Raw genomic sequence first — 72089 nt, forward strand, 5'->3', positions numbered from 1 at the left:
AATTTTGTAACAGCTGAAATAACAATTTGAATGGGAACTTTTACGTTAGTTCTAAATAAAAAGTCTAGTAAAACTATTTTGGGTGGTGGTGCTGAAAAACTCATGAATATTATTCTATGCACAATAAAAATTCTTTTAAAATCCCTTTTTTGATAAGCAGTCATTTTTAAAGACTTAAGGACTGAGATATTTCACATAATATGATAATTAAATCTCTACATCGGCCACTATCAGTCTTGGAATTGTGTTAGTCAGGAGATGAACACAAACAGCAGATAAAAAAATCTTAAATTAAGAACATGACTGATTTGGTCTAGTGGTTAATGTTTTTGCGTCTGGACTGCAGAGGTTCTGGTTTCTAATTCAACCAAATATAACTTTCATTCTACTAAACCAAGATTGTGTCTGCACATCAGTGGGTGGGAGTTATACTTTAAAAATAGAATGCAATAAAAGATGCAGGGAGACAAGAGTAGCAGAAACACAGACACATTTATAGACCACCCCAGCAGCGAGAATCTGCACGAGAGCACCGGTGACTAAAATAACTACCTCACAAACACCTATCTTCCATCACACAGCCCTGTTCGTGAACCGAGGAGCTGATGATACTGCGCATGTGTGATTCAGTGTGAAGCAGACCGACACACAGGGCGTCTGAACCGAACTGATTCTTTTGGTGATTGATTCTGAACTGATTCTGTGCTAGTGTTATGAGCGCGGGTAAACCGAAGGCTTGAATGAAGGGCAATCATCGCCAATGACGCCTTTAAGTCGAGCGCAAAAGAACCGGTGAACCGTTTTCTTCAACCGGTTTATTGAATCGAACTGTCCGAAAGAACTACTGGTGATCCGAAAACCGATGCAACCGGTTCTTGACTCGTGAACGAGTCAGTCTTTTGTTCGTTATCTGGCTCGGCTCGGTGTTCATCTTCAGTTCTCTCTTCAAAGCAGTTCAGTCAGTGTACTGTTTGAGTAAACAGGGAGCTCTTCATTCAGACCAAACTTCAAGTCTCTAGGCTTGAAGGTTTGGTCTGCACAATCAGTTTTAGGGGAGAAAAATAATGATAAAATCATTTAATTTCAGTCTGTGTCTGTCTGTCAGCCTATTCTCCTTTGTGGATGTGTTTAACTGTCAGCCATACATCCACATTTGCCTAGACCACCTAAGAGCTGCTTGTTACCATTATTTTATCATTCCCTTGTCAAAAAAATCCTAAAGGATTCCAATAAGAAAACTGCACAGGATTCTAATTGGAATTTCTATCATATTTGGGAACCGTTCCTATAGGATTCTGATAGGAATAGTCTTGTAGGACAAGACATACATATCCTGTAGGATCAGTCCTATAGGATTTTAATGGGATCCAGTTGGGTGACTGTTTATAGGGGCTTTCTATTTTTTTATTTTTATCATTATTATTCTAAAGGCACACTTTTCCATTGTATTTGTTTTATGAACAAATATTACTTGCAGTTTGCTTAAACTCACCCTGATGTAGACATTGTTCATTGTATGTTGCATGACATTCAGTAACAATGTAAAAATCATGAGAGGTGATTTGTGCAGCACACCGCATTAGTGTAAAAATTTGTAAGGCACTGATAATGGATTGATCACATACACACACAAAATATGTAGCACTTGTGCTTCCAATGTAAATATACACTGAACCAGTTCTGGAACCAAAGGGAGGAACATATCTCGAGTGAGGAGGAACATATAAAGTGTATACTGGAGACCAGAAGTTGAATATAAAAATAAGACTTTACTGTAACAATAATAATAAAAGCAAATACAATCACATCACAACACAGAACAATAAAACATCAAACAATATGTAGAATTTTAAATTGTAACTCAGTATAATACACCTCAAAGGGAACTTAAACTGTTCATTTCATGTAATAAAGTACCGTTTGTGTTTAATGTAAAAACAGAAAAATATTGTATCAAATATATTCCAAAGCAATCACTAATGCTCTGTCAATTGAACATATGCACGATTACTTCCTGGTTTTAGATAAGCCAGCTCAGTCATTTCCAGTCGTATTGTGCTTTAAGGGGAGTGCCATTTTCTCAGCTTCTCTACAAAATCTATTCACAATTTGAAGAAAATATTTGCTTATCTAAGAGAACCAAACATCCAAATTTACCATTTTAGAAATGACAAACGTGAGTGTTAAATACTACGCAGGTAAATCTGCTAAAATGTTCTGGACTCATTGCTTCGATTGACAGTAATAACGGAAGACAAGCCAAATTCAAAATAGAGGGGTTCATTATGTGATTCAGACTAAATTCAGAGTAACAAAACTACAACAGTAACAAGTCTTTGTTGACTGAATATATTTAGCAGCTTTTACAGTTAAAAATAAAACTTTAAAAATGTATTTACTAAATTAAATTAAAATATTTAATGCATTATTTAATTGTGTAGTAAGTTCGTGTGGGCAAGGAAGAGGACAAAGGGGTCGGCTGGACTGCTGACGTATTTATTAAACATTAAACTTTGTAAACACCAAATGGTGACTTCTATTCTGACACGTTGTCACAGCACTTTCGATGTACTCCTTCCGGTTTCTGTTTCCGGCTCGCGTCAGCAGTCCGTCTCTCTCTCACTTGCTTCCGTCTCCCCTGGCGTTTTATACTCTCTCCACGCCAAGGAACAAGAAACAGGTGATGATAATTTCTGCCCAAACCACTCACTTACCGCTCGTCTCCTGATTCTCTCTCCCGCTGTAGACTTCGCTAAACCAAACCCCCTTGCCACATACCCCCACCGCCCGACTCAGGCTGGGGAGCCATCCGGCCTGCAGGCCCCCCCCCCTCCCATTTCTTGAGAGGAAGTCTGCCACCGCCATCTGAACACCCGGCCTGTGGACCACCTTGAACTTAAAAGGCTGAAGAGCTAGATACCAACGAGTGATCCGCGCGTTGGTATCCTTCATGCGGTGGAGCCACTGCAGCGGAGCGTGGTCCGAACAGAGGGTGAACTCCCGTCCCAGGATATAATAGCGGAGGGTGAGGATGTCCCACCTGATGTCAAGGCATTCTTTCTCTATGGTGCTGTACTTAGCCTCTCTCTTTGAGAGCTTCCGGCTAATGTACAGCACCGGCCGTTCCTCCCCCTCTATCTCCTGGGACAGGACTGCCCCCAGCCCCCTGTCCGACGCGTCTGTCTGTAACAGAAAAGGGAGAGAAAAATCAGGAGAGTGTAACAACAGCCCACCACATAGAGCTGCCTTGACCTGGGTAAAGGCCTGCTGACACGGCTCCGTCCACTGGACCGTATCTGGCACCTCCTTTTTAGTGAGGTCAGTCAAAGAGCTGGTGAGGTCCGAATAATTAGGAACAAACCGTCTATAATATCCCGCCAGCCCAAAGAACTGCCTTACCTCCTTTTTGGTCTTGGGACGTGGGCAGGTCGCAATAGCGGCTGTCTTATCAATTTGGGGACGCACCTGTCCATGCCCCAAGTGGAAGCCCAGATACCTTACCTCCACACGCCCAATCCCACACTTCTTTGGGTTGGCCGTGAGCCCTGCTCCCCTCAGCGACCTCAGGACAGCCCTCAGATGCTGCATATGCCGCTGCCAATCATTACTAAATATAATGATATCATCCAGGTAGGCAGCCGCATATGCAGCATGGGGCCGCAGAATCTTATCCATGAGGTGCTGAAAGGTAGCAGGTGCCCCGAACAAGCCAAACGGAAGGGTAACAAATTGGTGTAAACCAAACGGTGTTGTGAAAGCGGTTTTATCTTTGGATAAGGGAGACAAGGGGATCTGCCAAAAGCCCTTTGTTAAGTCCAATGTCGAATAAAAACGAGCCGTGCCTAGCCGATCAAGCAACTCGTCAACCCGCGGCATTAGATACGCGTCGAATTTCGACACAGCATTCACCTTGCGATAATCCACACAGAACTGGACGGAGCCGTCTGTTTTCGGAACTAAAACTATCGGGCTCGCCCAGTTACTGTTGGATTCTTCCATTACCCCCATGTCAAGCATAGCGCCTAATTCAGCGTGAACTACTTTTTTCTTGTGCTCAGGTAAGCGATACGGCCGGCTGTGAACTACCACGCCCGGCTCGGTCTTGATATGGTGCTGAATCAGGTTAGTATGGCCCGGTAGGGGTGAGAAAACGTCGGCAAACTCTGCCTGTAATTTCGTTAAATCAGTGAGTTGGGACGGCGAGAGGTGATCTCCACCTGGAGCCAGGGCGAGGGATTGTGGTTTGATATTCACCTCTGGACTGAGATCATCCCGTTCCTATTGGACCGTATTACCTCATAATCGAGATCTCCGACTTGTCGTGCAACCTCAAACCCCGTGGAGGCTTGTGGGACCTCTCGCACAGCGAATAACAAGGGCTCTAGCCACCTATCCCAATGTTTGGCATCTTCGTGAACGAACTCACGGATCATGGATTTAAGAGTGCGATTAAATCGTTTGACCAGGCCGTCGGTTTGTGGGTGATAGACGCTAGTTCGAATCGATTTAATGCCCAATAACCCGTACAGTTTGCGTAGCGTACGTGACATAAACGCCGTGCCTTGATCGGTGAGGATTTCTTTTGGAACCCCCACCCGGGAGATAAAACGAAACAGGGCATCCGCAACACTTTCAGCGGAAATGTTGCGGAGGGCCACCGCTTCAGGATATCGTGTTGCATAATCAACTATGACTAATGCAAAGCGATGTCCTCATGCTGATCGCTCTAATGGCCATATGAGGTCCATTCCAATTCTTTCGAAGGGGACCTGCATTAAGGGAAGAGGGCGCAAAGGCGCTTTTGGGGCAGCCGGTGGGTTCACCAACTAACATTCCGGACAAGACGTGCACCACCTGCGCACGTTGTCATGAATGCCCGGCCAAAAGAAACGGGTCAGACCGGGCGATTTAATGTTGCAGCCTGTCCCAAATGGCCCGCCATAGGATTAGAATGAGCCGCATGGAAAAGCATTTCCCTGCGGCCCTTTGGAATTAACAACTAGAGTGTAGACTCTGTAGGACAAGACTGTTATCACTTCTGGGGATGGGGACTTCAGACAGATAACCATCTAGCTGTTGAGCAGTTGGGCTTTTCACCTACAACCCGAATTCCGGAAAAGTTGGGACGTTTTTTAAATTTTAATAAAATGAAAACTAAAAGACTTTCAAATCACATGAGCCAATATTTTATTCACCATAGAACATAGATAACATAGCAAATGTTTAAACTGAGAAAGTTTACAATTTTATGAGCTCATTTCAATTTTGATTTCTGCTACAGGTCTCAAAATAGTTGAGACGGGGCATGTTTACCATGGTGTAGCATCTCCTTTTCTTTTCAAAACAGTTTGAAGACGTCTGGGCATTGAGGCTATGAGTTGCCGGAGTTTTGCTGTTGGAATTTGGTCCCATTCTTGCCTTATATAGATTTCCAGCTGCTGAAGAGTTCGTGGTCGTCTTTGACGTATTTTTTGTTTAATGATGCACCAAATGTTCTCTATAGGTGAAAGATCTGGACTGCAGGCAGGCCAGGTTAGCACCCGGACTCTTCTACGGCATTGTCCTGCTGAAATAAACAAGGCCTTCCCTGAAATAGACGTTGTTTGGAGGGAAGCATATGTTGCTCTAAAACATTTATATACCTTTCAGCATTCACAGAGCCTTCCAAAACATGCAAGCTGCCCATACCGTATGCACTTATGCACCCCCATACCATCAGAGATGCTGGCTTTTGAACTGAACGCTGATAACATGCTGGAAGGTCTCCCTCCTCTTTAGCCCGGAGGACACGGCGTCCGTGATTTCCAACAAGAAGGTCAAATTTGGACTCGTCTGACCATAAAACAGTATTCCACTTTGAAGTAGTCCATTTTAAATGAGCCTTGGCCCACAGGACATGACGGCGCTTCTGGACCATGTTCACATATGGCTTTCTTTTTGCATGATAGAGCTTTAGTTGGCATCTGCTGATGGCACGGCGGATTGTGTTTACCGACAGTGGTTTCTGAAAGTATTCCTGGGCCCATTTAGTAATGTCATTGACACAATCATGCCGATGAGTGATGCAGTGTCGTCTGAGAGCCCGAAGACCACGGGCATCCAATAAAGGTCTACGGCCTTGTCCCTTACGCACAAAGATTTCTCCAGTTTCTCTGAATCTTTTGATGATGTTATGCACTGTAGATGATGAGATTTGCAAAGCCTTTGCAATTTGACGTTGAGGAACATTGTTTTTAAAGTTTTCCACAATTTTTTTACGCAGTCTTTCACAGATTGGAGAGCCTCTGCCCATCTTTACTTCTGAGAGACTCTGCTTCTCTAAGACAAAGCTTTTATAGCTAATCATGTTACAGACCTGATATCAATTAACTTAATTAATCACTAGATGTTCTCCCAGCTGAATCTTTTCAAAACTGCTTGCTTTTTTAGCCATTTGTTGCCCCCGTGCCAACTTTTTTGAGACCTGTAGCAGGCATTAAATTTTAAATGAGCTAATTAAGTGGATAAAAGTGTAAAATTTCTCAGTTTAAACATTTGCTACGTTATCTATGTTCTATTGTGAATAAAATATGGGCTCATGTGATTTGAAATTCCTTTAGTTTTCATTTTATTAAAATAAAAAAAAAACGTCCCAACTTTTTCGGAATTCGGGTTGTACCTGACATTTGAGAAATATTTGAGAGAGTGTATTTAAATAGGGCCAGGGCATAAATAAACATTTTTATCAAATTAAAGCAGAAATCTAGCAGAAATATGGCTACAATCTGATATTATGTATGTATGTGTGTATGTGTGTGTGTGTGTGTATATATATATAATGCCACATATATAGTAGCCTAAGAACAAAATAGCCAACGTATTATTATTATTTGAGGCACTTTCTTGCAGAATTCCACTGAACACATCAGACAACGAGGGTGCATGCCCCTCATCTGGTGAAGACACGAGTCTTTTTTTCTGCGCTCTGATCTCAGTCTCCTGCGCTTGGAGCTTCTCCGTCTCCACGCGGGTTCTCCGCATCCAGCGCGGCCTGGATCATTTCTCGTGCGCGCTGCCTTATTTCCGCATCCAAGTAATGGTCTTTATTACGCGGATCAAGCACATTCGCGATGAAGTCAGTGAGACCTGTGCTAACAGACTCTACTTTTCTTTGTTTTCACTTTGTGGTCCGTCTTAATCTCTTTGTTAGGAGACACTTTAGTGCTGCGAATAAAGGAATAAGAAGAGAGAGAATGTTCTCACTGGTGTGAAGTGAATGTCGCGGGGAGCTTGTGGTCTGCGCTATGCAGGTGCAAGTGCAGGTTGCGGTTTCTGTTTGCGTCATCACAACATTTCGGCCGTGTTGTTTTGGTGTTTTCGGCCGAGAATTTTCACTCAAATAAAACTCTACTCAAATAAAGATTAATTACAATACAATAATATAGGCCTATAAAGCGCTACACAAAACCGTAAAGCACAATTAAAAACGCTCAAAATGGTGGCAGAACAGGCATTTTGTACTTGCTACTTTAGTGTTTTATACAATTACATTTTATTATAAATGGCATACATTAATATTTCATTAATATCAGTTGTTAAATTAGCTTTTGCTATGTAATGGCAGACTCCTGTACTAATCAGCAGATACAGTAACGAGATCAACAACTCACCAACAGATATAGTTACTTCACCCAAAATGGTTCGTTTGGGATGCAGCTCAGATATGTATCGTTATTTCTATCTTTTTAGAGTCTTTCAATAACCTTTTAACAAGTTAAACGACATTAATCACTCGATTTATCAGCTTCCTCACCTGACTGTTACGTTCAAATTATGCACGCTAGTGTCACGCGCACTACATTCGGATTTCTTAAAGGGGAAGCGTCACGACAATACCATCATAGATGTTTGTGTTTCTATGAATTCTTAGTCACATGTAATACATTTTAACTTATTCGGAAATTATATCATTTAAAATATTTGCCTTACTGTATTATGAATTTCATTTTTTTATATTTGTGTATATGTAGGCTGCATTTTTATGGGTTACAAGTACACACACACACACACACACACACACACACACACACACACACACACAGCGCTATTCTAAAAAAGTAAATTTACTCTTAAAAAGTAATTAACAGAATCAAATAAGATCCTACAGGACAAAGTGAATTTCCATTTAAAAATCACAATGTTCAATACAACTCAATAAAAGATCACATAAAAAAATGTAATCCCATTAAATTAAACACAATGTCCAATAAGATTCTAAACATCAAATAAAATCCTACAGGACAAAGTGAAATTCCATTAAAATCAATCAGAATGTCCAATAGGATTCTAAGATTCCAGTAAGATCCAATAGCACAAAGTAAAATTCCGATAGGATTTTTTGACAAGGGTTATTTGGGATTTTCCTTAGTTGTCAGTTATAATCATCAAAATTAAAAGAAATAAACATTTGAAATATATCAGTCTGTGTGTAATGAATGAATATGATAAACAAGTTTCACTTTTTGAATGGAATCAGTGAAATAAATCAGCTTTTTGATGATATTCTAATATGAGCAGCACCTGTAGTAGTATGCGGTTTTGAACGCAGTGACTGGTTTTATAAATGGCTCACTATTGACTCATTTAGTTTAAAACATGAATTCATTCACTAAAGAAACAGGTTAATTTTTATTAGGTAATTATTGACATTGTCCAAAATATAATTATTTGCAGCTTTACCTTACCTTCATTTTTTAGTAAAAGTTTGTCATCAAGTTATAGTCAGTACTCTCTTTAAATGCCTGTGCATGGAACTTTATCTTTTAAAACATTACATCTGACATAAAAATAATTGGGCAACCACATTCATCTACAGTAAACTTCATAACCCTAAATGGATGAAAGCGTAAAGCAAACTTGCTGCCTCAGATGTGGCTATTTTGGTAAAATGTTAATAATATAATGATACAGGCAGGAAAACACACGGGTGACCCTGACAGGAATGATTTTAATTTACTTTGTTTCAAGTGTTCTGTGGTTCTTGGTGTTTATTGCTGTTCTGGTTTGCTTTTTATTGTTGGTTTAAAATACATTTCTATATTATCATTACTGATATTATTAATATTTGTTGCAAATTCTTATGTGGTCACATAACCGGCCATGAGTGGAGTCAGATGCACTGAATTGCTGTGTCTCAACGTACCTATAAAGCTCCCGATTGGGGCAAAGTTCATGGGATTTTGTCCACAAAATGATAACAGCACACATTATTTTATTATTTGTTACCCCGTTTTAACATTTATTTCTGTGGAGACCAGAACATGAGAGCACCCAAACAGAAGTTAGAATTCATCATGCTGCCACTTATCGATTACTCAGGGAAAAAAGTGGGAGAAACTGAAAAGAAATAAGACTTATTTTAAGTTAATAAATTAAATAGTAAAATATTTTTGCTAGCTCTGAAAGTTATAATTTATGACTCTTCATGTACTGTATTCTATTTATTTTCTAATATGAAATTATGTGACTTCAGGTTTAAAAAAAAAAAACTTTTATTTTGGTGACGATGTGACGTCACAAGGATGCGCCGCGCTCCCGTGTCTGTGATTCGGCTGAAGAAAGGTGAGCGCTTTTAATAGTCCTTCAATCGACCAAACTTACTTGCTTGTAATGCTTTATCTAGCGATATTAATGAATGCTGTTCTTTGCGTGTAAAGCACACGACTAACAGAAGTAGGTGCGTCTCATTTCGCTCCCTATATAGTGAGTCAGTTTATCTTAAACACGAGTTCAGTCACAGTAACGTTAGTGATGGGAAACTACTGAATCTACTTAATCTATTGCTTTTAAAAACGTTAAAAAATCTTTTCATGAAAGTGGAATCTATTAAATTTAACTTACAAATAAGTGAATATTACAGTAGTCGCAATACAACTGTGAACCTTGCATATAACTTGTGTCCTTTAATTTTGAATGCTAGGGTTTGTTTTATATTAGGCAGTATAAGCTTAGTACACAGAATAAGATGCATGATTTTTCAATAACGGGTTTATTTCCTATTTGGGTTTATACATATGTTATAAGATGAACTGTTTTTTTCCTCCCCAGGGCATTGTTACATGCCAGTGTTTCATGTGAAAAGATTAGATTTTAAAAACAACATTTTGTTGTCAAATGTCAAAACTATTTCTTGTTATGATTTTAAACGTGTATTTAACCAGAAAAAATCTGAATTTAATCAGAATCGGATTGATCTCAAAGTAAAAAAAAAAAAGCTGCTTAAGTCTGATTTTGTGATGGCTGTGGTTTAAAATGAAATGATTATAATCTTAATTTAAGTGATGATGGCTTTTGAAAGTCTGCCAATAATCAGTGTTGATGCTGTTAGCTTAACCCTTCCTGTTGCTTTAAATGATTAACAGTTGAAAATATTTCAAATTTAGAAAAGTAATCAAAAACGAATCAAAAAATGGTCAGATTCATGTATTCACTTACCGTTTCCACTCCCTAATGTATAAAGTTATTTTCACCTTATGCTGTTGGATTTATAATTAGACATTAGAAAATCAGTGTTATGAAATGTTTTGAAAAATACTTTTTGTCCAAGTTCAGCACTGTTTTGTACGACAGCGTTTTAGTGTCACGTAGAAAAAAAAACTAGGATTATGAGATGAAAGTCGTAATATTTCGACTTAAATCTCATAATATTATGACAATAAAGTCTAAATGTTTCGAGAATAAAGTCGTAATAGGCATTCTATGACAGTAAAGTCGAAATAGTACGAGAATACATTTTCACATAGTGTATTTGGAATTCTCACAAAGAAAAGTTTATTTTAATGAATTGTTTCACATAAATACAGCGATCCGATCGTTAAAAAGCTTGAAAAACATTGTAAGACAAAATTTGTGTTTTACTATATAACTGATTTTGAAAGCTGAGACATTAAAAGTAGATATATCAAAAACACAAATCTATTTGCTATTGGGTGGCCTGGCGCACTACAAATAACAAATGCAATGGAAGATATGAAATATTATTTCCAAGCATACTGTCTGCTAGTGTTGGGTACTGAAACCCGGTACCAATGTGGCACCGGTACCTATGGAACCGCTATGCACCAAACTGAATCAGAACTCAGATTTGGTGCCTCTTAAATGCCTGAGCGATCGATTGAAATATTTGTCCTGGTTCTCCGAAATGTACACAAGAAGCATGGGCATCGCTAGGCTTTTTTTTTTTTTTTAGTGGGGCTATTTTAGCATTTAGCTCCATATAGTGTTCACAAATTTGCGATTGCCTCAGAGTCAGCACGCTTCAATCCACACGCAGCGTGAGCGGACCCGAACACAAACAGAGGACACAAGGTATGTGTTTATCGATAGATTGTTAGAATATCTGTATCTGTGTAGTTCTTTGTCATACAGTTTACAAAATATCACAAGGGAGCGGTCGGTTTCTCATCTACTGTAAAGTTTTCACTCTGTTCACCGCTCAACACACACAGCTTCCTGACTGACCAGTTTCCTCCAGTGACAATCCAGCCCTTAACGCATATGAACACATACTTTAATTACACTTATTTAAATATACTTAATTTAATTATACGTTCTTTATACACTACTGTGCAAGTCTTAGTCAGTCTGTTGTCAGACTATCTCACTAGATTATTATTAAAATTAATGGCAAAATGAACGTTTGGAAATGTAAACTGATATTTCTTACTGACATACTACAGCAAAATATATAAATAAGTGTTTTAAATACTAATGCAGGGAACTACACTAACCTTTTCCACTGGTGGCACTTGCGCGACTGACTTTTTCAGTTACTGGTGCAAAACATGATTTGGTCGCACAAATTTTTTATAGTAAGTCGCTTTGAATAATAATGAAAATGTATTGCATACAGATATGCTTTTTATTTTACTTGCCATCTTTTAAACCACATGCCTTGTTTTATTTGTTACAGTACACACAGTGCATTGCTCCGTCTTGGTACCTTAAAGGCCGTTTTGCAGGGTTAATTTTTCAATGAATTTTTGCAATTTGCTTGTTGGTAATAAACATTTAAACCGTTATCCATTGTATTTTATGTTGTTGGGTATCACAAAACGGAAAGTAGGTACTATCTTACAGCGGTCTCCTTTCCCCCACAATGCATTGCATTATGTCACCTTGGGGAGAGAATTTACCAAAGCCCGCCTTGAGAGCATTGAGAGTGACTAGAGAGACGAGTAGTAGACGAGAGTATTCAGATAGCGCAGATTATAGATACATAGATATATATAGATAGACAGATAGATATCGACAAACAGCGACCCAAACACACTCACTTCCCTACAGTACAAGCTTTTCAGCACAGTTTCCATGGGACAGCACCCACACAAGCACCTGCCAAACACAGCGACACAGCCTCCGGTACCTCCAGCTGGGGGGGGGTCTGTGACACAGTCACATTAAATTAAGTGTTCCTTTGACACAGTAATGCTTATGATTGCTCAGGGGGTAATATATTGGTTCATATAATGTTGATGTATTATGAATGATACTCCTGTGTATTTCTGTGTGATGTACTTTAGTATCCACTGTGTATTTTGGTAAGAGGGGAATGTCTCTTTAAGGCTCGGCCACCCGCACTTACTATGAGGGCGTGCTTAAGCTTATGAATGGAAAAAAAAAAGGTGAATCAGGAGTAGACAGGTGTGTTTGAAGTAATGGCGCCAGCAATGTTTGCTGCAGCTATAAGAGACTTAAAGATGGTTCCTTAGGGGTTTCGATAGCATTTTGGCAAACGATACTTTAAGAGACTGCTTTAATGGTGGAGAGAGGAGAGAAAATTATTCAACCACCTGGATTGTTCACTCGTGTACACATCTCTTGCAAAAGGATTATTCTCACGGACTAACTTTTTCTCCTTTTTGTGAGTGGATTACATTTTTTGCCTCGTTCCGATCGAGGATCGTTCCCATGGACTAATAGACTAAATGTTTCCCGGTTGGAAAGATTGTAGCGAGCTCATGGGGCAGCCTGGACATTTTGTTTTACTTATCTTTCCTGTACGGGGTGTTTGAAGGTGGTGAGTGCACGGGATAATTGTCTCCTTATAATATACTGCGCTCAGCGCGTCATTCAATTGAGCTGTTTTGTGTGTTTTATGTTTATGGGGTTCCGCGCCGTCTGAATATTATTGTTATTTTTTATATACTGTGACTTATTCACTATCATACATCTGCTCATGCTAAGTGGAATATTAGAGAAAGCATTGATGTATGTGATAATATTGAAGCTTTAGTGATATTCGCCAGTATTGCATTCATTCCAAAGAATTTAATTGTGGGTTTATAGTAACACTGCTGTTTTAAAAAGAATATTGGAGGGTGGATTGTTACAAACTACGTTTGCAACAACATTTACACCAGAGGAAGAGATAAACGCTTAGAAACGTCCATATTGCTAGCATGATGCCTTCTATTTCTAGATGACAAAGACAAAGTTTACAATTAATACGACACTATGGCAAAGGTTACCGGTACTTATCTGAACTAACGTCATGATCCCTGCCACTAGATATAAAGAAAACTTTGATTTTTCACTCTGTGCTATAGACAGTAAAAAAAAAATGTGTCGTTATTGTGTACTGCTGCTCGTAGACTAGCTCCAGTGCTCATTGCTGCGATGCTAAACGATAGCAACTCACCAGGGGCCTCATTTATAAAGCGTGCGTACGCACAAAACGGGGCTGGAAACGTACGTACGCCAGTTCCCACGCAAAGGTTGTGATCTATAAAAAACAAACTTGACGGGAGAATGTGCGCACCTTTAAGCAAACTTTGAGCCGTGCGTACGCACATTCTGGAGACAAAGGGAATTGGCGACACCGATGGTGAGGTCGTGAACTGAAGTTAGATTGTAGAAAATAAATGTGAGAAGAACGATTATAAGAATGAATGACATTTAATTTTCACTCCATTTCATACGTTATATCCACATTATCATGAGGATTAAATCCAACAGTGTTATTTGTGCCGATTGTTTTAGGCTATATACATCTAGTAAAATCCAAACGTAATTCAAAATGTATTAAAAGTAAAATAAAATAATAATCAGCGCTGCCTTACAGTCACATTGTCCACAACGGGAGCACAGGAGGACATGGCGCGATACATGTGATAGCCTACAGAATAGCATGAAATACCCTTTTATTAGAGAACTGCAGAACACAGTGTAAAAAGGAAATATTTTCCTTAATGTACATAGCCTATATCATAAAATGTCAAAGTCTGCAAATACAGTCATGAAGCACAATCGCTACTCATCATCGGTCCTAACTATTACGGTGTTCATTACAAAACCGTCAAGAAGCATGTGTTCACTATAACATTTTCGTCTTAAATTTTCGCCCACAAATTAATTAAGTGATTTTGTCAAGGTGTTAACGATCAGTCTATTTGCTAGAAACATATAAATTCTCCGGTGACCCGGGTATGTAATGCTTCATGATGGCACTCCTGGCACTGTTGGAGGATTACGCTAATGGCAGAATAAGGAGAGAACGAGTTTTCAGGGACCATGATGATTTCCTGGCCCATGATGATGACTGGCTAATAAGCCGATTTAGATTCCCTAGAGCTGTGCTCTTGGATCTATGTGCTGAATTGGGTCCAGTATTAGAGAGGGCAACACGCCGGAACCATGCCATCCCAGTCCAAATACAAGTCCTCACCACTCTGGGGTTCTTGGCAACCGGCTGTTTCCAGCGGGAATTGGCAGACAGGTAAATTAATAATATAAAAAAACTATAAGTAATCCTCAAATTTGTCTCTAAGACCTTTTTGTATATGAAATAATTCTATTGGAATCTATCATCTCACCCTATAGGTCTGGTATATCACAGCCGTCCCTGAGTGCCATAATATCTGTCGTTTTAAATGGTATACTTAATATGGTTAGTCGATACATCAGGTTCCCCTACACTGTGCGAGAACAGGCCGAAATTAAAACGCAATTTGCAGCAATGTCTGGTTTCCCAAATGTAATCGGCGCAATTGACTGCACTCATGTTGCTATAAGGGCACCATCTGAAAATGAATTTGCTTATGTTAATAGAAAGCATGTGCATTCTATTAATGTGCAAATCATATGTGACTCCAACATGACCCTCACAAACATTGTGGCACGCTGGCCTGGTTCAACACATGATTCCTTTATCTTGACACATAGCAGTGTAGGGAACAGACTAAATGCAGGCGCAGTACGTGATGGCTGGCTTCTTGGTGAGTTTAACAATATTAAAAAGTAGAAACTGTAACAATTTTGTTTTTAATATAATTATAACCTGCAGGCGACAGTGGCTACCCCCTGAGACGCTGGCTCCTCACCCCATTTTTAAACCCGCAGAGCGCAGAGGAAACTCATTATAACGAGGTCCACTCTCGTGCCCGCGCAGTTGTGGAGCGTGCCATCGGCATCCTGAAATGCAGATGGCGTGCTCTGGATGCCTCGGGTGGCAGACTTTTATACCATCCAGCAAAAGTGTGCAAGATTGTCAGGGCGTGTGGTGTTTTGCACAATATAGCACTGAGAAACGGTATTCCTCTCCCTCCTGATCTCCCTCTACCCCAGCATTACGACCCCGAGCCACAGCCCCCTGGCCGACAAGAGGGATATCAACGAGGTGCAAGAATCCGTGAGGATGTCATGCGGCGTTTGTAAAGAAAGACAAAACTCAAGGTTCATGTTTTAACTGCATCTTTTAATGATTGTGCAATTTCTTGCATCACTTCTCTCATCTGCCGTAGCTCATCTGCAACCCTGTTGACAGCGTTTATTGTCTCTCGCTGTAACTGCAGGACTGCGTCAGTGAGTACCCGACCACTTTTGGACGTGCCAGACGCAGAAGGGGCACTGCTTTGAGCCGGACGCTGTGCATCTGCATCTGAGAACCCCTCACCCTGAACCTCCTGTTCATTTACAGCTTCAGACTCCGGAAGGACTGGAGGACAAACAATTGGCAACATTTATCCATTTATCACCCCACACACTCAAATGTACAGCGTTAATGATTAAAAATCGGTTTAACCTTGCTCCTCTGTGGTTTCAGTCACGTCAGTGTCTCCCTCCTATTCCGACACAATACCACACACGCTGACCTCCCCAATTATAGCCGCGATTTTGCTGTCCACTGATGTGAGATCAGCTGTACATGGGCCCCCACCAGTTGCAGCCACGCTCTGGCGGTGGGAGGACAGTTTTCTCTTTGCCTCCACCTTGAATGAATGAGAATCTTTATTTCACATATTTTGCATACTGTAAGCACATGTAAATAAAACTTTTTGAAAATCAATATTGCTATTTATATAGGTATATAGCCTAATAAAACACAAATGTAATATGTTGGTAAAAAAAAAAATTGTATACCTTCAGGTCGGACCATTTTTTCTTTAATTCTGCAACTGTCCGTTCTGTCCCACTGACACAATTGACGGCAGAAGCAATACTTTGCCACTCGCACTGCTTCTTTTTATTAGTGACCCCACTGCTGTGGCCACCAAATAACACAGTTTTCCGAGCCTCCACCTCCCCTACAAGTGTTTCAATCTCAGTATCTGAGAAATTACGTTTTTTTCCTCTTTTCTCACCTGTCGCCATTATTAAAATTAGGCTAACAGAAATGCACGTTTTCACTTTCTTGGATTAATTAATTGACGGGTCGCATGCCAGTTTTCCAGGTATATATGGGATTCCACTCTCATTTACATGCTGATCAGCAATCATGAGGTGATTTGCATTGACTATTTATGGTTAAAAATGGGCGTGTACAGGGCGGGATATGAGGCTGGTTCACGTACGCACATCTGCGGGTGATCTGTGATTTATAAAGGGAACATTGCTTACAGGTGTGCGTACGCACGGTTTTATAAATCGGAATATTTTTTGGCGTACGCCATTTTTGGCTTTTGGGCGCACGTAAACTTTTAGTAAAGATCCTACGCATAGTTTTATAAATGAGACCCCAGGACACTTCACCAACTCTCCACTCATTCTCTTCGGGCCATGCATTTAATAAGCTTGGACGGACATCAGTTCTTGGCAATTCCTCATTTACCCTCTCACGTCTGGCTGGTTCGAAATTACACAGCTGCAGGTCATCATACATGTTGGCTCTTGCCACCTCTTCCTCATCCCAGTCAGTCGCTATAACGTTAGTTCTGATGCTGCGTTCCAGGCAGGTTTTTGAGCTCGTAATCACTATTTCATACCACTACTAACGACTTTGTACCGTTCCAGGCAAGTTACGCCAAACTTTCTGAGCGCAAGGAATTGTAACTAGATTATTTATTTTATTGCAACGGTACATTGACCTAAAATCGTTTTTTCAACGTATGCCACTTGCATAAACACTGCATCCGTAGGCAGTATTATTCGTAGGGGCTGTCATTGAGTTCCGATGTCACACAGCATGCGAAACAACAGAGTACATCGATCTAGTACGAGACACAAGTTCACGGGTGGGAAGTCACGAGTTTGACTGCCGTTCCAGTGCACTTTCACGGGTTTAAGGTTGGAAAAACACGGGTTACGGGTTGCCTGGAACGCGGCATCATACTAGGCTGAGGCTACCTTTCCTCGACTTCTCCCCAACGTGACGTCATCGCCGAGTTGCGTAAAAAAACTAATTTAAAATAGCACTGCATAGTCTTCATTGTAAAATAAAATACACAGTCAAACTAAAATGTATTCAGACACCTTCAACATTTCTCACATTATCACAGTTTATTTGTTATAGAAATTGGTAATAAAATATGACAAGAACTCAGTTATAACTTTGATAGAAAAATATGTAATGGAATCAACCAAAACTTTAGACAACTGTCAGTATGACAATATTTACACAACTATCAATACTTTGCTAATGCAACCTTTTCACACCACAGACTGAACAAAATTAAGCATTGCTTGGTAACTATTCAACAATTAAAGAAAGAAACACTTAAAAAATGGTCAGGTCCCTAATTTTTATTTTATTTTATTTTTTTAAAATCAATTTCACTGGTAGTCTACAGTATGAAGAATTTTTCAGTATAATATTTCACAGTTAGCTGTATTTTGCTATACTCACTTACATTAATGTCCTGCACGCACTAGTAATAAATATAATCAATTAGATTTGATTTTTGGTTTGACTGTGGATAAATTCTTGTTAAAACTACAAAAGTAATTCAGTCAAGAGCAGTGAGTGATTTACTTTCATTTTCTTGGATTAACATTAAAGACACCGACAGCAGATCTAGTAAATTAGGCGCGGTCACTTTAAGAGACAAGCAATCCATTATAATGATACACATCCGATTTCTTTCTCAACTCTTTCACTTAAGACATAACCACAGACTTTATCGAACACACTTTCCAAGACGGGTATTTTGACATATTTAGTGTGTATTTGTCGGTACAAAAGCAAGAAGACTTTGAGACACGTCTCTGCTTGTGCCCTGAACACCGCGGTGCTGAATTAAGTTCTATCGCATCCTTTTCTGTTTGTTAAAACTGCGATTTGTATTTGTTCGTTCAGGTCCAGGAGGAAGCAAACGTCCTGAAGGAGAGCTCGGTTCATTGCTTTGAGACGCGGCTCTCTCATGCGCATCGAACACAGCGCGCGAGTAACCAGCTACTCAGTTCAGCTTTCCCTCATCACGGGGCTGAAGCCAACTTGATGTGTTGAATCCTCAGAGCACATTATAAAACGTATTCTTATAAGTGTAGTTCCCTGTAATGTGCCTAACACTATACTTTACAAATGACATTGGTGCTACTTTATAAAGAATTACCATACAGCCACTCACAGAACTGATTAAAGACAGTGACAGACAGCACTCATTTTAACTAAATAACATAATGTGTGGTTTTGTTTTAAATAATGACCCAGATCATGATATACATTTATTAGCCTTCGAGTAAGGGAAGCACAACTTGAGAAATGAGAGCATCCAAGGAGCGTGTGAAAGATAAGGATTTATTTTTAATCTTTTTAATGTTCCTTAATGTTATCCTTTTTATTTATTTATTTTTATAGAAGTATCGATTTAGGCACCGGTATCGTATAAAACCCAATCGATAAATCGGTGATCAACCCTACTGTCCCCGCGAGTATGACACATGGCATGATTTTTGCTAATATCTATTTAAATCCTTGAAACATTTTGACTTTATTCCTGTAATATTTCGACTTTAATCTCATAATCTTAGAAAGTTTTTTTTCAACGTAGCACTAGAACGCCCTCGTAGTATGTATTTAATATACATTTAATGAGTTGTTTTCATTTTGATGCATTAACTTTCTATAATAGTAATGTCAAAGAGTCATTTATGTAGCTACTTAAAGGGTTAGTTCACCCAAATAGCAAAATTATGTCATTAATAACTCACCCTCAGGTCGTTCCAAACCCGTGAGACCTCAGTTTATCTTGGGAACACAGTTTAAGATATTGTAGATTTAGTCCGAGAGCTCTCAGTCGCTCCATTGAAGCTGTGTGTACGGTATACTGTCCATGTCCAGAAAGGTAAGAAAAACATCATCAAAGTAGTCCATGTGACATCAGAGGGTCAGTAAGAATTTTTTGAAGCATCGAAAATACATTTTGGTCTAAAAATAGCAAAAACTATGACTTTATTCAGCGCTTTACGACGCTGCTGACATGTTTTCTTTGTTATAGGCGCGCCAGAAAACACGTCAGCAGCGTCGTGAATGATCTCACAACAGACCCGGATGAGAAAACAATTTTATCGGTTATTAAATCTGATACACAGAACCACAGTAAAAGTACATTTATTTGAATGCATTTGTGAGAGGCAAAGCTAATTTTTAGGGTGGCAGTCGCCCTCCCCGTGCCACCTTTGTGGACGCCAGTGTTACTGGTGTGCTACTGGTGTGCTACTGAACTCTGGAGTTGATTGAGATTTGAGACACCCAGAGATTTAGTTTGCATTCATTTTTTTTTTTCTGTTAATTATTCTCACCTTAAACACACAGACTCAACTGAGGTCCATGTGACATGAAAATAAAGATGGCGTTTATTAAAGAGGAGAGTGAAGACATGAAGTTTGAAGAAACATTCAGAGTCAAACATGAAGATACTGAGGAACAAACAAAGACTGAGATTATTAAAGAGGAGAGTGAAGAAACATTCAGAGTCAAACATGAAGATACTGAGGAAGAAACAGAGATGGAGTTTATTAAAGAGGAGAGTGAAGACATGAAGATTGAAGAAACATTCAGAGTCAAACATGAAGATACTGAGGAAGAAACAAAGATGGAGTTTATTAAAGAGGAGAGTGAAGACATGAAGATTGAAGAAACATTCAGAGTCCAACATGAAGAAGATACTGAGGAACAAACAGGTTGGTTTTTATTCTCAAAGCTGAACTCACTCATTTAATTCTTATTAAAATAACCAGAAAAATCTAGCATTTTTTTCAGTGTATTTAAATAGTTAAGAAAAAATGTTTCTTTAAATGTCATAATGATATAATGAATATTTTTTCTTCAAATATATATAATGTATAATTATTATTTTAAAGTATTTAATCATTCAGCTTCAAGGTTTCTCTGAATATTAGCACATGTACAGCCGGCTAATGAGAGCTTTGTAAACGGCTCTGTATAAAAGGTGCTTTATTGTGTAGAGACTGATATGGGTTTTGCTCTGGCCGATGCCGATATTTAGAAATCAGGGCAGTCGATATATGATGCTCATTTTTAATTTTATTTTTTTTCTCTTCATCTCATAAAAGAGAGTTTGTGCAAGTTACTGTTGCAGGGTATAATATTGTAATATTAGTAGTAGTAGTAATAGACTAATTCATACTAATAATACATAGCTCAAAACTTAAGCACCTTCTCAAAACAGTTCTGAAGCTTTTTGTTTGTTTGCTGACAGACACCACAGACACATTTCAAGAGGAAACGTGCAAGTTATAAGCTCAGAAGTTTAAATTGAATTGCACGTGTTTCTTCTTTTACATGAAAATAACTTGAGCATTTAAAAGTACAATTTGTAAGATATTTGCAGTAAAATATCCCAAAACCGCTAGGCTGGTGTTATATATTTTGTCCAGCTGACTACTAACAATATCTCTAATGTGTAAATCATGAGAAAATCCCCATTCTAAACCGTGACACGGGGCAGTGCAGTCGCCTGTCAATGACGTCAGTTACCCTTTGTGACCGCCTTTACTGACGTAGAAACCACATGACAACAGTGTCGTGGACAACTGCGGAAGTAGCTTCATGACAAACTTTAACTAGAAAGAGATGCTGATCTTGCTTGTGTTTTACTCGACAGGTGAGTTGTTTTGATTCGTATCTTTACAGAAAACGTATGTTATTATAACGATCAACAAGATTAGTATTATGGGCCATACACGCCAAACGCGCCGGGAATCGCTTCTTTAGACCCGGGCGAAGACGCATCTGATCCATAGTCTGATCGCGTCTTTGCATTGACTTTGTATGTAATCTACTTGCGCAAATCGTTAAATCGTGTTAAATCCATAACTTATCTTTCCGTCTGATTGATGTCTTTCCGTCAGCGGTTAGGTAGAAGACAACAAATCCCATCATTCCATGCTCCTTAGCGTCATCAAACCACGTGATTGTTATTGTTTTTATAGTGTGCCCTCTCGGGTCCTACAATGCAGGTCCTACAACCTGTACCTGTAAGAACATACATTTTCTGCATAAATTCTAGTAGAGTAAATAAAAATTATGCTTTTGAAGTGGTCTGTATTGCTTGTCCTTGTTAGCTGAAATTTTGTGTGAACAAGCTGTGGCTACAGAGGGAGAGATATTCTCCTGTATGGCACCTGCCTATAAATCCCCCAATGCAAAAAATAGGCCTGATAAATTGGTAAACCACTATTATTGTGTATGAACTGATTCCGAGGTACTGCACACCTGGTGTTTCACAAAGATACGATGAAAGTGAGTATATTTGATGAGTGACGAAAGGCTGTGTGGACGAAAGGAAAGTGTTCCACGCACGTATCGTGAGTTATAAAAAAAATTAATTTGGGGTAAATATGTACGTACAGTACAGACATTCTAGACCATGCATACAGACTATTTTTCATGAAGTGAGAAAAATCAAACAATGAATGTCGATATACACATTTAGATTAAATATTCCACTTGCATTAAAGGACATAAACACTGAAATTACATAGTTTTTTTTTTGATGCACTGATTCCAATTTTCTTTACCGATTCTGATTTTTTTTTTTTTTTTTTTTTGTTAGCGTGCTGTGTCAATACCGATTTTTTTTTTTTTTCAGATTCCACATTTTTTTCTAAGAGCTATAATTGACAGCATATACAAACAAAAAACTACTTTTCTTCAATGCAAAGTTTTATTTTCATAAAACTATGAGTTATGAAACTAAATTTTATTCAGGTGAGAAATACTACAGTAATTAATCAAATGTACACTTTTATCAAATTTATTATCTGTAGTCTTCATTGTAAAAATTTAATGCAAATGAATGCTTACCATTAAACTTTAAAATTTTTCAATCAAGAGCAGAAAGTGATTTTCTTTGTCTTTTGTTCTTTTGATTAACATGACAGACATCATTAGAAATATTGGACTTCGGTCCCTTTAACAGTTTATTCACCGACCCATAATAGAGTGCCCGAAGTTTTGACGTCATTTTGTAGGACAACCCGGAAGTTAGCGGCGTATGGGTTCCCTTGGTCGAAAAGCCTATGCATTTTCCCCATAGACTTTTGGAAAATCGCAAAAAATAAGATCTGTGTTCAACAAAAAGTTATGACCCTTACACTTTTTGTCTATCAAGATAATCTTTATAAGTCAATCCAAAATTTTTACATTTTTGAAGCCTAAATAAAGCCGTCAGATATAAAATGCTAACGGTAGGCTATAAACGACTACAGTACACAATGGTCGCGGATCAACGTCATCATCAAGCTAACTCAAACTTTATTTAAAATAAAACACGCTCGCTCCTTATGATCTTCACTGGGTATGAACACTTTTCCACTTTTTCAAGAGAACTATTTCCCATTCATTTTTCCAAAAATGTTAGAAACTAATTTTATGTGTGCCTCTCTGAGATTTTTTTATCTTTTGTTAATGTTTTTTTTTTTTTAAAAATCACATGACTGGTCTCTACAGGGAAAGATGGCATTGTTGCTACAATGGGTGGTGGAACATTTTTAGGTACATTAGCACTATCCTGTCTCAGGGAATATGAATGATCTTCCAAAATTTGTCCAGTGGGAATATCATTTGTGGATAAAAACAAAACAGACTCATAAATTATTATAAATTACTATATAAATTACATCACATCCTGATGTCACGTGTCTTTACAAAACCTTTATGGGTTGTGTGTGAACGCACACACATTCTGGGTAATTACTGGCAGTGTGAAAGTGCAAAATCTATCAACACGGGAACAATTGCTGGGACACATTACTGGAATCACAGTGTGAAAGTGGCTAAACTCTTCTGTATACGCTGTGAATTTGAATTGCTTAAAGTCATTTGGAAAAATAGTGTGCTTTATCTCACTTGATTTGTAACAAATCATTTATTAACCTTTGGCAACACAGGAGAATGCATCAACCTTTGTCTAAATAGGCCATGTATTTTACATTGATTTCAAAATAAGTTTCTGCACTTGTCCAAATATTATAATGTAATGGATTTAAACATTGTTTAATCAGACTGTAAAGTGAAATGTCACCAGGTATTTGTTTTAATACATAATAAACTTCATATTATGTATAGGCATATTACATTTATATTTCAACAGTGTTGTTCAATACAATCATTATTGCCTCATTGTTAGTTTATAAATAGTTATACTAAAGACTTGTTTTCACTTATGTCTGTTTGTGTTGCTAAAAAATATTAGATTACTCATTTGTCAAAATCAGTAGATTACTTCATTACAAAAATAATCATTTGTTAAATATTTCTAAATACATCTGCATTGTTTTATTTTTTGTCATTGAAACTTTCGTAAAAAAAAAAAAAAATTCAAATATTGTCACGTTCTACTGAACCAAGTATCTGTATTTTGTCTCATCTCGTGAGCTAAATGTACTGTCACACCGATAAGCAGTGATAAAGCTTATGATTTTTCAAGTGCATGATACAGCTTTTATGCTTCAGGTCAACCCTATATATTTATGAAAAAGAAAATAAGTTTGAATGAAGAAAGCAATAACTTTGCAATAGTATCCTTTCAAATGTTAAAGCTGCCCTGCACTCTGAAAGAAAATTCAGGCTCAGGATTTTCTTTTTTTTTTTTTTGCTGTAACCCCTGACTAAATAGAATTGTTAAAAAAGGGTGATGACATATAGCCTATAGTGCTAGCCTATATCTCAGCTCGCCACTCAACATTTAGATTTTCAGTGTTGGCAGCCACGTTATATTGATGGCATTGTATTTTGATTAGTAAAAAGTATATAGGCTATATAAAAACTTTAAATTACTCCTGCTCCTAAACAAATTAAGTAGTTATTTTTATTTGGTAATAAACGGGTCAATGTATAATTGCTATAATCATGAATCCTCTCTAAGATGGATATTTACATTTTAGACCAAGACTTTACTTAAATTATGACAGAGATGCTTGATAACTAACTTTTAAGTGCAGCTTTGAGCCAAGAATTGTGTTCCTGTGAGTAAAATCTCAGAGGTTGATTATGATTGATTTTTTACATTAATTTGAAGATTCAATGTGAAATTTTCAGTCATTTCATTGATTGACGGCAATAGTCTAAATATTTTGATGTCTGTTGCTTTATGCCGTTAAACTGGTGTTAACTTGTATTTTTCTTATTTCACCTCAGACCTGATTGCGCTGAAAGAGGAGAATCAAGAACTGAATGAAATGAAAGACAAAGATCAAAATGAGAAACATCATGATTTCAAAACTGAAGAGGAACTGATAAGTTGCTCACAGACTAAAAAGACTACCTCACCAAAAGAAGCTCAAAAAACACAAACTACAAACCTTAAGTCTCAAATGAGAGTTCATACTGGAGAGAAAACGTCCACCTCCCAACAGTGTGGGAAGAGTTTCTTGCATAAAGTAAATCTTAAGACTCGTGTAAGATTTCAAACTGGAGTGAATTCTTTTGTATGTGATCAGTGTGGAAAGAGTTTCAAACATAGTGCAAATCTTAATAACCACATGAGAATTCATTCTGGAGAGAGACTTTTCACCTGCAAACTGTGTGGGAAGAGTTTCACACATAATGGAGGTCTTAACAATCACATGATAAGTCACACTGAAAAGAAGCCATTAATATGCTCTCAGTGTGGAAAGTGTTTTTCACGGAAACAAAACCTTGTTCTCCACATGATCATTCACACTGGCGAAAAGCCTTTCACCTGCAAAATGTGTGGGAAAACTTTCACGTATAAGGGAAACCTAAAGACTCACATAAGAAGTCACACTGGAGAGAATCCATTCACATGCGATCAGTGTGGAAAGAGTTTCAGACATAGTGTAAACCTTAATAACCACAAGAAGAGTCACTCAAGAGAGAAGAGTTTTAAATGCCATCAGTGTGAAAGGAGTTTCACAGACACAAATCACCTTAAGAATCACGTTAAAATTCACATCGGAGAAAAGCCTTTCATGTGTCATTACTGTGGAAAGAGTTGCTCGAGAGAAGATGGCCTGAAGATTCACGTGAGAATTCACACTGGAGAGAAACCTTACACCTGCCCTCAGTGTGGAATGAGTTTCAGGGTTAAAGAATACCTTCAGGTTCACAAGAGGATTCACACTGGAGAGAAGCCTTACAAGTGTCCTCAGTGTGAGAAGAGATTCGCATTTCAAAGCAGCATGAAACGTCACTTGCGAACACATTCTGGGAAGAAATTGCCACTTTCTTCAGTGTGACGAGGTTTAGAAAAAGGAGTAATTTATACAATCATCTGCACATTCATTTTGGTAGACATTCAGTTGAAATCATTGTAAGAATAATTTTTTGCCATGTGAAAGTCATGCAAATGTGAGACCCTGTTTTATCAAAAGTTTGGAGTAAGATTACAAATATTTGCAGCTGTACCCCTCGGCCACACCCAGTTCTCAAGTTTTGGCTAGCAGTTTAGCTATCAATGGCACCAATATCGGTTTGTATTTGGTGTACTATTTATATGCATTTTCATGAGACTGTGCTTAGTTTACTCAAAAATTTACTCAAAAACGTTGCTCGAATCGCACAGCGTATGCTGTCCATTATTTTTATATAGCAGGACAAATTATCCCTTACTTTAGTGTGAGAAATAAAATGTATGGTGTAAGTATGTCTCATGAACGCATGAGACCCCTGCCTTGAGTGTGAAAAGAATAAACAAGGCTATGTTCACGCTGTAGCTGAATGTGGTCTACATCCTATTGTCACCTTCTTGCATCCTTCATCTCTTTATGCTTCACCATAAGGCTCAAAACTTTTACCTTGCTGGAAAAAGCAACAATGTAACTGAACGATTACAAAATTTGACATAAAATGAACAAAATGACTTGTTCCCATTGTTGCAGCTGGTTATTTAGGGTATGTCCACACGAAACCAGAGCTTTCTCTATCCAATCTTTTTTTCCTCTCTCTCGTCTCAAGAAATGCCTGCGTCCACACAAAACCACAAAATCTATGTAGTATACATGGCACACCAGTATGTGGCATTGTAATTCTGCCACAGAGATACACTAAAAACGCATCTGGTGTGCAGTATACAAACAAACATGGAACAATATATTTATTAATCTGTTAATATGTTAATAAAAAGACAAATGTAGCGGTGTCTGACTAGAGTTGAGGCTTAGATTGATGACGTCATTGTTTCAGAAAATATACAGTTTCTCTATCCAATGATTTATCCACTCTGGGACCTGGTTTTATAAAAATATCGGCTTCGCTCTTCCAAATTGCTGTATACGTGACTCCGTGTGCATGGGGCCTTAGTCAATTTCAATTGAATTTTGTAATATCTGGATAAGTTTCCTGACTGTGGAAATAACAGGCAACTTTAAATTTATGATTATGATCAGAAAAAGCTTGGAAATATTATTCTAGTTTTGTGCAGATGTGCAGAAACTGTTAATCCGAACACTAGGCTCAATACTCGGAGCCGATCCTCCTTATATGCAGGCTGCGTAGGGCCCCCTTGCACTCAAGTTTGGTTTTTTAATTTCTTACTGGCACAGCAGTGACTTCTCTGACAAATCACTCATTGATGTGGGGGTATAAGTGGTTATGTAAGCAGTAAAGAGGAGTCACCACCTTCTTGTCTTCAGCTATGCACAAAACACAGATTCTCATCACTTGACATCACTTCCAAAATACTCAGGCAGGCACATTTGACGAGGTCGCAGCTGATGTGGTTGTCCTTTTTTTTTTTGGGTTTAGGAGTCTTTTGACAGCTCACTCTGAAGAATAAATCTGTTCACAACAATGTAAAAGAAATGGAAGAACAATGTCTTGTACCATTTCTTCATTTTGTGAAGCACGTTGTAATGTCCAATAAGTTCGTCCGAGAGGTCAACACCACCCATGGATTTATTATACTTCAGCACTTCTGCTGGAATAGGGACCCAATGAATGTCCCCTCTTTTGGTCTTTCTGCTGAGGTCGTTAGCTTTGGTTCTTGGAAAGCCCTGTCTGTTAGGGCGTATGTTGCCACCAGGGTGAGCTTGAGCAGAAAAACAGTGAAGAGGGTCGGGCTGGTATAAAAGCTATCCATAAACACCTGATATCCAAGTTCAGTGAAATCCAAAAGCTGCATTACTGATTCATAACCGAGGCCTTTACCTGCTTCTGTGGAGGACTTTCCTTCCACATGTATATTTACAAACTGAATCTGCAAGGACAAACAATTTATAACCCCATTTGGTGGCTCCAGTTCTAGCCTTTGAAGCAACAATACACTCGTCCACTGCCAGCTGCATTTTTGGTGAATATAAGTCTTTCAAGTCTGCATAGAAAGATTTTATTTTAAACAGTCTATTATAGTATGGGGTTCCCTTTTTCTTGCATTCTCTTCGATTAGTTTAGAAAGATCTGGGGTGTTTCCCACTAACATTGTCTCTTAGCTCGCTACAAAGTCTCTAAAGGTATGTCTTCACTAGAGATGCACCTTTTCTAGGTGTGTTTACTGAACGATACCTTAGGAGGTATAGTTCAATAATTCCCATAACATGTGAATACAGCTTAATTTATGCTTTACGTGTGATGTTACCAGGTGCTGTCCATTGTGGTGTTCCTGAATTGGTTGATACTAATGGATAAAAAATGTGTTTACTCCAATCATGGTCCTTTTCAGTGTGATATCTGAGAAAGATGTCTTCTTTATGAAATAAATGTTGAGTTTAAATAGAGACACAGAACTCTTCCTGTTAGAACGCAACAAACTTGAGTAAAACCTGTACTTTCGTTTAACAACATAAATCATGTCAGGCAAGAAAAACACTTTTTTTATGTACCTTACTGCACGTTTTGCACCATTTCAAAGAGAAATGTCCACTGAGTGGCGCTTAAACATGGGTTCACCCATTTGTATTACGTTGATATAGGTACAAATTGCCGTGGTTTTATTACGTTGCTTCAAGGTAAGTATTGTGACGGATCAGAATTCAAATATATGAGGAATGTCGCTAAAAGTTTATGCTCTTGTGTTGAACATATGCCCTACACCAAAACCAACCCTAAACCTACCCGATAGTGTTAACAAATGCAAAACTTATATAAAAACACATTGGTTGATGCAACCGTGCCATTTGAACTTCCTTATATGGAGTTTGAACTGTTTTGTTGAACTGTTGTTCTCATGGGATTCGAACTGGAGCTCCTCACCTCTCATGTACATCTCTGTACTCTGAGAGCTACCAAACAAACTCACCATCTATGAAAACCCATAGATATTAAGCTGGATATGTGTGATGATTACATTAAAAAGCTTTGGTTTTCAAATCTCCCAGCATATTAATATTGTTTTGAAGTCGTAACATGTTATTCCTCAAGTAATTTTGCTAAAACCCCTACACCACCACTACGTTTGAGTTATTGTGACTCTTAGGTAATTGGTAAAATATACACACCTTCTCATTCAAAGAGTTTTCTTTATTTTCAGGACTATGAAAATTGTAGAGTCACACTGAAGGCATCAAGGGCTATTTGACCAAGAAGGAGAGTGATGGGGTGCTGCGCCAGATAACCTGGCCTCCACAGTCACCGGACCTGAACCCAGTCGAGATGGTTTAGGGGTGAGCTGGACCGCAGACAGAAGGCAAAAGGGCCAACAAGTGCTAAGCATCTCTCGGGGAACTCCTTCAAGACTGTTGGAAGACCATTTCAGGTGACTACCTCTTGAAGCTCATCAAGAGAATGCCAAGAGTGTGCAAAGCAGTAATCAAAGCAAAAGGTGGCTACTTTGAAGAACCTACAATGACATATTTTCAGTTGTTTCACACTTTTTTGTTATGTATATAATTCCATATATAATTCCACATGTGTTTGTTCATAGTTTTGATGCCTTCAGTGTGAATCTACAATTTTCATACTCATGAAAATAAAGAAAACTCTTTGAATGAGAAGGTGTGTCCAAACTTTTGGTCTGTACTGTACATGAAAGTGACTTACAATTTCTTTGACTTAATTTAATCCATTTTTCCCTTGGTGAAATTCATTTAAAGGCCTGAAAACACCACGAAGGTAAAGATGAATCTTTAAACATTGATACTCCCAACAATTTAGATTGTTTTTGTTTTGTTTTATCCTAAAAAAATAAAAATAAAGTCAGAGTCCTTTTAAAAAGGTCAGTTAGACTCCAAATGGACACCTGGTAACCAAATGAATCAAAACTACACCCTTTTTATTCACTTATCATCATTTCCTCTCTGATTTAAGGAATACATTATGGGTAGGGATTGGGTTAGGTCTATATTTATGGACAGTTAACTGCAGTGCCCATACTGAATATATTATGTACATCAATTCAGAACTGCTCTGCCTATGAAACCACACAAGAAAAAAATTAGAACAACATTTGAACATAGCTAAAAAGTCTTTATTTAGAACAGTTCTTATGACAAAAACAGTGAAACTAAAACAGATTTGATCAGTGATAATTTTAGAACTAATTAAACAAAAAATGCTAAATCTTTATTTTTTTTTATTTTAGAACAGTTTTTCCATTCAAATAAATCTAAAACCGTTAAATGCTAATTGTGATAATTATCCAGTTACTGAAGAACCAAAGCAACGTTTACAAAGCATAGGAACACACTCAAGGCAGTCACTGAGAAGGTTTGTCTTCTAACCAACAGGAAAACAAAGCCACTGAAAGACACGAAAGAGGAAAGTGTGGAAGCAGAACAAAGAACATTTGAATAAATTAGGCTAGATTTATTTTAATTTACTAATTCTATGTGGAAATCTTTTTTCTTCTTCTAATGTGTGCACTAGATGGAACACAAAAGCTCCCTATAACAGAAAGAATCATGATCAAAACTTACTGGTCACGCATCCCTCGCTGTACAGTCTCAAACCAGCAATGGCTTTTTTCCCTTCATCTTCCTCCTCAGAACTATATTTCAGGGTCTGATGTATCCACCTAAACTTGGAAACATTTCTTGAACAACTATTAGATTTGAACTCTTTGAACAATGTTAGATAAACTAAAAACAGTTCAAGCATGATTTACATTAAAAAAAGACTAAAAAACAATTAATATTTCCCACCCTGCTCATGCCAGACATTGTAACAGTCCCATTTTGGCAGAAGACACAGTGACACCTCACAGGTTTCACACATGACTGGTGTCTTCTGATGGCAAAGCTTGCACTTTCTCCATCCAACAGTGCTGTCGTCTTTGGATTGTGGCAGTCGACTTTTGAAGCCTGAGGAGCAGCTGTGCCTCATTCCAAGCCTGCAAGTTCCAGAACAAGTGTTTCCCTGAATGCTTTCTGGGTCAGGGGTCTTTCCTTCTTTACTCCGGCCAGATGCTGAGGCAAAATGAAGGCATTGACAACAGCCATATCTACAAAGTGGTAAAAGAAGGTCCGATACCATTTCCGTGTCTTGTGGAGCACTTTGTATTATCCAATGAGGGCATCGGGCAGGTCCACTCCCCCCATGAACCTGTTGGTAGTCCAGCACAGCACCTGGAATAGGTACATGCACTTGGGACCACTGCCCATCATTGTCCTTCACCCTCTTTTGCACTGTGTCACCTGCATATACTCTGTGGAATGTAGAACACATCAGTACTTCCTGGGTGTCTTTCCATTCCACCAACAGCAGCCCTTCCTCTCTGAGCCATTGTATGGACCCTTGTGGAGAATTCCGCGGCAATCTGTTGATGGTTGTCTTTGGGAAACTGATCCTGTTTGGACGAATGGTACCACATGCCCAAATCCTCTTAGAGATGGAGGTCCCTGAGAAGTATGGGACTGGTGTAAAAGTTGTCAACATACAGGTTGTAAACAGTGCCCAACATCTTTTCATCTATGAGTGACATGACAGGCTCACTTACCCTCATACATGAAGAACGCAAAGTTGTAACCACTTAGTGAGTCTGCCAAGACAAAAAGCTTGTAGCCCCATTTAGTGGGTTTGTTCTTCATGTATTGTTTGAGTCCAGACCTCGCCTTTGATGCCACCATCCTCTCATCTATGGAGATGTTGTGATTTGGATGAAAAAATGTTCTGCAGGCATCCCTCATGTTGTCAGAGAGGCTTGATCTTACCCAAGCGGTCGTAGGCTGCTCTTCCCTTTTTCTTCATCATTCTGAGAAACTCCCTACAGGACATGATCTTAGCATGAAGGGGAACACTGACTGATTATTGGAGGAGGTCTCAAATCTATACAGCGGAGAGCTTCACAAGACCCATGTTCACAACAAGTGCCGGGTAAGTCTTCTACAGAGATGTTATGCCATGGCATGTCTCCTCCCTGCTGATTTTTTTATCCATTGGCATTTGTGTGTGGAACGATGATTTGCAGCACAAATGATGAAAAGAAAAGCTGAAACAACTACAGTGCTGTGTATGATGCAGTTATCACTGATTTAAATAGGGATCAAATCCATGAATAAACATCTTCTCTAGAGCTGAATCGACGCTTGACACCGTGTTATCCCTGTCTGAGACATATCTCTCCAAGTCTTTCTGTTGCTCTTCATCGACCTCTTCCAGAACACTCAACACCACAAAAACTCTTCTGAATTTATCGTTCCCTGATGCGGAGATTCAGATGTAACTTTTAAGAAAATCCGCTCACTGATAAATACTTTGTGTATCTCGCCGCAACTCTGTTCTGTGTATTCAGCGTGCGTGAAAACGAGAGCACACGAACATACGAACTTTGAGAATGGTCATGTTTAAGCAAAAATTCTTACACAAACTACACAAACCATCAATATTAGTAAAAATCCTTGTGGTTGGCTAACATTTCCGTCCATCAAAATTTTACTGGCTACACATTGACTGGCTTTAACAAAAAAAGATTTTGTGGTTATTGCCACCTCGCTGAGCCAGTCAGTGGCTCCCTGTATTTTCTAAGCTATAAAAGTGCCAGTGATTGAAGGACCGAGAAACAGTAAGTGGCAATATTTAATAATCAGTGTTTGGAATAACGGCGTTTAAAAGAACGGCGTTAGGTAACGACGTTATTTTTTCAGTAACGGGGTAATCTAACTAATTACTTTTCCCGTCGTTACAACGCCGTTAATGCTACTGAACGTTAAATGCGGTGCGTTACTATGCATTGATTTAATATGCAATCCGAATGCCCCCTGGCTCACACAGCGAGTGAGCAGGTGGGTTAATAACGAGTTAAGCGATTATGATTGGCTTAGGCAGAGTCGTGTTTCATGGTCGCCAATTAGAGCCAGTGTTTTTACCCACATGCGCCAGCGGCGCCAAACACACACAGTCACACACACGCAACAGCTACACAGAGATTCGCAGCAGCAGCAGAAATGGTGAGTCAGGAGCAATCCGATGAAAAGTTGGCATTTTCAAGGTGGAGATATAAGCACTACTTCAAATTCATTGTAGTCAAAGGCAAGAACGTGCATGTAATGTGTGACACATGCATCTACAAAGCTAGTGGCCAAAAACACTTTTCTTACAAAGAGTGCAGGATAAAACTCTTGCTGTCTGTTGACGTGCAGTAAATCTCGAAAGTTATGTACGAACACCTGTCTGTTCTACTTATTTTATCTGACTTGTGAAAACTGCTAAAAAAAAACTAAATCTTTCACATTTAGCAACTTTCTTTTTTTTCTTTTTTTTTTTTTACAGTAACGCAAATAGTTACTTTCCCTGGTAACGAGTTACTTTTATTATAGAGTAATTCAGTTACTAACTCAGTTACTTTTTGGAACAAGTAGTGAGTAACTATAACTAATTACTTTTTTAAAGTAACGTTCCCAACAGTGGTAATAATTACAAGTTGCAAAATCCAAGAGGAGAGATGGGGGAGGGCTCATTTTGCTTGGAGGGAGACTATTCTATGGGAAATACTTTGGGTTTCAATGCTGGAATACAAATTAGAATAAATATTTTTTTGAAAATGAACATTATTATTAATAACTAGAACTCAGATCATTAATGTAAACCAAGGAGGATCTTTCATTTGCCCCCCCATTTTTTTCATTGATTTGGATTAAAAAGTGGGATGCATTTTGAAGAGTGGACCCTTAGCTTGAAATGTATGCTGGTGTTTCTTGGAATAGTCTGAGCTGGGGGCCATTTCATAAAAGATGCTAAGAAAAGCAGGGATTAAAATCCAAAGCCTGACTTGAAATAACCTAGCAAGCCAATCAGAACTGAAGCGGTTTCATAAATGACAATTTAAGTTTACGCAATCTCACTAATTCGATCCAGGTTCAGTGTGTCAGGATAATTTGATGTGCACGCTTATTCTTAAGCAGCCCTTAATGTTGATCATGGATCAAATTATACCACCATGGCAAACAGCAAATATTTGAGCTGTTTAATGCATTTTAGACTCTGTGTTTACCCCAGTGCATAACTGACACATCACAGGGATATTTTTCATATGTAAATGTTTGAAAGTCATGCAAATATATAAATTTTTCTATCAGGAATGGACGAGGCTTACGTGAGTGAACTGGTGCAAATAGAAAATGCAATATAACAATGATGCGATAAAATAATGGTGCACTAAATTAGAATTTTTATTCTACGTATCACTGATTTGTTTTATAATAGTAGTTACTGTAAATCCAAGCTCTACTATCTCAAATGAAATGTCCCTTCCTCTTATCAGTTAAAATATAGTCTGATTTCTATTATTTATTTTCATTTTTAATTCAGTGGTTTTATTTTTTAATTTACGCTGCATCCGAAAGCTCAAACATTCTGCCTCCAGGGGCAGCACTCCAAGGCAGTAAGGCATCAAGCCACATTCTAATCCAAATTCTGCTTTACTTCTTGTCTCCAGAGGTACCTTCTTCTGATCGAATTTTGAAGATAGTACGCTGCCTCAGAAGTCTGTCCGAAATCACTTTTATGAGGTGCCTTTGTGGAAAAACACTGCCTGCAAAGTTATTGCCCGATACGGCAGTTAGGCAGCAAGTCAGCTGCCTAGGCCAAAGCCTTATGCTGTGTTCACACCAATCGCGAATAAAGCGTCTGGCGCGAATGATTTCAATGTTAAGTCAATGCAAAGGCGCGTTTACGCGCGTCTGGAGGTGAGGCGAATGAGACGTTTGGCGCGGTACGGAAGATGCGAATTCGCCTTGCGCGAATGGTGCATTTTGTGCATTTATGCACAATGTGCATGTAAATTCGCGCTGCGTTAACCAATCAGGAGCCTGCTTGCTGCTGTGGCGGCAGGCCCGTCCAGAGTCACTCATTCAAAATGGAGGAACGACTGATATTATCAGTGAGCAGTCATCCAGAAATCTATGACACAAGTTCCTATTTCTATAGAGACAGGAATAAAAAGGACCTTGCTTGGAAGAGTGTCAGTGAGGAGATTGAGCAACCTGGTAAGTTGTAAATACACATTTCACTTTTGAGTCACAGGTTTATCGACCTGCGCAACTATTTACTTTTCGCTAACAAGATAATGTGTTTATTCAGAGGACGTGTGCAGAAAAAAATGGAAAAGCCTCAGGGGCACTTACCTGAAGGAGAAGAGGAAGGAGATGGAGAAGAGGAGTGGGTCAGCAGCAGGGTCAGTGAAGAAGTGTAAGTACTCACAGATCCTGGGATTCCTCGAGCCCTTCGTCACCCCACGGGAGACAACCAGTAACATGGGGGGGGTCGAGGCCGAGGTCACAGAGTAAGACCACCCCAGGGACCAGGGAGAGGGAGAGCCGGAAGCAGGGGATAAGGAAACAGGTGAGTTTCAATTAAGCCAATTTTACAAGGCATATATGCTGTCATTGTTTACAGATGAAGAGTATAATGTAATCTCTCTTTGACTATTGTTACCAACGTGTTGTATTAACATATAGTATTGTCTTGACTGAGCCTACAGATAATGAAGAGGCTGATCCGAGATCCCCTGCTGCTTCTCCTGTCTCCTTCACCCCCTGCTGCTGCACCCACAGGTGTGTGAAGGCAATAGTACAAACAATATTTGAACATGTTGTGTGCAGAAAACATCAGTACAGTATCCACTCATAGCTTTAACATTCACATAGTCAAAAAATGTGTGAATTAGTCCCTTTACTAATAATCATTGTATTCGTATATGCAGACTCAATTCTATTGCAATGTGTGCCACCAATCATCTGCATACATACTTTTTAACCACTGTTCATTTACATGTTTATATTCCTGATGTTTATATGTCTGAAGTATAACTTTAATTATGTAAAATATGTTAAAGCAATTTCACACTTGTATTTAAGCACTGGCTATGTATGTCACTCACACAGGCACAGATATTATTCCCCCAATATCTAGACAATTTTGTTAATTCAATTATCATCTTTCTGTCTTCTCATTACACTGTGTGTTGTATTTTTGATTTCACAGGTCAACAGAGGAGAGGCACCCGGCGGCCCCGTGATGGTCCATCGGAGGTGGAGCAGACGCTGCTCGAACTCCTGAGGCGTCCTCCAGCCGCACCACCACCATCACCAACAACACCACCACTACCACCACAGTGTGCTGACGAGCACTTCCTCCTCAGCCTTCTGCCTTTTCTGCAGAGCATGCCGCCTCATATAAAAGAAACTATCAAGTTTCAAATGTATAAATTGGCAATGGAAAACAGCACCATTGTGCTAGATTTGGAACAGCCCACAGTAGGCTTTAAAGAATATGAGGCAGCAGGTTCTGCAGGAAACACAGAATGCCCTCCTTCCTCTTCTCCTTCATTTTGTTCCCTGAGGCTCTTTCACGTTACAAGCGAGGTCCTTTTTTTTCTGTCTCTATATTTAAATAGTTACATGTTTGTATTTTTTTACATTTATATTCAGATTATTTTAAGTTTGGCCTGAATAAATTATTTTTAAATATGACTAAATGCCTGGTGTGGATCTAATGCACAACAAATCAAGTGTTTTATCACATTAAAACTTGATTTCAATATATGACACATTCATTTTGTATTGAACGCTATTTATTCCATATCTAAATCTTGATTATATGAAACATGTATTATAATGTAAAGACAACCAATATACTTTAGTGTGTCTGGACAGTGTTGTGTAAGGAAAACAAAGAAATGACAGGACAGGTCAATTAATTTTGGAGGCTGGCTCCATTTATCATCAAAACAAAAATAAATGACATTATTTTACAGTAATAACCTGAACAAAGAAATGGCACAGACCTATAGAATTATAAATCAAATGAGGAATGACCTTGTTCAGCTATGTTAACTATGAATGTTTTTATCATTTTACCTGCTTTTATAATTTTACCTTATATACTAACGAGGAAAACCTACCATTTGAAAAAGTTAATGAGTCAGGATCTAAAATTATTAAATGTGCATTGTTGTGTAGGACCTGACAGCCTGGAACTGGGCCAGCAGGAGTAGAGCAGACAGATAGAGCAGACACAGTGCATGACCTGCAAACAGAGAGGAGGCAGAAAAAAACAACATACAAACCAATAATCTTACATAAAACATATTGCATTTAATCTTTAAAAAATGTTTATATATATATATATATATATATATATATATATATTTTTTTTTTTTTTTTTTTTTGTGTGTGTTTATATATATATTAGTAATGGAAGTAAAACTCTTTTAAGATAGTCATGCTCTTTATAGGTTTGTGGGTGGCTCTTAAAAGAGCCGTTGTGGGGAAGTCATGAGTAGGACTTCAAACACTACTCTGTCGGCTGCCATGCTACTGCTCCCTCCGCCGAGAAGTGTGCCATGAAGACATCCCTCACCCGGACTGCCTCTCTGGAGGAGAAGTTTGCTGCAACCCGACCCAGACCTGGCACCGGCTCCTCTCCAGCTTGTCCCGCGCCCCTCACAGCAGGTGACTCTCTCCTCTCCGAACACCTCATGAAGTTCTGGAGAACACATGTCGCCTTCACACAGTTCTCCACAACTTCAGGGTGGACCTCGATGAGCCGCCGGTACATCCTCCACTGTGAGGAGAGGATGCCAAAGGTGTTCTCCACCAACAGTCGGGCTCTGGAGAGGCGGTAATTGAAGACACGCCTCTCCGGAGGAAGGGTGCGTCCAGGGAAAGGCCCCATGAGGTTCCTCCGCAGCGGGAACGCCTCATCAGCCACTAAGACATGGGGATGGGGCCCTCTTTCATCAGCACCAGGTAGAGGCTGGTCAGGAGGCAGATGAAGTGTGCCAGTCCGGAGAGCCTGTCCAAAGGCGGAGTTCGCCAGAATCCCACCGTCACTGGCCCTGCCGTACCCCCCAACATCGATCACCCGGAAGCGATACTTCGCATCCACAACTGCAAGGAGAACAATGGAGAAGGTTCCCTTGTAATTGTGGAACTGGGATCCTGAATTGGGGGGTGCCTTCATCCCCACATGCTTCCCATCCACCGCTCCACAGCACAAAGGGAAGTTCCACTGCTCCTGGAATCCCTCTGCGATTGACCTCCAGTCACCAGTGGTGGGCACAGCCATGTACTCCTCCACAAGGCAGTCCCAGATGGCAGTCACTACCTGGGGAACAATCTGGCACACTGTGGAGACACCAACCCTGTAGCTGGACGCTATGGTCCTGAATGAGTCCCCAGTGGCAAGAAACCTAGAAAACATTGTTATAAATATTATTATAATGTTATTATAATAATATATTATTATTATAATATTAGAACATTACTGTAAGTACACTGCAATAGTACCACTTTATTGAATTTAAAGGAAGCCTAAATAACAAATTAACAAGGATTAAACTGTGACTGAAAAACCAGGCCTAAACCAGGACAAAAGTAGGTCTCAACCAGGTCTTAACCACGATTGTACCAGAACAAAATCAGGTCTAAATAAAATTAAATCAGGACTTAAAATACAAAGACCTACTGAGTATCACTAGAAAGAGCACCAACAGTGGTAATGTTATCCGTAGTTTGAGAAACATTGATAGCATAGCGTATTTTAGCATACTGTATTTAATATATGTAATATACTGCATTTAAAATACATACACATTTACTAACCGAAGACAGATGGACAGGCGCTCCGCAGCTGTGATAGAGCGCCTGTAGTTGGTGTCCTGGAGGGTGATACTCGCTCCGACATGGGACAACAGGTCATCATATTGGGCGCGAGACAGGCGGAAGTACCGCTGAAAGCGGCCGTCATCCAGGCGCAGCTCCTGTAGCAAATGATGAAACTCACCAAACTGGGAACGCCTCCGGAGGGTCTGGTGGACCCAAGTACGGCGACGCTGACCCCTACGCTGCTGTTCTGCTCTCCAGAGCAAATACAAAGCGGTAACTCTCTCGATGAATACTCGATCAACATCAGCCATCTTGCAAACAGACAACCGTCTAGCACTTGCCCCTCCCACTAGAAGCGGATTCCGCCTCGGACACACGTCAATTTCGCTTCAAACTCTTGTTTTTCACGCGCGTCTATTTCGCTCTAGACGCGCGAATGCACTCAAAATGCTCAAGCGGCAAACTAGACGCGGTAGACGCGAATTTGACACTTTATTCGCGTTTGGTGTGAACACAGCATTAGTGTTTTTAATGCTTTAAAGAACAAGCAAAGGCTATAGCCCCCCTTAAATGACCACTCAGTCCCCCTAACTGAGTCAAATAATAAAGTCAAATAACTGTATGTGAGAAAGTCAGCGCCCTAATATCAATGCGTTCCTATCAGTCAGTGTTTAGAGGAACTCAGGTTAGCCTGACAGTTAGCCTGCTCTGGACCAGGTTAGTTTCCCAGCATAAGTTGCCACAGTGACTGAGCTTGAGCTATGGTAATTTTGCTTTATGAAACCAAATCAAGTTAAAATAAGTCAGACTTACTTGTTGAACTTGTTTTATGAAACAGCCCCCTGGTCAGAACTATGAGCGATGAAACGCAAGTACTGCCGTTCACTTTGTACGTTTAAATGGCAGGTCCTTCAGCATTTATGTTAGCCCTTTCCTCTCCGGTGTACAAGCTCAGAACATGAATCTTGAGTGTTTTAGCTTTCAAATGATATATACAGTGGGGCTCGAAAGTTTGGGCACCCCTTGCAGAATCTGTGAAAATGGGAGTAATTTTAAAAAAATAAGAGAGATCATACTAAAAGCATGTTATATTTAATTTAGTACTGTCCTGAGTAAGATATTGTACATAAAAGATCTTAACAAATATAAAAAATGCTGAAATTATTAAAATAACCCCACTCAAATTTGGGAACCCTTGGTTCTTAATACTGTGTGCTGTTACCTGATGATCCACGACTGTCTTTCTGTTTTCTGATGGTTGTGCATGAGTCCCTTGTTTGTTCTGAACAGTTAAACTGAGAACTGTTCTTCAGAAAAATCTTTAAGGTTCTGCAGGTTCTTCAGCTTTCCAGCATCTTTGAACCCTTTCCAGCAGTGACTGTATGATTTTGAGATACAAATTTTCACACTAAGGACAATTGAGGCACTCCAACACAATTATTAAAAAAGATTCAAACATTCACTGATGCTCCAGAAAGAAACAAGATGCATTAAGATTTGGGGGTGAAAACTTTTGAACATGATGAAGATGGCCAAATTGGTCTTATTTTGTTGAAATATGATTTTTTTCCCATTTAGTATGTTTCCCGGTACACAAATTAAGTACAATTTACCTTGATCTTCAAATACCAAAAGTTTTCACCCCCCAAATCTTAATGCATCTAGTTTCCTTCTGGAGCATCGGTGAATGTTTGAACCTTTTTAAATAGTTGTCTTTGAGTGCCTCAATTGTCCTTAGTGTGAAAAGATGTATCTCAAAATCATACAGTCACTGCTGGAAAGGGTTCAAATATGCAAAGATGCTGGAAAACTGAAGAATCTGCACGACCTTAAAGATTTTTCTGAAGAACAGTTCTCAGTTTAACTGTTCAGAACAAACAAGGGACTCATGCACAACCATCAGAAAACAGAAAGACAGTCGTGGATCATCAGGTAACAGCACACAGTATTAAGAACCAAGGGTTCCCAAATTTGAGTGGGGTTATTTTAATAATTTCAGCATTTTTTATATTTGTTAAGATCTTTTATGTACAATATCTTACTCAGGACAGTACTAAATTAAATATAACATGCTTTTAGTATGATCTCTCTTATTTTTTCAGCTTGCCGAAATGTATGCACCATTTACACCTGGTACGGAGCAGGTATACATTTCTTTTCTACCAACTAACATTTTGAAAATACAATTTCATGAATTCAAAAGTTTACGTCAGAATGGCTTTACAAACAAAAAGGAGTTCTGCTTGTGTTTCATGAATGAAGCCCATTGTGTAATAATTATCAGGTTTTTATATACATAGATAACAGAAACTGATAGCAGAACTGTTGATGAATCATCTTTAACTTAAATTTTAAAGCTTTACCTATCAATTAATTATCAGTTTCACTGTATCATTAATAAGTTTTGATCATGCATTATTTCATGATATGAATGTATATGAATGTTCACCATAATTTGTTCAACCACATTAACAACATATTGCATTAGATTTTCTAGTACTAGGAAGAACGGTTCTAAATTCAGTCCTTCATGTGCTATTGGAAATTTTCTATTTCCCACTTATCAACTTAAGCTCGTTCTTTGTTGTTTAAAGGGATTCTTAACCCCAAAATAAACTCTTTAAAGTGACACAACTAAAAATATGGATGTTAGAGGAAGAAAGGATGAGGTATGAATGGTAAAGAAGACAACTGCTGTGAAATATATTTATATTGTTACTGACAAATGGTTAAATTGTTTTTAGAACAAACTACAGTATATACAAGCTAAAGAAGAACAAACAAAATAGCAAAGATATTATTAACATCCTAGTGTTAAAAAGTTTGTGTGGGTGGGGGGGGCAGCTTGGGGGTCAGGTCATCCATGTTAACAGCATAGATGTTTTTGGGAATTGCCTACACAAGTGTGTCACTGCTAAGTTAATAAATACAAATATATTACTGGTAATGTCAAGTGTAAAACTGCCTCCCAATTCCCAAGTGTAGCATTTCTCAGTTACTTTCCTGGAATGTTTAGTTTATTCAATACACCCAATTTAGGTTAAATAATCTTAGATTAGGGAACACATTCATTACTAACTAGTTGCTTAATAGAATGCATATTATTAACATTAGCCGTTTATTGGTTCTAATAAAACACTTACTAATGCCTTATTCGGCATGACCATATTCTGGATCCCCACACCTAAACAACCACTACCACCGCTTAAAAGTCACCCAATTCCATGGAACAATTTTGGATTTGGCAACCATGCATTCAACATGAGCTACAGGAGTCAGATTTGACTGATCACAGGTCGAGTGCAAGTAGAGATGACGGACCATGCTGGAGAATTTGCTGCTCATCAGATCCTGAGCTCATAGACAAATATCTGATATTGTAAGATGTGCTTCCTTTACACAGAGTGCGACTGATTGTGAAATTGAAAGTCCACAGTTGGTGCTCAATCCAAAGAGATTTAAATAATCCATATATTGATAGCGGCTCCCTGATGCACAAACATTATATGCAATATTAGAATGTTTGCGGGAGCAGGATTAACAAAACGCATACAATGAATGTTGACTGTAGAAAGCAAAAGCCGAATCACAGACATTTTGGGGAATTTAGTTAGTGACCAGTAGGGGACATGTTGGGTTCACTTAATTTTGTCATGGCCACGACCTATTCCCACAAGTTAATGTGATATGTTGTGGCCACGAGATGCTATGTTGGGGGAACAACATTCTTTTCTAGTATCCATGAGTTTTATTGTTAAAGGAGTTGACCATCTTCACATGTGTATTGGATTGCACTGAATGGGCTCTTCATTTTTTACCTCGGTAATAACGCAGTGTTTTAAAGTTTACCAAATGTTTCACACAATTGAATGATTTTATGGATTTTTTAAATGGAATGCAAAAGTTTTATTTTTAATTGCATTTGAACTACAGATGTACAGATACATTTCCATATAACAGAACACACACCAAAAATTAAATAAAAATAAGTTTCTCTTTACATTGAAGGAATACAAGTCATATCCTCACCTTCAAATACTCACCTTCAAGTCATAAACTCGTAAGAACTTTATCTTCAAAAAAACAAAAAAAAAACAAACCATAATTTCTTCATTCGGAGCGCTCTTTGACCCTCCCATAGACAGCAAGGGTACTACCACGATCAATGTCCAGAAACATAGGAAGGACATCAGTAAAATAGTCCATGTGACATCAGTAGTTTAAAGCTAAGAGAATACTTTGTGCGCAAAGAAAACAAAAATAAAATTTTCAACAATTCTTATACAGTCTGCTGTGGCTTGCCTCCATTTTGGGGAGTATCACGATGCATGCGTGCACTTCTGCTTCGTGTAAACAACACATGCGCATGCTGACACATAAGCACTTATGCAGCAGCACAAAGCGCATGCATTGTTTACATGAAGCAGAAGTGCACACGTGCATTTTATAACTGTAATATTAAAAAAAAAACACAAAAAAACCACTGAGTTTTGAAAATGTAAAAAAAAATATATATATTTACTGATGGCTCGTGGTCGCCTTAGCACAGGGATGAAATGGGCAGCCACACAGAAGTACAATTGCAGGAAGAAATCCAATGAAAGACAGAGAAGCCAGGAACAAGAGGGCAAACGCCAAGGATTTGACTATACAAGATGGGGTTAGCACACCTTAAAGAGTCGCAAACGAGCCACAGCTGGAACTGATTAGCTCGTTACGGTAATCAGACACACCCACACAACAGTAGACATGGCACAGATGTGATCGTGATCCCATGAACCGTGACTTCCTGTTTGTTGCTGCTGCATGTTTTGAGTTTGAGCTCCATCAATTTAGTTCTTTATCGTGAATTTTTATCTTAAAATACATTTTATACACCATTTTTGTTTCTATAATGTGTGAATATATCACATATTATATTCTACAACAACAACAAAAAATCAGAGCGCCTTGTTATCACTAGTTTTATTTACATTTCCAGGGTCCGCTATTATCTTGTAGCCCATTAGCATCACCAGTGTGTTTGCCGCTAATCTCACTTACATTGCTAATACTCTATTCACACACATTACCATTGCTTTACTTACTGTTACTTTCTTTAATGGCAGATGTATGTCTATCTTTGAGTGCAGGTGAGGACACGTTCGTTGAGCTAGAAGCCGTGGAGAAGCAGATTTGTGAACTGGTGAAGAGGTAGGCCTATATAGATATCGTACCTCAAATTGATGTTACTGAAAATTTCCTTGTATCGTGCATGCTGCGTGTCACTGATATTAACTATATGGCTCTGCATTATCGTCCAGGAAGAACTATTTTTCCAGCCACCAAAGATAGATTCACAAATGCCATATTTATCTCAACTCCTTTCTGTACCCATAAATACACATGAACTAGACGAGATTACTAGCACTATGGGCAAGCTGTTGCCTCTATCAAATTGAAAAAGGTTAGAGAAAAACACACCGCACAATGGTACAACAATAATACCCATTCTGTCAAGAAAGAAACTCGTAGTCTTGAGCGCAAATGGAGAAAAACTAACTTGGAAGTTTTTGCTAAAATTTTAATGAAAGTTGTCTGTTAATTATGCTCCTTACTGAAAAAAAAAGATCTGTATAAAGAATTTCAGTCAGGTTTCAGGCCCCACCATAGCACAGAACCTGCACTTGTTAAAATTACAAATGACTTGCTTCTTGTGTCAGATCAAGGCTGCATCTCATTTCTAGTTTTACTTGATCTTAGTGCTGCGTTCAACACCATAGATTATGACATACTTATGCAATAAAAATGTGCAATATCGTTATATTAATTTGTTACCCCTCCCATCCTTTTAGAAACATTGCCAAGCCACAAAACTGCATGTATTCATGACCTCTAGACTGGATTATTGTAATGCACTTCTAGGTGGTTGTCCAGCAACTTCAATAAACAAGCTACAGGTAGTCCAAAATACAGCGGCTAGAGTCCTTACCAGGTCAAGAAAACACTACAATATTACCTCAATTCTACGGTCTCTGCATTGGCTACCTTTTAAGTTCTGTATCAGTTACAAATTATCATTACTTACCTATAAGGCCCTAAATGGTTTAGCTCCTGCATACCTAACTAGCCTTATACCATGCTACAATTCATCACGCTCCCTTAGGTCACAAAATGCTGGACTTTTGGTAGTTCCTAGGATAGCAAACTCCACTAAAGGAGGTTCACGAGTTCACTCTTACATCTAATCTGAAGGTGAATAGTAGGCATATTTTGGCGTGCTGTCCTGGGGGAGGGGTCCGGGCCCAGAGCATAGCCCGAACCCAAATAACTCCCCCTATCCCTAATTTGGGATTAATAGATTAAAAGTGAGGAGTTGGGGTGGAAGAGGGATGCCGAAAAACTGTCGTGGGACAGGAGGTAGGAAGACTGGATATATATACGGTACGCTTGTGTGCTAGTTAAGATGATTAGCTAAACGAGATGCACCTGTGCCAAATTGGATGATTATCTGATTGTGCTCCTCCCGAACTTTGTTAATAAAACCACATTTCATGAGTTCACCCTTACATCTAATCTGAAGGTGAATAGTTTTGGCATGCTGTCCTGGGGGAGGGGTCCGGGCCCAGAGCATAGCCTGAACCCAAATAACTTCCCCAAAAGAAGCTTCACCCTCTCGAGTCGATTAACGCGGATACGCGTTTTGAGTCATTTTCTCCTGATAACCCCGAAAAGAACTTAAATTACACTTTCAGTTTTAATCGTACAGATAAGAGCAATACATCAATCGAATCTGTAAAGGGTCTACTTTTTTTTTGAATACAGACATAATAACAACAAAACTTTGTGCACTTATAAAATAAAGATAACAAACAAGGTGCGCTGTCTGCAGCCTTTGTCTGCGCTGATCTTCATTTACACGTCAATGAACTGTAACTCAGTGAATATTTAATGAAGAGACATGAGAGAGACATCTATAGAAAGCTTGACATGTCTACTTTTAAACTAAACAAGTGCCGCCAAAAAACAGATATTCTGTGATAAAGTAATCCATATGAAAACAACGCGATGTCTGTTTTTCATGTCTCCCTTCATTATATCTAATGTGACCATGCCCCCGCGCTGAACGCGCTATTCAGATTCAAACTGAAGCGCGCGGCTTGAATACGCCCATAACAGAAGAAAAAGCAGCGAGACTGTTCTTCAAGTTTTTATTTTACTGTTTGCTTTGTGATGAGAGGAATAAGACATAATTCACCCCAAAAAGATGTGACTTGGACTTCAGGATTCGAGATTTGGATTTCCTCAGAAAAAAAGGATGATGCACTTTATTCAGCAGAGATCATAAACATGAGTAAGTCTCTTTTTTTTATATATACTTGTACTAGTTTTCACATAGCGTGTAAACATTTTACTAGTTAAGACTTTTTCCAAAGACTTTTTCCAAACTATAATTCCTGACTAAATGTATAATCAAGTGAAATATTATGAAGTTTCAATAACAATACTATACCATTCAAAAGCTTGATGTAAATAATATAAATGTAACAAATAGATAACTGTAACAAACAATGCTGTTCTTTTAATTAATTCCCCTAAAAAAACAGAAAAATATTTTCAGCTCTTTTTAACATTAATAATAATAATAATGATAATAACAATAAATGTTTTTTGTAGTAAATAAGATTGTTAAAAGGATTTCTGAAGGATTGTGTGACTGGAGTAATGATGCAAAAAATTCTGTTTGAAAGTCAGCTTTGATTGTTCCTAATAAATTTTTTAACTGCTCCCCCAAGTGGATATTAAATTATGTTGTGGGATAATTCAATATATTCTATATAAACTACAAACATAAAATTATATAGATTTATTTTGTCCTCACATTCTTTCTTGTAACTCCTTCCTCTCAGTGGCACAGATGACTGAATGGCTCATTATGCAGCTCATTATGCGGCCCTTTGTCTTCTAAAGTGTAAATCACAATGATATTCATGGTAGTTGACGCCTACTCGCACATGACTTTTACCAACAAAAAGTGTCTTAGAAAATTTAAATCAATATATTGTTTTCTGTAAGTGAGTAAACAAGATGATTTTCACAAAATTTAGAAAGAAAATTTTTAGGCTACAAGCTCCTGTTCTCAAAAATCTCGGGAACCAATGTTGTGTATGTGTTTTTTTGCCTTTTTCAAGTGATTTAACATTTTTAGTTTTTCACTAACCACGCATAGCATTTTTTTCCTCAAAAATAAAATCATGTACAGTCGTGGCCAAAAGTTTTGAGAATTACATAAATATTGATGCTAAACTGCTTTTAGATCTTTGTTTCAGTTGTTTCTATGATGTACTGAAATATAATTGCAAGCACTTCATACGTTTCAAAGGCTTTTATCGACAATTACATGACAATTATGCAAAGATTCAGTATTTGCAGTGTTGGCCCTTCTTTTTCAGGACCTCTGCAATTCGACTGGGCATGCTCTCAATCAACTTCTGGGCCAAATCCTGACTGATAGCAACCCATTCTTTCATAATCACTTCTTGGAGTTTGTCAGAATTAGTGGGTTTTTGTTTGTCCACCCGCCTCTTGAGGATTGACCACAAGTTCTCAATGGGATTAAGATCTGGGGAGTTTCCAGGCCATGGACCCAAAATTTCAACATTCTGGTCCCCCAGCCACTTAGTTATCACTTTTGCCTTATGGCACGGTGCTCCATCGTGCTGGAAAATGCATTGTTCTTCACCAAACTGTTGTTGGATTGTTGAAAGAAGTTGCTGTTGGTGGGTGTTTTGGTACCATTCTTTATTCATGGCTGTGTTTTTGGGCAGAATTGTGAGTGAGCCCACTCCCTTGGATGAGAAGCAACCCCACACATGAATGGTGTCAGGATGCTTTACTATTGGCATGACACAGGACTGATGGTAGCGCTCACCTTTTCTTCTCCGGACAAGCCTTTTTCCAGATGCCCCAAACAATCGGAAAGGGGCTTCATCGGAGAATATGACTTTGCCCCAGTCCTCAGCAGTCCATTCACTATACTTTCTGCAGAAGATCAATCTGTCCCTAATGTTTTTTTTGGAGAGAAGTGGCTTCTTTGCTGCCCTTCTTGACACCAGGCCATCTTCCAGAAGTCTTCTCCTCACTGAAGAATTGAAGAATTGAACCTCTTTCCTTGAAGTTATTGATGATACTATAAATTGTTGATTTAGGTGCAATCTTAGTAGCCACAATATTCTTGCCTGTGAAGCCATTTTTATGCAAAGCAATGATGGCTACACGCGTTTCTTTGCAGGTCCCCATGGTTAACAATGGAAGAAAACAATGATTTCAAGCATCACCCTCCTTTTAACATGTCAAGTCTGCCATTCTAACCCAATCAGCCTGACATAATGATCTCCAGCCTTGTGCTCGTCAACATTCTCACCTGAGTTAACAAGACGATTACTGAAATGATCTCAGCAAGTCCTTTAATGACAGCAATGAAATGCAGTGGAAAGGTTTTTTTTGGGATTAAGTTGTGCATCTGATTGAGGGCTCTCACTGCGACCGTACCCCATCGGGAGGGAGATCCCTGGCCGCCATCGAGTATGCAACATAACTCGGACGGGGAGTCCGGGCTCACACTGCGACCGAAGGGAGCCGTGGGTCTGCTGCAATGGAAGGGAGAGACCCGTCAGATGCTGAATAGGCAATGAGATTCGAGCCGCGGTTTGGCGCATCGGATAAAGGGCTCCTAATGCAACCGAAGGGAGTCAGCAGCTGTACCCCATCGGGAGGGAGATCCCTAGCCACCGTTGAGCATGCAACATAACTCAGATGGGGGGTTCACACTGCGACCAAAGGGAGCCGTGGGTCTGCTGCACCGGAAGGGGGTGTTGGAGAGGAAAGAGACTGCCAGGCTTGGGTTCTAATTATCAGCAGTATACACTCCTGGTGTGTCAGTCAGGACACAATGAATAAGGAGACTGGAGCTTCTTTCCAAAGTGTATTCAAAATTAGTCAAAAAAAAAATTACAAAACATAGCAGTAGAAGTAAAACAGGTTCACAAATAAATCAGACACTTAATCGAGAATAACAACATTTTCATTATAATCTAAATAACGGCTGTAGGTTACAATATGCAGAGGATGCAATTAGAGAAAATATAACTGTTGATCTGGTCCCACAAAATGGTTTCAGTCTTAATATATTAATAAATCCAGGTCCATTAAACCGTGAATCAATTCTCAAATAATATCATCAAAAAGGTAGCAATACTGGTTAATACTTACACAGTATCAAGACATATCCAATTACTATGTAAACTGTAACATCAAACTCTGTATTTAGCAAAAAATTACACATCATATCTTGTTTATCTATCGAACGATCACACCTGAATCGCTACATGCCCATACATGCCTGTGTAAACTACAATGTTAAATAATACACTTCAAACACATTTAAAACATGTAAACTGAAGAGAACTTACTTTATGGTCATTAACTAACACTTTGAAAGACCAAACGGCGACAAACATCCAAAATAACAGGCAGGAAAAACTTAAGTGCGCAGCTGAGGAAAAACTTGAGCGCAGCTGCAGTTCTCTCAGTAATAATACAAGCAGTCTTCAGGCAGCAAACTTGTACAATAATGCCTCCTACTGGATGTACGTGGAAACAGTCTACAACTATCAAGATAAGATTATATAAGATTCCCTTCAATAAAAGACCTAATTTCTCTAGGAGCCTTTCATACAGGGGAAGTCCCCCATTGAGGGTTAATGTGAGGCACAGTTTTACACATCGGAGGGCTCTCCCAGCCGCCATAGGGGGTCAGCATTTCTGCTGCATCGGGAGTGCCGCCCCGGAGGGGAGAGCCCTGATTAACGCCAACTGATAATGCGTCTGATGGAGGGCTCTCACTGCGACCGAAGGGAGCCAGCGGCTCTATTCCCCCGGGAGGGAGATCCCTGTTCGCCATTGAGCATGCAACATAACTCAGACGGGGGGTTCACCCTGCGACCGAAGGGAGCTGTGGGTCTGCTGTACCGGTAGGGGAGCCCCGTCCGAAGCAGAGAAGGCAAGAAGACGTGATTTGATGCATCGGATGGAGGGCTGTCACAACGACCGAAGGGGGCCTGTGGCTCTGCTGCACCAGGAGGGAGAACCCTGTCTGCTGCTGAGCGCAGCGCAACTCGATGACAGACGAAAGGCTCACACTGCGAGCCATTGTCCTGCTGCACCGGAAGGGAGAGCCCTGTCCGATGCTGAATAGGCGAGGAGATTGTAACGATGGCTGGAGGGCCCTTACTTTGACCGAAGAAACGATAACTGAGAGGCTTCGATTCATCAAGTAAACAACATGATTTAAAACAGTTTTTTTAATGAATTTTTTTATGAACAACAACTGAGGGCCTCTATCTGATTTTGTGAGAGGCCCATTATGAGCTGCATAAGTTTAGGGCTGAAATGATTCCTTAAGTAACTCGATTATAAAAAATTATCGAGGCAAATTCCTCTGCCTCGAAGCCTCTTTTAATTTATTTTAAATCTCACGTGAGGTTCTTTCGCAATTATTTATATATATTTTTTTATGTGACAACGCATTTACGTTGGCGGAAGGAGACACAAGCACTGTGTCCGAAATCACATACTGCAAGGAGTTAGCAGTGTTTTGATTTGAGGGCGCGGGCAAACGTAAAGAGAACGTCGTGGCGTGCGTCCATTGCAAGATAGAGCTGGCATACCACAACTAGGGCCCTATGATTTCCACTGCACTTACATCAAATCACGATATGGACTAATATCTGTAAATGTTAAGCCGGAACAGTCTATTTAAATGTAAATCCTGCATGTTCTGTGTGTCTCTGTTAATGAATGGAGCAGAAGCGCGACTTCCTTAATCACACACACTGAAGGGCGTGTGACGCTCACGGTAATTTCAGCGTCTGCTGTCTCAATTATAAATAAAATAAACACATGGGGTGGTGTTAGCGCAGTGGATAAGACACATGGCTTTGGTGTGAGAGACCCGGGTTCGAATCCACTGTGAGACACCAATGTGTCCCTGAGCAAGACACTTAACCCCTAGTTGCTCCAGAGGCGTGTGACCTCTGACATATATAGCAATTGTAAGTCGCTTTGGATAAAAGCGTCAGCTAAATGTAAATGTAATGTAATGTAATAAGGACGTGAACACATGAACAACATCTCCAGAACTACGCTCTGACAGTCACTTCATGAGCATTTGACCGTTTGATTTAAAGTAAAACTAGCGTCACATCGCATACACAGAACTGTAAAGGTACGTCAACCCATCAAAATAAAAGTCCAGTGTCCTGACATTTTATCCTACCCGTCAGATTATTTTCTGCGGGTAGGCCTGATTGAGCAAGGATCAGTTAAGGTTTATTTTTTTGGAACCAAAGTCGTTGATGAAGAGAGGGTCCAGCGCGAATTTTGATTGAGTGTTCCAGAATTGGACATGCTGCGGCAGATGGGATATATAGAAAAGGCTCCTGCGGGAGCAGACACTGCTGCGGCAGTGGGGAGATACAGAAAAGGCTCCTGCGGGAGCAGACACTGCTGCGGCAGTGGGGAGATACAGAAAAGGCTCCTGCGGGAGCAGAAACTGCTGCGGCAGAGAGGAAATATGGAAAAAAAGGCTCCTGCAGGGGCGGGCACTGCTGAGATGGCTGAAGTGAGGATTGACCGTTATAGATAGAAAGGGGGATGTTAGGAGAGTTAGCTATGGTAGATAACATGTTTGAGTGAATGGGGATGGGCTGGCATTAGAGGGGTTGGCTGAAGAGGGTTCGGTGAACTTTTTTGATATATAATCGGTCTGACTACTAAAAGGTCTCGGTGCCCTCTGCCTTCTGACAAATCTGGAGCTGGAGGCCACTGAACAGAAAAATGCTTAGTAGCATGAGGGAGTGGAAGAGTTGAGGGCGCGTTTACAAATACACGTTTGCTTCAGCTGCTGTAGCTGTGGGTCGTGGGAAGGGGCTGGGGTGTGTGATGTCTTGAAGAACCTGTGTAGCCTGCACTGCTAGCAGAGGCAGCCTAATGCTAAGGTCTGCTATGTGAGTTGGAGGACGCTAAAAAGAAAAAGGGGGTTAGAAGTAACAGGATGGAAATACTGGGATGTGCAGGCCCGTGTTGCAAGTAAAAGTAGCTTCGTGCTTGCTTCGGCTGCGGGAAAGTAGAAGGGTTAGTAACATTTGATGAGGCAAGCTAAAAAAAAAATGTCTGGGTAGCCTACTGTGCTGCCAGCTTAGCAATTGGTTACCTGATTTGACAATTGCTCAAACCTTGTCTGAATTAATAAGTTCCTGTTGGAAAAGCATCTTTTCCTCTCGTTTTGGCCTTCAGGCCTTTTTAAACGGCCTCCTGAGCACATAAATTTGGGATGCTGTTTTCCCGTTGTAGTATGTACTGTGGAATCAGAGGCTTTTGAAACGATTTAGCATGTTTAGTTTTGTAAAACATTGTACCAATAGACATGTCTATAGCAGTAACGTTAATTGCAGTAATGTGATATTCAAATTCAAGCAGTTTCTAAAGATACTTACTTTGCATGCTTTTCATATTACAATCCTAAAAAGACAACAGAAAATTTACTCACACTTGCTGTCCTGTGGCAAAACACGAGGGTAGTTGCGTTTAAGAAAAATTCTGAGTAATCATGCCAGTAAATGGTGAAATATGTCCCTAAATAAATTGATCCTGCCAGAATAATTGCATGAAACTTATGCACAGTAAGGCAAATGTAATGTCTTCAGACATTTCAGTGTGGATGACAACTCTGGAAAAATGCCTTAGTCGGATGACGATGCCACATTTAACCACGAAGCAGAGTTAAGTCATAGCGTCGTTTAACAAACTTTAGCCGCGAAACCTGCATTTAGCGTCTTCACAATCGCATTCTATATATAAAGTCTATTTGAATTGTTCAGACAAGCAAAGCACAAGGTTTTCTTGCATAATTAACATTTTAATTGTTTGGTCAGACAGTTCCTATATTGGCCTATATATTCACGTTCATAAATCGGGGATTAAACATGGAATTATGTTTTATATGCTAAATATGAAAACAAGCGTAGGCTATGTGCACAGTACCTATAACTGTGCTTTGCATTTTGCAAGATTGACATGCTAAATGGCCAACTGACCCGGTTTACTCTCATTTATTTTGTTTACAAATGAGATATGTACAAGTTCATGGCATTTACAAACGACATGTATCCATTCATTCAACTTGACATGTGTACCGGTTCAGTCCTTTTGTTCACGAATGAGAGCTCTAGATCTCGTTCAGACTCATATGAAACTCGCTCAGTGTTGATGACAACTCTGGAAAACTCTTCATTAATGAGAGTACACCGAGAACGATTTGTTCGCCTAAAAGATTCATTCAAAATGAACGATTCGTTCACGAACGACACATCACTACAACGCAGGTCTTCGCCGCTAGTGGAGGCAGCATCGAATCGCTCAACGGCCTGAAAAACTGCGGCGAAAGGTTGAGCAGGAAAGGTCGGGAAGCAAGAGAGGCTTGCTGCAGTGAGAACTGGGGCAAGGCCCGTAATGATGCGCGGGTCAGTGTTTTTTCCAACCCGCGGGTCCCGCTTTTATGAAATTATTTGGCCCGCCCCAGCTCGCCCCGCAAATACAGTAAAATTTCTTGACACGCCCCGCCCCGCGCATCGGGGACATCACGGAAGTTACGTCGTAAACACGACTTCCCACCTTGTGCGTACGAACTTCCCAGGAGGATCAATATAGGCTATAGGTAATTGCACTATGATGGTTCGTTCGTGAACAAATCTTTTAGGTGAACGAATCGTTCTCGTTTACGTAATCCACTGACCATAGACAGTAAAAGACTCATTTCTCGTTCAATGAAGTTCCTCCCACAGCAGTGCGCGAGTGCGGCGCTATTAGCAGCGCATGCGCAGCTCGTGAACAGCTCTGTGAACGGTTTCATCCTGTCAAAAAGTGTTACTCAAGATGTGACTGAGCATGTGACTTGTTGAATGTAGTGAACGAATACGATCTTCTCGTAGGTGAAAGAGTTGAATGAACTGATACATCTCGTTCGTGAATGAAATGAATTAGAGTATACAGGGTCAGTCGGCCAAGCATGTTAATCTCGATCAGCAATCAGCAGATACAAAGCGCAGTTATTGTTGCACATACGCTTTTTTCATATTTGGAATACAGAACATAACTCCACGTTTAATCCCCGATAAAACCTTGTGCTTTGTTAATCTGAACAATTTATTTAGACTGTTTATTTAATACGATCATGCACACACTTTAATAAAGCCAAATCAGTTTTTTTAAATAAAGTAAATACGTTCGTTGACTTAAGACATAACACATAAGACACTCTTTTTCGCCAACTGCTGGCCTATATGTGTAATATGAAGAAATAGTCACTGAACGAATCAGTAAATGAATCATTTTGGTGAACGAACTGAATCTAAGAATCTCTTGAAAGAATCAAAATTTCCACCACTAAATTCCATGAAACATAAATGGATTTGTAAAAATTTTTAGTGACCCGTCCCGCAATAAAGTGCCAATTTCTTGTTACCCGCGGTTTATGAGACGACCCGAGCATGACTAATGGCCCGGGCTGGTTGAATGCCTGCTGCTGGGGCGATCCAGCATTATAAGAGAGCCCGGTCTTGGGCGGGATAATCGTGTTGTCGAGAGAGGCAAGTTCGGGGATTTGCACGATCTTTTGGCCACAATGTGTGGCTTGGCGAGAAGCGCAGCTGACGCGTTGACGCTTGTTGATGTTCAGCGGCCGTGTTTGGTGGGGTATGAGTGATCATGGGTCCAGCAAAAAGCGGCAAATCTGAAAAATCCCCAGTATGGATATCTTCGTCGAAAGGAAAATTGGGCCTGTGATAAGATGACAGACAGAGCGAACCGAATGCTGACAGAGCGTCCATGCCGAAAAACTGTCGTGGGACAGGAGGTAGGAAGACTGGATATATATACGGTACGCTTGTGTGCTAGTTAAGATGATTAGCTAAACGAGATGCACCTGTGCCAAATTGGATGATTATCTGATCGTGCTCCTCCCGAACTTTGTTAATAAAACCACATGTAGGGTTTTTGACATTTAGCTCCCAAACTCTGGAATAGCCTTCCTGATAATGTTCGGGGTTCAGACACACTATCTTTAAATCTAGATTAAAAACTCATCTCTTTCACCAGACATTCAAATAATACACCTCATTATCTTGGACTGCAGTTATATCTGATCAAATGTGCATTACTATTCTTTAGCTTGGGTTAAACAAATAAATTTTGCTTGATTGGAAGAGCAGCTATTCTAATTATTTCTCTGTTTGTTTTGCCACGGGATGTAACCAGGATTTACACAAGCTCCAGTCTGGATCCAGAACACCTGAGAAGAGATGATGTCAACCCTGAAACACTATACAAAACCACTCAATTTGTGCTATTATTTTTATTGCAATATATAATAATTGCTGTTAATAGTGTTCATAATCTGTTAATAGATTTTCCTGTACATTTCTGCCATATGTACACTAACTGACAGTCACCACTGATAAGCTACTACTAAATATATTGTAGAAACCTAATTTTTCTGTAAAGCTGCTTTGCAACTATTTGTATCATGAAAACCGCAATACAAATACATTTGAATTGAAAATGTTACCGATTTACAAGGTCTGGCATGGGCTTGGCCCCACCACTGTTAACATAATTTGTAAAACATGGGTTAGTTTGTGGTGTTGATAGTAGGTCTGCCATTAAAGGTGGTTGTGAGGTGCTGTGTAGGCGACTATCTTTTGGACAGTAAGTATTGGTCTTAAATAGAGAGAAAATATTTAAAGAGATTACTGCATTCAGTAAGACAATGTTCTCTTTCACGAGTTCACGCTAACATATAATTAGCTGAGGTATGGTATGCGTATCTGTCCGGGGAAGGGCTCCGAGCTCGGGAATGGCCCGAACCTAGAGTACCCCCCCCCTTCCCCGTCTATTTATAAAGTGAACTCAAAGTGAGGAGATGGGGTGGAGGAGGGATGCTGATAAACCGTCAATGGATAGAGGTAAGTCAGCGATATTTATACTATGGGATTGATTACTTGATTATGGTCCACCTGTGTTGATTAGGCTAAGTATCTGACGCACTCCTCCCGAATCTTATTAATAAAATTTCATTTAACATTTTTTAATATCACCTTAAAAAAGTATTATAATTAATTAGTTGTGTAAACATTACACATGTAAATAATGTGTTTGAAATATATACACCACATGCATAATTATTAAGCATGTTCATATTCCAATTAAATATTTTTCCAAGCCCATTTTACCAATTCCAAACCACATTTATCTTTACTATTAATTTTGTCTTAACTTTTGCTTTCTAATGGTCATGTCTTAACTTTGCAATTTCTGTATTTCATTAGTTTTTAATATTTTGCATGGAGATTAAATAATTTTGGTTAAAAAAGTAGAATAAAATACATTTTATTCCAGTACACTTGCATAATGTACTTAAAGTTCTCTGTTTTCATGCAAAAAAAAATTTCAGTTAATATACTAAAAATTACTCTTTAGTACTTCTTAAGATGATCGTTAGAACATCTTAGTGTACTAAACTGCTATTTTGGGACACCATGAATATGAATTAAAATGTGCTTTTAACACTTTCTCTGTAAACAATTAACTCAATCAATTAAATTAATTGAACATGTATTTAGTTGCCACTTGTAGTATAATTGAAACCTTCTTTCATACACTTACTACAGTCATGTTTACTATAATTAAAGCATATGTTCCTGTGGCTCAAGTGGTAGAGCATTGCATTAGCAGCGCAAGGTTGTGGGTTCGATTCCCAGGGAACACATGTTGGGTTAAAAACTGTTAGACTGAATACACTAAGTCGCTTTGGATAAAAGCGTCTGCTAAATGCATAAATATCATATATAAGGTGCTATGACAAGCACTAAACTCGTCCATCTCTGGCTCAGCACCAGCCAAAGCACGAAAGCATATTTGAATTTAGCAGTAAATCTCATTCAACGATGATCACACTGGTTGTTTGTACATGATGAAGAGCAACTTTATGTCCATCACATGCTAAGGGCTTCTCTCAAATGTGAGACTTCACGTGTTTCATTAGGTTTCCTTTTTGAGTGAAACTCTTTCCACACTGTTGGCAGGTGAAAGGTTTCTCTCCAGTATGTATCCTCATGTGGTCATCAAGGTGTTGTTTAAATGTAAAACTTTTTCCACACTGAGAACATATGAAAGGTTTCTCTCCACTGTGAATTCTCATGTGCTTGTTAAGGTTTGATTTTCGAATGAAGCTCTTTCCACACATATTGCATGTGTAAGGTTTCTCTTCAGAGTGAGTTCTCATGTGGTCTCTAAGGTGTCCTTTTTGAATGAAACTCTTTCCACATTGTTGGCAGGTGTAAGGCTTTTCTCCAGTATGAATTCTTATGTGGTCATCGAGGTGTTGTTTATATGTAAATCTTTTTCCACATTGAGAACATGTGAAAGGTTTCTCTCCACTGTGAATTCTCATGTGAACAGTAAGGTTTGATTTTTCAGTAAAGCTTTTCCCACACTGTTGGCAGGTGAAATAACTTCTATTTGCTGTCTTTTGAGCTCTTTTTCGTGAAGTCTTTTCAGTATGCGAGCAACTAAATTTTTCTTCGTTCATGAAATCATATTTCTCATGCTGAACATTATCTTCCTTTTCATCGAGTTCTTGACTCTCCGCTTTCAGTGTCATCAGGTCTAAAGGAAAAATAAGACAAATCCAGATTAACACTATTTTTAATGGCACAGAGAACAAACATCAAAACCAACAACATGTAGATCTTATATGCACTGAGCTATTAAAGGAGTTAAATGTGATCTCAAAACCTCTTCCCATTATTTGAAGTGATGATGATTAAAAAAAAGAGCAATTGTATAATCTTCGAGGTAATAGGTCATGTGATCTCAACATGTTTGTCCACATGAGGCAACTCACTCCGTCAAATAAAACATTTTTAATTAAAAAACTCCTGTGACATTCTTTAAAAATATCATTCCTTTCTGTAGTTGGGCATTTTAACAAGGATCAAATGAGTGAGTTCAGTTTTGAGAAGAAAAACTAACCTGATTGTTCCTCAGTATCTTTATGTTTGACTCTGAATGTTTCTTCAATCTTCATGTCTTCGCTCTCCTCTTTAATAAACTCCATCTTTATAATAGTGTCAAGTGGATCTGTAAGAGATGAATCACAGATTCCTTAAGTTACCGATAACAGATCTTCTGTCTTGCATAAGATGCTTTAAGCAGTTTATAAGAAACACTTCAACTGTATAAGGCAAGGCAAGTTTATTTATATTACCACATTTCTTACAGAATGGTAATTCAAAGTGCTTTACATAAAAGAAAGTAAAATAATCATGAAGAAAAATAATAACAAAAATAAAAACAAGCAATTTTAAAACTTTGGAAATTATTTAAAAAATGTACTTATTTAAAATGATTTTAAAACAGTTTATAGTGTTCCTGTAGCTCAATTGGTTGCGCATTACGCTATCAAGCGCAATGTTGGGGGTTCGATTCCCCGGGAACACATGATAGGTAAAAAAGGATAGCCTGAATGCACTCACTATAAGTCGCTTTGGATAAAAGTGTCTGCTAAATGCATAAATATAATTTTTTTTATTTAATACATTTAATTTAAATAGAAAATGATTTTACATAAAATACAGTGCAATTGGTTCTGACATCGCACAGTGCTCACTCAATAAATGCACAGCTAAACAGATGAGGTTTGAGTCTAGATTTAAATGTGACTAATGTTTTAGCACATCTGATGTCTTCTAGAAGCTGATTCCAACTGCGGGCGGCATAGTAACTAAAGACGGACTCCCCTTGTTTTGTGTGAACCCTTGGTATTTCTAACTGACCCGATCCTAGTGATCTGAGTGGTCTGTTAGGTTTATATTCAGTGAGCATATCTGCAATATATTTCAATCCTAGGTCATTGAGTGATGTATAAACGAGTAAAAGTACTTTAAAATCAATCCTAAATGTAACTGGAAGCCAGTGTAAGGACCTGAGGACTGGTGTGATATGCTCATATTTTCTGGTTCTAGTCAGAATCCTGGCAGCAGCGTTCTGGATGAGCTGCAGCTGTCTAATGGTCTTTTTGGGAAGGCCGGTGAGGAGCCCATTACAATAGTCCACCCTGCTGGTGATGAAGGCATGAGCAAGTTTCTCCAAGTCTTGGCTGGAAACAAAACATCTAATTCTTGAAATGTTTTTTAAATGATAGTATGCTGATTTAGTTACTGCTTTGACATGACTACTGAAACTAAGGCCTGTCTCCAGAATCACACCAAGATTCCTGACTTGATTTTTAGTTGTTTGACCCCTAGAGTCAAGGTATGCATTCACCTTGAAAATCTTTGTTTCCAAATGCAATAACATCTTTTCCTTGTTTAACTGAAGACATTTCTGGCACATCCAACTATTAATTTCATCAATGCATTGGCAGAGGTAGTCAATGGGGCTGTAGTCATTTGGAGATAAGGCTAGGTAAATTTGGGTATCATCAGCATAGCTGTGATAGGCAATTTGGTTCTTTCTCATTATTTGACTTAGTGGGAGCATATACAGGCTAAACAAGAGCGGTGCAAGAATTGACCCTTGTGGGACTCCGCATGTCATGGACGGCCACTTAGACTTATGCTCTCCTAGACTCACATAATAGCCTCTCCCTTCTAAGGATGACCTGCACCATTTGAGTACCATCCCAGAAAGCCCGACCCAGTGTTCCAGTCTTTCAAATACTTTAGTTTAAGTATTTGTTCAGCTGATTAAAAGCGACCTTTTCTACAATTTTGCATATAAAAGGAAAGATTAAATATTACTCTACAATTGCTCAAAATGGTGTTATCAAGATTTTTCAGGAGGGGCTTAACAAATGCAGTTTTTAAGGAGTTTGGAAATGTCCCAGAAAGAAGTGAGGCATTCACCACTTAAAAAACACCACAGTTAAAAAAGATGTGGGAAGTGTGTCAAGATAGCAGGTAGAAGATTTTAGGTGCCGCACTATTTCTTTTGAAATTTTGCTATCAATTGTTTCAAAAATAGACATGGTATCTTTTTGATATTGCGGTCAAGTCTGTCTATTCCTGCATTGCTTGAGATGTGCTAATCACCTTCCTGATATTGATGATCTTCTCAGAAAAGAAGGAAGCAAACTCATTGCAATTGCTGTCTGAGAGCATTTCACTGGGAATCTGACTTGGGGGGGGGGGGGGGGGGGTTGTCAGTCTCTCAACAGTGGCAAAAAGAGTACAAGTGTTGTTTAAGTTACTGTTTATAAGGTTTAAGAAGACATTCTGTATTTCTGTAGAGCTGGACATTTTAATAAGGGGTCAATTCCACTATTACGGACATGACATTTGCAGTCAAAATATAAATATTTTACTGAAATATAAATTCTCATAAATTATATTTATTACCAATATATTGAACCATCTAAACACCTTAAAATAAAATCCAGACATCAAAAAAAAATATTTTTATAAACCCGTTTTATATTTTAAATGAGGGAAAAACATGCATTACAGACGTGACAAAAATAAATAAATAAATCAGGTTCAAGTTCAGTTCAGTTTATTTATAAAGCACAAATAAAATGGCCACAGGCCGACCAAAGTGCTGTACAAGTTAGAAATATAAAAGATTAAGTACTCTAAAGTCAGCAAAACAGTTTAAAACTGAACACCTTTAAAGTACACTAATAGTACCAAAACAATTTAAGACGGAACAGTCTTATAAGCTAAAAGCAACAGAAAATAGATACGTTTTGAGACATGATTTGAGACATTAAATAAATAAAGTTTCTGGGAAACAACATTTTGTAGAATTTTTCTACAAAAACCACTTGCATCGTGGTTTCTGCGATTCCACGCGGAACATAAATACAAACTGAAAAACCTGTGAAATATATCGTGGCGCAACGGTAGTGCGTCTGACTCCAAATCAGAAGGTTGTGCGTTCAAATCACATCGGGGTCAAGCCATCTCTTCTGGGGGCAGCTGTGGCCTAAAGGTTAGAGAACTGGACAAGTTACCTTAAGGTCGCCGGTTTGAGTCTCTGTGCCAACAGGAGTTGTATGGGGGAGGGAGTGAATGAACAGCGCTCTCTTCCTCCCTCAAAACCCATGTCTGAAATGTCCTGGAGCAAGGCACTGAACCCCCAGTTGCTCCCCGGGCACTGAATGTATAGCTGCCCACTGCTCCAGGTATGTGTTCACTTCTCACCAGGGGCGTAGCACCAAATTTTGGGCCCTGGGTACAAACCATCTTGCTGGGCCCCCAATACCATAGTGATACCAATGGGTAAGGTATTGCATTTTTATCATAAAAACACTTAAAATGTAAACAAAATAGGCCACACTCTGATTAATATATTTTTGTTTTATTGTCGAAAGTACTACTTACTGAGATGACAAAAGGTCTAGCAGGTCCAAACCTGGACTAAATCAAATATACTGTAAAGCAGTTCTGAAAATGACCATACCAAATGAGAAAAACTTTGGTCTGAAACACAAACTAAATAATGTCAGTTTTTACTAAATGCCCATTGACGGGTCTTTGCATGCGCAAATTTGCTGATCAGGTCTTTAAAGTCCAGTTTTTTGCTAGCATTTGAACAATAGTTTTCCTGTGCTTATCAGTAAGAGTTGTTGGCCATAATCCTGGGTCCTCTGCCAATCCCTCTCCAGTATCCCTAAGTCTCTCATTCTCTTCTCTTTCCTCTTCAGCTCTGTCCTCCTGCTCCTGACTACCTTCATCACATTCTTCACTTTCCCTCTGATCACTTATATGAATATCAACCTCATCTTCTATTTCTGCCTCTGCTACAAGAGGAAATAAGCAAAATGGGTACATTGTTATTGTACACATTTAAACTTTAAACTGTAAACTTTAAACTGTAATTAGTAATTACACTTTAAAGTTTAAATGTGTACAATAACAATGTACTAATTTTGCTTATTTCCTCTTAACACTTAATGACTAATTACTAAGTGTTAAAAAGCTCACCTTGTCTCACTGTCACACTCACATCCACCTCACTGTCACTGCTTTCACCTAGCCATGATGAGGGGCCTGCTGCTGCAGGGTCTGACTCTGAAACTGAAATATATGGCTTCAAATGGTTGCTAAAATATCATTTATTGTCACAATACCTTTTTTTTAAAGTGTAGGCTAAGTACAAGATAATTGATGATTATTTGTCTGTTTAAAATAAATGCAGACTAGACTATAGAATCACAGGGTAAACTAATCGCCAAACTAGAGATTCAGTCTTTGAATTATGTTTTAAAATAAGTCATTTTTCAATCATTAAGATGTGCATTATTATACTGAGAACAATCCTGTACTTACTGTAAGAGCGTGTGCGAGCTAATTTGCATAACAATGCGGTAAAATAGGCGCTAACGATCGGTGTTTTCGCGGGTGTTAGATTTTGACAATGGAGGGAAATATACAGTGTTTTCATGTAAACTTCTGACTCTGAGAGTGGGGAGAACTGCAGCAGAAGAGGAGACAAGCGTTTAGGCAGCTGCCTGGAGTGGCAGTGTGTTGAGCTCCGTCTGCTTCTCACTCCCTGTTATTTACGTAAGGGATAATGTATAATGTTAGATTACATTATCCTCCGCTTCGTGTCGGGGTCCTGTTCAGCCTGTCGGGGTTGTTATTCGCTATAACGACCGCCTCTCTATACATTATCCCGCTTATTACATGGCTACCCACAAAATAAATAAATAATTTGCCACGAATTATTGATTTAAAAAGGAGTTTATTGATTTAAAAAGGATTGTATTGCTTCCGCCAAAGAAAATAGTCCGTTCCGCGTCCATAGCAACGCGCTGTTTTTCATGGCAACGGTCTGTTATACTTCGCAGCGGTCTGTTATCAAGAAATAACAGACCGCATTCTACATTGGAATTCAGCCAAGCCATGTAATAATCAGAAACATTGTTTGCTCGCTATGAAGGGTGTGATACTATAAAGTATTGGTATATTATTCATAAATGCAAACATAAATGTATGCTATTCTACCGGGAGTAGATATTTATGTTAAAACAATGTCAATGCTTGATGATGCATTTGGAGCTCACCTCTCTTTTCAAAAAAATTTGTGAGCAACTGCTTGCCCTCATTTGCCCTTCTCTCTTTATTCTGCTTCTCTTTTCGTTTTTGAGCAGCCCCTGATATTCCTTTCTTAAGGAGAGACATGACTCTTCACGGCTCACTCCAGCTCCTGTCTCATCAACTGATTCAATCACCGCGGGTCCGCAGCAGAAGCACCTGACCTGCGGGTCGTACCATTTGCATTGATTCGAGAGGGGTGTGGGGCCCTGCACAGCATGAAAATGACTTTTTTATACCAAACCAGCGCCTAACTACAAGTTTAGTTTTGCACAGGAACTTTTTTAGTTGTACATAAATGCTATACAAATGTTAGTGCATGTATATGTATGTATAGAAAACTGACTTCTAAGGGCCCCCCCCCTGCCTCGGGCCCTGGGTACTCGGTACCCTTTACCCCCCCAGTCCGACGCCCCTGCTTCTCATAGCTGTGTGTGTGCACTTGGATGGGTTAAATAGAGAGCATCAATTCCGAGTATGGGTTACCATACTTGGCAAATGTCACGACTTTCAAATGGTCTTTTTTTATAAAATACATTTTATATGTATTATACTTTTAACTAAAGGACGCAAGCAATTTAATTCCCAACACCCCCACCACCCTTTACTCGTACTGCACAAAAAGTAGTTCAGTAACATTGAATGTTACAAGGACTGATTATTGCAAATGCAGATCCGACTGTGTTCTGGTTAAACAATTTTTATTTACTTATTGATAAGGTTGGCATATGGTGGTGTGGTCAACATACAGAACTACCAAATTTTGCTAGAAGTTTGAATGCATCATATAATAATTGCTGTTAATAGTTTTCATCGTCTGTTTGATTACATCTTTAATTGATTTTTTATTTGTAATTGTGCACTAATCTCACATCTGGTGGATAAACATAACGATTCCATTCAAATGTAATTTAAAGTACGTTAATGCAGTAAAATTCAGACCTAAATTCACAAGTTAAACAGACTTTTTATTATTTTGGTAAAAAATAAAGATTACTTTTGCATGGGATTGCCCAAGGATCAAATGAATAAGTTCAGCTTTGAGAATGAAAACCAACCTGTTTGTTCCTCAGTATCTTCATGTTTGACTTCAATCTTCATGTCTTTACTCTCCTCTTTAATAAACTCCATCTTTGTTTGTTCCTCAGTATCTTCATGTTTGACTCTGAATGTTTCTTCAATCTTTATGTCTTCACTCTCCTCTTTAATAAACTCCATCTTTATAACAGTGTCTCGTGGATCTCAGTCTCTTCAGCAGGAGTTTTTTTCTCTGTGTTTGGACACTTTGTCCTGTTTAAAATGAGAATAATTAACAAAAATAAAGTAAATCTCTGGGTGTGACTCAATCAGCTCCCTAGTTCAGTAGTCAGCGCACTTGTGAGGGAGTCAGTCAGAGAGAGAGTTAATGGACTTAAATCACCTGATAAGAAAAAAACAAAACCTTGCCTAGCTCCCTGGACACACTATATTCGTTTTAAAGTTGTATTAAGATTTATATGTATTATTTACTGATTTGTTTTTATTATTTGATTTATTGTTCTCTTTGCATTTACACTGTTTTGAACAGCAGGAGTCAACAGTGTGGCGATTCGAATCACTGAATCATTTTGAAAGGCAATTGATTCAGTTGACTCGTAGTTTTAGAAAGCTCCGTTTCTCCATCACTTCTTTCCAGTGACTGAACTCGTGTTCATAAATGAGACGCACAGTTTCTGTTGCTGATGTGCGAAAAATCCTTAATGTCTGATAGATAAAGCATCAAATTGTTACATTAGGTAATATTAAAATTATCAAAACGAGCTTTACTGACAAACACTTTAATGGTTAAAAGCACTCACTTTTCTTTCTTCAGCCGAATCACAGGAGCGCGCAGCAGCCTTGTGACGTCACGTCGCCACACCAAAATAAAAGGCCGTTTCTCAATACCGAATTAGCAAAGTTCGGATTGTGTCCTCGGTAGTTCCCCAGTAAGACGTCCCATCGTTTGTCTGAGTAGGTCCGCGCTCGCGCGCAGGGCTGTTGACACGCTTTGATGTCGCCGCCGCGCGGTCACGTGGTTCACGGAGCTCTCCTCTCCGCGCTGTCGATGTGTTTGAATGGGTTTAAGAATGATAGACAACAGTTTCACTATATTTGCAGCACTTTCTAGTTGTTATTAACACATCATGTGCATTGATTGTGTATCGGTAATTACCCTGACTGAGTTTTACAATCGCTTTTTTTATTATTCTGTGGAGTGATGAACAGCATTAATATTTTTTCTAATATGCTTATTATTTTTATTACAATTAGTGTAGTATTTAGGGTTAAAATAGAGAAGATGTATTTAAATTCAAGTGCAAAGAGGCAAATTAGAGGCGTTTGGTGGCCAGAAATATAATATTCCTAGGTAATGTCATGGTTTAACCATTAGATGCCCACATCTACTCTGGCTGCTGTTAAGAGTTTTACCGGTCATAATAGCTTATTTATTTATTTTATGTTTTGCATTGTATATTCAGACATAAACATAATCATTTAGTGTTTGATAATAAGTTTTTATAAGTAGATTTTTGTATTATTATTGAATTAAAAAAGATTAAGTACTCACATCCAAGTATTATTTTATGATATTTATGTAAGAAGACAATATAAGTGAATGTCGCCACACCAGAAAAGGCCAACAAATACAGAAAAACAAAACAAAAGGCAACCAACCCTGCTGAAAAAACCAGCTTAAGATGGTCAAGCTGGTTTAAGCTGGTCTCCCAGCCTGGTCATAGCTGGTTTATAAGGCTGGTTTAAGAAGGGTTTTGACCACTTTTTTAGCTGGTTTTAGCTGGTCAGTGTGGTTTAAGCTGGTCAGGCTGGTCTTAGCTGGTTTTAGATGGTCAGGCTGGTTTTAGCTGGGTCAAGCTGGTCAGTGTGGTTTAAGCTGGTCAGGCTGGTCTTAGCTGGTTTAAGCTGGTCTTAGCTGGGTCAAGCTGGTCAGTGTGGTTTAAGCTGGTCAGGCTGGTCTTAGCTGGTTTTAGATGGTCAGGCTGGTTTTAGCTGGGTCAAGCTGGTCAGTGTGGTTTAAGCTGGTCAGGCTGGTCTTAGCTGGGTCAAGCTGGGCAGGCTGGATGTAGCTGTTCAAATTGACTGATTTTGACTGACTGTTTGATTTGATTGATCACATAGTGTTTGACCCAATTTTCCTGTCAGTGAGTGTTGTGACAAATTAAATCATTCCAATTTTACTTTAAATACTCTGCAGGACCACAAGCAACCACTTTAACATTTTTTTTTATTTAATCTTGCAGGCATAACATCGCTATTCTAACAAATATTTACAAAATTATTGGAATGATTAAAATGATTATATGAAAACTATATCAACAATTAACTGAAGATGAACAATAACATATTATACATTTTCATTTTTCCTTTCTTTTTTTATGATATCTTGTATTTTTTGGGATATTTAATACCCCACTTGTTTCTCCCTCTTCTCTCTCTCTCTCTCCTCTTTCAGGCTCCTTTCGTTTCAGCCAGTCACTGAAACAGACTTGAAAGAGAAATAATTTAGATAATTTATTTGTCAATTTTCAACTAGTAAAACTACTTAAAAAGGCAATTATCATGTTTTTGTTTCACATTTTGCTTTTTTCAGACATAGTAATGAAATTATGTAGGCTTTTAATTATGTTCTATATATTTTTATTGACTGATAAATAAGTATATATGTATAAGTATGAATGAGAGGATGAAGGAAATATGAATGAGAATATCTTGAGCACGAACATTTTCCAACTGTTTTTAACAAAATTGGTGGTGTTAATGTTTACATACAGTGCATGCATGAAGTAATAGAGAAATTAGATTACCTCTCAAAACATGCAACTTGGAGGGTGTCAGGGGAGGCTTTTGAGAATGTCTGTTTGTGGGACACTCCTTTCCTGACACACTTCTTCTTTGTAAAGTGGCTGTCCCCCACAATGCCACAGCCATCTCTTTTACAAAGAGAGAATCCTTCGTGATGGATGTAATTTTCCTCCACACCTCTTCTCTAATCCAAATATTTTCCCCTATGTGGATCTTCAAAACAGAAAATGAATTAGTATTTACTTTAGGCACATCTTAAATTAAAGGCATCTTAAAAGACAAGATATTTAGTCAATTCTTGATTTCCATTGACTTACAGTAAATTGTATGAATAAAACCTCTCATGGGTCATTCCGTGTCAAAACAATTACATTTATATATTTGTATTTAGTTGAGATATATATATATATTCGTGCAGGTGGGGCAGTGTTCAGAAAGGAAGGGTACGGGTAAGTGGCGGAGTCCAGCGGCCGCACACGCTCCCCTCTTTAGTCCGGGGCGCAATTGCTAAGCAAAGATTGCTATTCCTAGCAATCTTTGTTGCATTAAATGGTGGCAGTTCACAGTTGCACTGTTCAAGTTTTTATCCAAGATTAAGATTTAAATAGAAATGTCTGAAGAATAATGTTGAAACTAGAATTGTAGTTTGTTTCCCTCTGTTAAAACAATTGCATAAAACATATATGTCTGTGTGCTGATGTTGAGACACCTTTAACAGTTCCTGAATTATAGGAATGCAAAACCTCAGAAATAAAAAAAAAAAAAAAAAAAAACCCCACAAAGTGATTTTTCCCATTTTTGAATGGCCACCATTGGCATATGATGCAACAAAGAGAGCCAAATTCTACACGTTTTCCTTCAAATATTGATCAACAATATTTCAGGGGAAAAATCTGGTATTTATTGATTGTTTTCTCATTGTAATTTCCACTGTGTGTATTTCTTTATCCGAGGACCTGTAGTTGATGTGGAATGACCCTCAAACATTCTTCAAAATATCATCTTTTGGTTACCACAGAAAAAACTTCTACAAGTTTTAAATTAAAATATAGGTAAGTAAATGATGACATAATTTTCATGTCTGGGTTAAATATTCCTTTAACGATAGCTCAAATCAGCTGGAATGTAAAAAGGATATGGTTGATCTTTGTTGACCAGGGATGGGGGAAGCTTTTGTTCGCCCATAGAATTACCACCCTTCACACCATTAGCAAGGGTCCCATTATAGTATAAACATCATTATTCCTAAGGACCAGAGGAAGAAGATATTATTATTCCCGTTGATAGCTTTAAATGTTGTGCTTTTCCTTGACTGAAGTATTTTGCCTACCACATAAGACCAGCATTTGTTTTTGAAAGATTTAATATTAAAAACAAGGTGATATAATTGTACTATACCAAGATCTCTAGTCATTGGATCTTAACAGTTAAAGTGGAACCTTTCAGTAAGGGTAAAATGGGCTTAGACAGGGTAGGTGCCATATTTGCAATTGCGATTAAAAATTACGCCGTGTCAGTTTAAAAGGTTATACCATATAAATGTTCTAGATTATCACATGCTTCTTAATTGGATTATTATTATATATATATATATATATATATATATATATATATATATATATATATTACATTTAGTCATTTAGCAGATGCTTTTATCCAAAGCGACTTACAAATGAGGACAATAGAAGCAATCAAAACCAACAAAAAAAGCAATAATATGCAAGTGTTATGACAAGTTTTTAATAAAAAAAAATATTACATTTAAAAAGTTTAAAATATATATTTACTATATATTAGATAATAATAATAATAATAATAATAGTAATATACTTATTAACATATAATATAATGTTATATAATATAATAGTATTATAATAAGTATATTGTTACCATTATTGGGGGCAACGTGGACTTTTTGATGTGTGAAAACAAATGGGGTAAAAAGGCTTGACAATTGTTCTAATGTACCTTGCCATCCTTTTTTTCATAAAGGCTCAGAGTTGATTGAGAAGTGTTTTTATTCAGAGGTGGGTTGTTGCCCTCTGAACTATTGGGCACCTCATCTGATCTTCCGTCAGGTTTGCTCTCAAAAGGTGCAGAAGGTCTGTTAAGAAGAGATGGACCTGCAACCAACCAAACAATGGTAGGGACAAATATGTTAATATATAAAAATAAAAGGGTGAAGTCATATTCTAATTGAGTGTAGTATCCCTTCATTCCTTAAAGATGCAGTATGCATCTCTCTCTCTCCCTCTCTCTCTCTCTCTCTCTCTCTCTCTATATATATAGCAATTACCATGAATTATCTCTTTATATATCTCTGTATGTATAACTTTTTTACTTACAATAATAAATATTGTTATGCTTCAGTCATATTCAAAAATGTCTTAAAGTTCCACACACTAGATACTCCATAAGGACAAAGCAAAAAAAAAAAAAAGTTTAGATAATTCAAATAACCAAAAAGACACAAGTGTAGGGACAACTCTGAATGTCCATAGATGTCCCAGTCAGAACCCAATCTAACATCACTGGAGAGAACTTCAAATGGCCATATTCTCATTCTTTTATCAAAAGTTAATAGTGTTTTAAAAAATTTTTATATATATATTTAAAGTTATATAACACTTAGGTAGGCCTAAAACTCTGAAATACTGTGTAGGTGTTGCCATAATTGTTGTTAAAATTAATTACGAATGTATTACAATTATTTAAAATATTAAGAATAAATTATATATACAATTAGTTACAGTCAATTAATTAAAAACAAACTTTAATGTGCATACTGTATATAAGCCAGGTTCACTGAAGAGTTCTAAAGAACCGATTTGCGATATGACTCTTAACCAACTAACGCTACAACGTGAATCATTTCGAGTGTGGTTTAAAAAAAAAAACCCTGCAGCGATTCAAATGGACTGCCATAGTGAGAAAAAAAGCAATGTTTTTAAAATATAAATATTTTGGTATAACAATATACACTACGGGTCAGTAATTTGGGGTCAGTAATTTTTTTTCTTTCTTTTTAAATAAAATCAATACTTTTATTCAGCAAGGATGTGTTAAATTGATAAAAAGTGATAGTAAAGAAAATATATTATTAGATTTATTTTATTTTGAATAAATGCAGTTCTTTTTAACCTTTTATTGATCAAATATATTAGACAGCAGAACTGTTTCCAACACTCATAATAAATCAGAGTATTAGAATGATTTCTAAATGATCATGTGATAGACTGATGTTACATGTGACACTGAAGCTGGAGTAATGATGCTGAAAATTCAGCTTTGCATCACAGGAATAAATCATTTTTTTAAGTATATTCAAATAGATAACTATTATTTTAAGTTGAAATAATATTTCACAATATTACTGTTTTTTCTGTATTTTTGATCAAATAAATGCAGGCTTGATGTTCTTTCAAAAACATAAAAAAATAGTAATGTTTCCAAACTTTTGGTCTGTACTGTATATATATGTGTGTGTGTGTGTGTGTGTGTGTGTGTGTGTGTGTGTGTGTGTGTGTGTGTGTGTGTGTGTGTGTGAGCGCTCACATGTTGTGTCTATGTACAAGGTTGCTTACAAAAATTTCTCTGTATAGATGCCGAAACACAAATATAAAAAATATCTGGAGCCTGGCAGTGTGTCCATCATACCTGCCAAAACCAGACAAAGGCTTGAGAAGAAGGCTGGTTTTGAGGTAGCTATATAGATGTTTCTATTAATTATCCAAATAATAACTTCATATGAAATAAAAAGTAAAAATATAGAAATAAGAAATAAAGCCCTTATTGTTTTATAGGCGGGAGATCCATCATGGGTTAAAACCTCGCATTTATACCAGACCCCTGCTGAAGCTTCTTTGGTCCTAGATGAGATGAGTTTAGACTCAGAGGTAGCCAAATTATGTATTCATAATTTTTCATAATTATAATAATTAAACAACCAACTAAATTTTTAAATTCTTTAGTGCTAGTATCCTGACAGCAAGCTGTTTTTAGTTGCCAAATTTAGCCATATACATTTAGATAGAAGATCAGCCACACAACTATTTAAATAAATATTAAAAATATTGCTCTGTCCATGATTAATTAAATTATTATTATTTTTTTTTTAGGTAGAAGCTATTACAGGCACAAGTAAGGCCTTTTTGCTTGCAGACCAGACCTATTCGGATGAGTCCTCTTTGGAGGTAAATAAATTATCTTCAGATTCAGAGAAACCTACACTATACTATAGTGTAACAACACCAATAATTAATACAAATTTAATAAACACCATATTTCGCTACTGAATATTAATGGTTTTTGTATTGTTTCAAAGGTAGAAGGCACTTTAAAGACAAACACCACCTGCTCATACTCATGCCAGGCCAAAACGGACATAAGTGATGCACTTTTCCAACTTAATGAGTTGGCTTCAGACTCAGAGGTAGTATCAAAATTTGACATACAGGGCCCTAAAATGTATTTTTTGAATTTCTTTCTAATATATATAGATCAAAGGTCACGTTAACCAGAAATTATTGACAGTTTTTTTTAGCAATGGCTAATATAATATAAATCTATGGCTAGGTGTTGGGGATGTAACTATTCAATCAACTCATGATTTGATTAGATTCATGATTTTGATTTCACGATTCGATTCACTTTTTTTTTTAACACATTGAGATTTAAGTCAAATTATAAATTAAATGTGCCCTTTTAATATTGCTTAGACTAAATGCTGCAAGTTTCTTTATAAAATTGAAATATAACACTATAATAATATACTAATATACTAATAAAAATAAATTTCAAATTTAAAACAAGCCCCAAATCAAATAAATAACACAAATAAAATAAATCTATTCATATAACCAAAATAAGGCTCTGTCTTTTATTTTTCCTTTTAAAATGAGAGGCAACCATTGCTTTTTTTAATCATGATCCTAACAAAGATGCTGCATACATGCAACATGAGCAGTTTTTAATCTAAATTAAATTACATTTGAAATAAAAACAGATTCACTCTCTGCCAGCAGGTGGCGCTTAAAGCGTTTCCTCGCTTTCTGCTGTAAACAAAGCAGCGCTGCACTATTGAACTTTAAAATGCATTGTACAGAGACAAGATGAAAAGGAAAAATACCATCTAAGCTTTTCGAAATACAGTAAGTTCCCCTCTGACATACATTCATTTAAACCCCTACCACTAACTGAATCACGATTTGTTTAGCATCTCAACCGATTTGAATCTTCACATATTTGCTCTGATTTTCATCTGGCGTTTAATTGTTACATCCCTACTAGGTGTGCATTACACAAATTTCGTCCTTTTACTCAACATTATACATTAAAATCATATAATCCCAAAATAGCCATGCATTATCTGTTACAAAACAACAGATTTAATATAAA

At 38.3% G+C, this 72089-nt stretch overlaps 4 protein-coding genes across 9 annotated transcripts in view; 1 reads left to right on the plus strand and 3 right to left on the minus strand.

Moving 5' to 3' along the window:
• The first annotated feature begins 9579 nt into the window (after positions 1–9579).
• Positions 9580–26000, plus strand: LOC132106054 (zinc finger protein OZF-like). Of its 2 annotated transcripts, none has more exons than XM_059511670.1 (3): positions 9580–9715; positions 20009–20376; positions 24857–26000. In XM_059511670.1, exons 2-3 carry the CDS (start codon positions 20031–20033, stop codon positions 25915–25917), a joined length of 1407 nt encoding a protein of 468 aa, XP_059367653.1. In that variant the 5' UTR covers positions 9580–9715; positions 20009–20030; the 3' UTR covers positions 25918–26000. The 2 variants fall into 2 exon arrangements, with proteins under 2 accessions (XP_059367653.1, XP_059367654.1); XM_059511671.1 differs by having other exon boundaries at positions 9584–9741.
• Positions 26001–30224: 4224 nt separating this feature from the next.
• On the minus strand, positions 30225–31843 carry LOC132106110 (uncharacterized). 3 transcript variants are annotated; one of them, XR_009424028.1, is made up of 5 exons: positions 31762–31843; positions 31548–31685; positions 31082–31464; positions 30754–30941; positions 30225–30352 (listed from the first exon to the last, which is right to left on the minus strand). XR_009424028.1 is itself a non-coding variant. In XM_059511746.1 (4 exons), the coding sequence occupies exons 1-4, from the start codon at positions 31823–31825 to the stop codon at positions 30309–30311; spliced, it is 957 nt and encodes a 318-aa protein (XP_059367729.1). In that variant the 5' UTR covers positions 31826–31843; the 3' UTR covers positions 30257–30308. The 3 variants fall into 3 exon arrangements, 2 of the variants coding, with proteins under 2 accessions (XP_059367729.1, XP_059367730.1); XM_059511746.1 differs by having other exon boundaries at positions 30257–30352; positions 30754–31464; XM_059511747.1 differs by lacking the exon at positions 30225–30352 and having other exon boundaries at positions 30728–30941.
• A 5393-nt stretch (positions 31844–37236) lies between these two features.
• Positions 37237–39097, minus strand: zgc:194221 (uncharacterized protein LOC100191015 homolog). Of its 3 annotated transcripts, none has more exons than XM_059511695.1 (2): positions 38653–39097; positions 37237–38213 (listed from the first exon to the last, which is right to left on the minus strand). In XM_059511695.1, exons 1-2 carry the CDS (start codon positions 38964–38966, stop codon positions 37343–37345), a joined length of 1185 nt encoding a protein of 394 aa, XP_059367678.1. In that variant the 5' UTR covers positions 38967–39097; the 3' UTR covers positions 37237–37342. The 3 variants fall into 3 exon arrangements, with proteins under 3 accessions (XP_059367678.1, XP_059367677.1, XP_059367676.1); XM_059511694.1 differs by having other exon boundaries at positions 37237–38240; XM_059511693.1 differs by having other exon boundaries at positions 37237–38240; positions 38641–39097.
• A 17521-nt stretch (positions 39098–56618) lies between these two features.
• LOC132106088 (gastrula zinc finger protein xFG20-1-like) overlaps positions 56619–72089 on the minus strand; it is a 257526-nt gene continuing 242055 nt past the window's right edge. The window contains exon 3 of the mRNA XM_059511716.1: positions 56619–57417. Coding sequence (XP_059367699.1) covers positions 56765–57417 — 653 coding nt within the window. The 3' untranslated portion in view covers positions 56619–56764. The remainder of the gene's footprint in view (positions 57418–72089) is intronic.

The sequence above is a fragment of the Carassius carassius genome, chromosome 26 (genome assembly GCF_963082965.1).
Source record: "Carassius carassius chromosome 26, fCarCar2.1, whole genome shotgun sequence".
NCBI lineage: Eukaryota > Metazoa > Chordata > Actinopteri > Cypriniformes > Cyprinidae > Carassius > Carassius carassius.

Bases quoted from the DNA above. Each gene is read 5' to 3' on its own strand.
- LOC132106054 (XM_059511670.1), top strand. From the start codon at position 20,031: ATGAAAATAAAGATGGCGTTTATTAAAGAGGAGAGTGAAGACATGAAG. The intron at 20,377-24,856 runs GTTGGTTTTTAT...ATTTCACCTCAG, and splicing joins AGATACTGAGGAACAAACAG to ACCTGATTGCGCTGAAAGAG.
- zgc:194221 (XM_059511693.1), bottom strand. From the start codon at position 38,966: ATGGCTGATGTTGATCGAGTATTCATCGAGAGAGTTACCGCTTTGTAT. The intron at 38,241-38,640 runs GTATGTATTTTA...AATGTTTTCTAG, and splicing joins TGTCTTCGGTTAGTAAATGT to GTTTCTTGCCACTGGGGACT.
- LOC132106110 (XM_059511746.1), bottom strand. From the start codon at position 31,825: ATGTCCTGTAGGGAGTTTCTCAGAATGATGAAGAAAAAGGGAAGAGCA. The intron at 31,686-31,761 runs GTAAGATCAAGC...ACATCTCCATAG, and splicing joins AGCAGCCTACGACCGCTTGG to ATGAGAGGATGGTGGCATCA. The intron at 31,465-31,547 runs GTAAGTGAGCCT...CTTTTACACCAG, and splicing joins TGCGTTCTTCATGTATGAGG to TCCCATACTTCTCAGGGACC.